General features: G+C 39.2%; 5 protein-coding genes across 5 annotated transcripts; 2 read left to right on the top strand and 3 right to left on the bottom strand.

Annotated features, from left to right (window-relative positions):
• Window positions 1–30,203: 30,203 nt before the first annotated feature.
• On the top strand, window positions 30,204–33,651 carry LOC145795944 (uncharacterized). The gene is made up of 4 exons (XM_082880894.1): window positions 30,204–30,566; window positions 30,764–32,100; window positions 32,195–32,332; window positions 32,601–33,651. The coding sequence occupies exons 1-4, from the start codon at window positions 30,204–30,206 to the stop codon at window positions 33,649–33,651; spliced, it is 2,889 nt and encodes a 962-aa protein (XP_082737020.1).
• Window positions 33,652–33,688: 37 nt separating this feature from the next.
• Window positions 33,689–36,460, top strand: LOC145795943 (uncharacterized). Its single transcript, XM_082880893.1, has 4 exons — window positions 33,689–35,824; window positions 35,902–35,979; window positions 36,088–36,196; window positions 36,309–36,460. Exons 1-4 carry the CDS (start codon window positions 33,689–33,691, stop codon window positions 36,458–36,460), a joined length of 2,475 nt encoding a protein of 824 aa, XP_082737019.1.
• A 10,122-nt stretch (window positions 36,461–46,582) lies between these two features.
• On the bottom strand, window positions 46,583–49,050 carry LOC114262327 (uncharacterized). The gene is made up of 3 exons (XM_082878581.1): window positions 47,590–49,050; window positions 47,213–47,490; window positions 46,583–47,097 (listed from the first exon to the last, which is right to left on the bottom strand). The coding sequence occupies exons 1-3, from the start codon at window positions 48,930–48,932 to the stop codon at window positions 46,598–46,600; spliced, it is 2,121 nt and encodes a 706-aa protein (XP_082734707.1). The 5' UTR covers window positions 48,933–49,050; the 3' UTR covers window positions 46,583–46,597.
• On the bottom strand, window positions 49,031–53,372 carry LOC145795942 (uncharacterized). The gene is made up of 5 exons (XM_082880892.1): window positions 50,852–53,372; window positions 50,686–50,756; window positions 50,207–50,583; window positions 49,916–50,035; window positions 49,031–49,043 (listed from the first exon to the last, which is right to left on the bottom strand). The coding sequence occupies exons 1-5, from the start codon at window positions 53,370–53,372 to the stop codon at window positions 49,031–49,033; spliced, it is 3,102 nt and encodes a 1,033-aa protein (XP_082737018.1).
• Window positions 53,373–53,521: 149 nt separating this feature from the next.
• LOC145795941 (uncharacterized) lies at window positions 53,522–55,951 on the bottom strand. Its single transcript, XM_082880891.1, has 3 exons — window positions 54,923–55,951; window positions 54,585–54,826; window positions 53,522–54,500 (listed from the first exon to the last, which is right to left on the bottom strand). The coding sequence occupies exons 1-3, from the start codon at window positions 55,949–55,951 to the stop codon at window positions 53,522–53,524; spliced, it is 2,250 nt and encodes a 749-aa protein (XP_082737017.1).
• Between the last annotated feature and the right edge of the window lie 15,976 nt (window positions 55,952–71,927).

Here is a 71,927-nt window from a genome sequence, read left to right as displayed (position 1 = left end):
AAATTCTTTAAGGGGGGTAGGTTATAGCGATCCCGGTTTTTCCTTCCTTTGTATACTGTATTCTGGACTTGGTTCCGTGGACTTGTTTTTGTATCATTATTACTTCTAGCCTTTCCTCTTTGTATTTGAATCTTGGGTTGTGATGGGCAGGTTTGAAACAGGTTGGTTGCACTTTGAAACCAAAAGGTGATGTCCAGATTTTGGCCTTCACGCTCGAGCGGAAGTTTTAATACTCGAGCGGGCTCTTCGTTGTTGCTTATCCGCTCGAGCGGGAGTTTTGACGCTCGAGCGTGTTTTTCCGTCTCCCAGTACTTTACTCTGCAGTCCCTCCGCTCGAGCGGAGAGTTTGGCGCTTGAGCGGGTACCATCGCCTGCAAAACTTCTGGAAGTGTGCAATCGACGCTCGAGCGGCTCTTTTCACGCTCAAGCGTGAGTCTGTGTCTGACGCTCGAGCGGGGATTTTCACGCTCGAGCGGGGAGTCGACTACATCAGTCCGAGATTTCACTTTTTGGATCACTTTTTGACCTACTTTTCTTTCTTAACTTTTAGAAAACCGCCCCTTGAGAGTCTCTCTCTCTTTCTCTCTCTCTAAACCTGCCTTCTCTCTAAAAATTGATCTACCTAGGGTGAGTATCTAACCTTGGTCCTTTATTAAAAAGATAGAGTGAGTCAAGGGCTTTCATTCAATCTGAACGTTTGGTGGTTTGGAGCACTTTGGAATTTGGGTATTCATCTTCGTCTTCTCCATTCGGGTTATTTTCTTCGAGGTAGGGATTTCCTACTCCATCCTATAAGTTTTGCTCTAAGTTTTGGTATTTTGATATGTTGGGAGTACTTTGGTAATTTTGGGAAAAACCCTAGTTGTATTAATAAATTAATTTGTATAATTAATTTAAGGAAATTGGGGAAATTGGTTAAATGCCTGAAATTGAGGAATTCATTGATTAAATGGTGTAGTTGGATAATTAAAATCACTTGCCTATTGAATTGTTGATATATTTATTTCCAGTCTAGAAATAACTGTTTTGGGCTATCGGTGGAGGATAGTCGTGTTTGTTGTAGACATTGCATGTGGATTAGGGAAAATTGAAACTAATCAATTTGTTTAAGTCATAAATTTAGACTATTGAATTAATACAGAAAATACATGTATTGATTGAGCATTGCATATGCATATTGTTTGGGAGGAGATAGGGGATGTACTCCACAGTTTAGGGGAAGATAGGGGATGGACCTCTAAACCGGATTTTTGTTTGGGAGGAGATAGGGGATGGACTCCATTACCATTACTATTATGTGTGCTTATTATATTGAAGTGTTTTTACATGTTATTGATACAGCACTAAAATGTGTATCAAATGAGAAGTACGAAGTGTTTTGATATGAGCCTGAGTCTCATCTGTGTTGTTGATATTGGAAGTAATGTGAATGTGATATATAGTTCACTGTTGTAAGTTTGGCCAGGTTCTGAGCCATATTGATAATAATGGGAATTGAAACATGTCATAGACATTAGTGTCATGAGACAGTATCAAGTTATAATTGATTATCTTGGTTAACCATCTATTGAATGCTATAGCTTTATCCAATGCTTATATTTGGTTTAGTATTTTTCTACTGGGCTGTGGCTCACCCTTTATGGGAACATCATTTTCAGGTTCAGGTGATAAGCTACCTCCAAGGACTTAGCTTGGAAGGAATTGGAGTTGAAGACTCTGTTTAGTTTAGTTGTTATTTATTTATTTGATATTACATGTAAACATTCAAGTCTAGGGCTTTATTTGTATTTGAGTTAGAACTCATATTCTGTGTCCAAGTGTTGGCTTGGAAAGATGTTAGCCCGTAGGGCATTTAATTTGATGTTACATGTAACGCTTTTATTTAGTAATACTCTGATGAATGAATTAATGAATTGTTTTCTTTAAATATTGCATGTCAATGATATAGCGATCCCGGGTTTACCCTTGTTGTACAGTGATCCGGACATGTGTCCGTGGATGTTGGTAGTTGCTTATTATCTTGTTTGCATCCTCTTTACTTTGTATATTGAGTTATAGGATGTGTTGGGCAGGTTTGTTACAGCTTGGTTGTGTTTGGGAGCCTAGTGCTGCTGCCCAGATTTTTGGACCTTCGCTCGAGCGAGAGTTGAGTTCGTGCCTGGTGGATCGAGCCAGAGTGGCTTCGCTCGAGCGAGCGATTGCGTCTGGTTCTGGACCTGAGAGCTGCACTTCTTGGCTCGAGCGAGTTTTCTTCGCTCGAGCGGTCTGGTTTGTTCTTCGCTCGAGCGAGAAGTCTGTCGCTCGAGCGTGCTTCTGGTTGCAGACCTGAGGGTTTGAGTTGTTAGCTCGAGCGAGCATTCTTTCGCTCGAGCGCACTTCTGAGTTTTCGGCTCGAGCGAGAACTTCTTGGCTCGAGCGAGAGTTTTCTGTGTCTGGTCGCTCGAGGGACAAAGGCTTCGCTCGAGCGAGCGTGTTTTATATCAGCGGTCAGTAGCGTTTTTGAACATCAGTTTTTCACTTTCTTTTTCTTTCAAACCCTAGATCCGAGACTCTCTCTCTTTAAACCTACACTCTCTCTAAGATTTGATCTCCCTAGAGTGTGAATCTAGCCTAGGGCCTTTGTTAAAAAGATAGAGGGCGTTGAGAGCTTCGACTTAATCTGAAAAAGTTTGGATTTGGAGCACGTTGATCTTCGAGTCTTTATCTCCTTTTTGGCTCAAACTTCGAGGTAGGGATATCCTACTCCTCTCTATGGATTTTGTCTTTAAATTTTAGTATTTTGAGATGTTGGGGTTGGTTTGGTAATTTGGTGAAAGTTTGGGGCTTTTGTGTTATTTTACAAAAGTTGGAATTTTATTCATAATAAACCTAGATGCATGTTTGGCATAGAGAAATGGAATAAATGTTGAATCATTGGTGAAAATGGGACCTAAGGGTTGAAATGTCAATTATGGATAATGACCTAATTACATTGTTTGATTAATTGGGATAATTAATTGTGAGAAATGAGGAAATGAAATGTTGATTGAATATCCATTGTGCATTTATTTTCTGTTTAGAAATAACTGCTTTGGGCTATTGGTGGAGGATAGTCGTGATTGTTGTAGACAATGCATGATGATTAGGCAAACGGAAACTAATCAATGGAATGTGTCATGGAATTTGACGGTTGATAGAATACATTAATTGTATGTATTGAGTGATTGTATATAGAACCAATGTGTTTGTATACGTTATGTGTAGAGGAGGAGATGGGGGATGTACTCCGCGGTTTAGGGGAAGATGGGGGATATACCTCTAAACCGGATAGTGTTGGGAGAAGATAGGGGATGAACTCCGTAGATACAGCTCATATGCTTGTCTAGAGAAGTGAAGATAGAGCTCATATGCTTATCTTTGTGAAATGTGGATACAGCTTATATGTTTGTTGTGAATGTGGGATATAGTTTTTATACATATCTGTTGAGAATGTGGATAGAGCTTATATGCCTATCTGTTGAAAAAGGGAAAATGAAAAGTAACTTGGACTCATAAGTCGTATGACATAAATATGTGATTTATGTGAATGTATCAGTGTTGGCCATGTATCAATTGCTAATCTTTTAGTCATTGTTCATGGTTGGTTTAGTGTATTTCTACTGGGCTGTGGCTCACCCTATATGGGAATATCATTTTCAGGTACAGGTAGCATGCCACCTCCAAGGACTTAGCTTGGGAGGCTAAAGGCGGACATACTTTTGTCGTTTTACTTTTTGATGTATTACATGTAAATTCAAGCCAAGGGCTTAATGTGTAAATGAGTTAGTACTCTTTTATTGTAACCAAGTGTCAACTTCTATATGTGGCTGTCTTTTGTTCATGATTACAGTTCCATGTACAGGGGGAGTTTATGTGACATCAAGCTGTGCAAATCTGGAAGATGCAGTCTTGTTTCCAAAGTGTTTTACTGGTGGTGGAGAGGTGGCAGCATCTTGCGCCCTTCTTGGTGGCTTCGTGATGATTGGAATTCCGTTTCGGCGATGGCAGCTAAATGCGCCTTGTCTAGAATCCTCAAAAAGTCAAAGAATAGGTCTACTTATGGCTGTATAAATTATTTTGTGTCCTCTTGGTGTTTTGTTCTTGGTTGTAATTTGTACACTTCCTGGGTGTTTGTAGCCCATTTAGCTAGTGTGTGGGCCCCATTTTGGGCTGTTTATTTTATTTTTTTTATGTTGTTTTGGACATGCTCGTTGCCTTTAATGGTGGCCTTGTGCAGGCCCCCTGTTTATCATGGACATGGCGCCTGAACAGGTTTTATGCGGTCTGTTTTGTTTGTAAGTCTGTTCGATTGGGTTCTTGTGTTGTAGCTTGGTTGCTGCTCCTTTTGGTGTTTTTGTTGTAGTAGTGGTAGGGCCTGGGGTATGCCCCTTGTAATCGTGTAATTTTTGTTTTGTTTTATTTATTCTTATTCACCTAAAAAAAAAAAAGTTAACTTGGAAAGCTATAAGCCCATAGGGCATTTGCTTTTGTTGTTAACATGTAATACTTTTGTAATGGAACTCTGATAAATGGAAGAATGTGGAACTTTTACATATCAATGCATATCTTTATTGATGGGTTTAATGTTGTTATTTTGAGGGCGTTACAAATGATATATATATAATGGGTTAATTTTGAGGGCGTTACAAAATTTCACAGTAAATTCTCAATAAATTTGTCAGTAAATTCGCAGTAAATACTCAGCAAATTCCCAATAAATTCTCTGTAAATTACACAGTAAATTCCCAATAAATTACTCAGAAAAATCTCAGTAAATTACTCAATAAATTCTAAGTAAATTCCCAGTAACTTCAAAGTAAATTACTCAGTAAATTACAAGTATATTCTCAGTAAATTCTCATTAAATTCCCAGTAAATTACATAGCAAATTTCCAGTAGATACTCAGTAAATTCTACTTAAATCACTTAGTAAATTCTCAATAAATTCAATGTAAATTACTAAGTAAATTCTCACTAAATTACCCAGTAAATTCCCAAAAAATTCTCATTAAATTACTCAGTAAATTCGAAGTCAATTACTAAGTAAATTCCAAATAAATTCTCAGCATATTCCCAGTAAGTTCTCAGTAAATTTCTAGTAAATTCTAAGTAAATTACTAAGTAAATTCCCAATAAATTCTCAGTAAATTACTTAGTAAATTCCCATTAAATTCTCAATAAAGTACTCTATAAATTTCCAGTAAATACTCTGTAAAATTCCATTAAATTCTCAGTAAATTAATTTGTAAATTTTCTGTAAATTCTCAATAAATTTTAAGTAAATTCTGAGTAAATTCTCAGTAAATTATCAATAAATTACGCAGTAAATTCCCATTAAATACTCAGTAAATTTCCAAAAAATTCTTTGTAAATTACTCTGTAAATTCTCAGTAAATTACTAAGTAAATTCCCATTAAATTCTCACTAAATTACCTAGTAGGTTCTCAATAATTTACTCCGCAAATTCTCAATAAATTACTGAGTAAATTCCCAGTAAATTCTCAGTAAATTACTCAGTAAATTCCCAGTAAATTCTCAGTAAATTCAAAGTAAATTACTCAAAAAATTTCTAATAAATTCTCAGTAAATTACTTAGTAAATTTCCAGTTAATTCTGAGTCAATTACTCTGTAAATTCTCAGTAAATTACTTAGTAAATTCCCAGTAAATTCAATGTAAATTTTCTTTAAATTCTCAAAAAATTCTCAGTAAATTACTTATTAAATTCTCAAGAAATTACTCCGTAAATTCACAGTAAATTGCTGAGTAAATTCTCAGTAAATTTCTAGAAAATTCTTATTAAATTACTCAGTAAATTCTCTATAAAATTACGTAGTAAATTCCTAATAAATTCTCAATAAATTACTGAGTAAATTCCTCAGTAAATTTTCAGTAAATTCTCAGTAAATTACTCAGTCAATTCCCAGTAAATTTTCATTAAATTACTTAGTAAATTCTAAGTAAATTCTAAGTAATTTACTCAGTAAATTCTCAGGAAAGTACTCAATAAATTTTCAATAAATTTTTAGTAAATTACTGAGTAAATTCCCTATAAATTCTCATTAAATTACTCAAAAAATTCCCAGTGAATTCTCATTAAATTATGCAATAAATTCCCGGTGAATTCTCTGTAAATTACTAAGTAAATTTCAAGAAAATTTTCATTAAATTCTCAGTAAATTACCAAGTAAATTCCCAGTAAATTACTCAGTAAATTCAAAGTAAATACTTAGAAAATTCCAAGTAATTCTCAGAAAATTGTTCAGTAAATTCCCAAAAAATTCCTAATAAATTCTCAGTAAATTACTTAGTAAATTCCCATTAAATTCTCAGTAAATTCCCAGTAAATTCCTTAGTAAATTCCTAATAAATTCCCAATAAATTGTCAGTAAATTACTCAGTAAATTCCTAGTAAATTTCCCGTAAATTACTCAGTAAATTCCCATTAAATTACTCTGTAAATTCTCAATAAATTCTCAGTACATTCCTAGTAAATTCTAAGTAAATTCTCAGAAAATTACAGAGTAAATTCCTATTAAATTACTGAGTAAATTCTGACTAAATTCTCTCCAAATTACTCCGTAAAATCACAGTAAATTCTAATTAAATTACTTAGTAAATTACCATTAAATTCTCAGTAAATTACTCAGTAAATTCCCAGTAAATTATAAGTAAATTCTCAGTAAATTACTTAGTAAATTCCCAGTAAATTTGTAGTAAATTCTCAGTAAAATACTCAATCAATTACCTGTAAATTACTAAGTAAATTCTCAGCAAATTCCTAGTAAATTACCCAGTAAATTTCCTCTAAATTCCTAATAAATAACTCAGTCAATTATCAATAAATTACTCTGCAAATTTCTAGTAAATTCTCATTAAATTACAGAGTAAATTCCTAACAAATTCTCAGTAAATTACTCAGTAAATTGCTACTAAATTCTGAGTAAATTCTCATTAAATTACTTTATAAATTCCAAGTAAATTCTCAGTAAATTATTTAGTAAATTCCCAATAAATTCTCAGCAAATTCCAATTAAATTACTCAGTAAATTTTTAGCAAATTCCCAGTAAATTAACAGTAAATTCAAAGTAAATTCTCAGTAAATTACTAAGTAAATTCCCAGCAAATTCTCATGAAATTACTCAGTAAATTTCCAGTAAATTCTCAATAAATTTCCGATAAATTCTCATTAAATTACTTTGTAAATTACAAGAAAATTCTCAGTAAATTACTCAGTAAATTCCCAGTAAATACTTAGTAAATTCACAGCGAATTCTAAGTAAATTACTTAGCAAATTCCCAATAAATTGTCAATGAATTTCAAGTAAATTCTCATTAAATTAGTCAGTAAATTTCCAGTAAATTCCTAGTAAATTACTCATTAAATTAACAGTAAATTTTCACTAAATTAATCAGTAAATTCAAAGTTAATTCTTAGTAAATTACATTGTAAATTTCACGTAAATTCTCCGTAAATTACTCAGTAAATTCCAAGTAAATTCTAAGTAAATTGTTCAGTAAATTCCTAGTAAATTCTTAGTAAATTACTCAGTCAATTCTCAGAAAATTCTCAGTAAATTCCTAACAAATTCTAATTAAATTACCCAATAAATTCTCAGTAAATTACTCAGCAAATTCCCAATAAATTCTCAGTAAATTACTGAGCAAATTCCAAGTAAATTCTCATTAAATTATTGAGTAAATTGCTAGTAAATTCTCATTAAATTACTCAGTAAATTCCCATTAAATTACTGTGTAAATTCACAATAAATACTTAGTAAATTATCAGTAAATTATTCAGTAAGTTCTCTTACTTAGTAAATTCCCAATAAATTCTTAGCAAATTTCCAGTAAATTACTCAGTATATTCTCAGTAAATTACTAAATAAATTCCTAGTAAATTACTCAGTAAATTCCCAATTAATTCTCAGTAAATTACTCAGCAAATTCTAAGTAAATTCTCAGTAAATTCCCTTTGAATTACTCTGTAAATTCCCAGTAAATTCCCAATAAATTCTAAGTAAATTACTCAATAAATTTTCAGTAAATTACTCAATAAATTCCCAGTAAATTCTCAGTAAACTACTAAGAAAATTCCCAGAAAATTCTCAATAAATTATTGAGTAAATTCCCAGTAAATTACTCAAAAAATTTCCAGTAATATCTCAGCAAATTACTCAATAAAATCCAAGTAAATTCTCATTAAATTTCTCAGTAAATTCCAAGTAAATTCTTAGTAAATTACTAAGTTAATTCTAAGTAAATTCTCAAAAAATTACCGAGTAAATTCCCTGTAAATTCTCAATAAATTACCCAGTAAATTCTTAGTAAATTCTCAGTAAATTCCAATTAAAATACTCAGTAAATTCCCAGTAAATTGCTCAGTAAATTACCCAGAAAATTCCACGTAAATTGTTAGTAAATTACTCAGCAAATTCCCATTAAAAAATGGGCAAAAAGTTTGCAAGACAACCGCGTGTGCCCAAACCCCACAAAGATACGTGGGCCCCATAACCCCAAGATATTTCCTTGAACACATTTGAATTTCACGGCTAGCAGCCAACAATCACGTGGATGAAACAGACCCTTTTCCAAATTGAAGTTCTTCCAACCTGTACACGGCCTCCCACGTGAGGATTGATCCATACAAGCTAACCCACTATTTGTCTTCCCCATAAACAGAAACCCACTGATTGTAGCTAGCAAGGTCTAGACAGCCCCGTGCAACACGCTTCGCACACTGCACGATACACATCACGATCCTCTCAACGTCCCACCAAACTGTGTAAGCATGAATTTGAAAACACGCCACTACAGCTTAGCAGCGCGTGACTAGCAAACATCTTCTCCAAATACCATTGACGACGGCACTGGAGAAATTTCAGCACCCTCACTGTAACATTGGCCAAAGATTACAAGCAACAACCACCGAAGCACCATCAACAGCGTCGAAATGTGCAGGTCATATAGCACCTGAACCATCGCCGGAGAAACTTTGAACGAACCAGCACCCAGAACCCATGAAAAGCATGACGTTACCGGCAACAACCACCACACGAAATCTATAGAGACCCACCGGGCGGCCAGCCACACTAACGCCGCCGAAAGCAGTACAACCATTGTAACTTGTGCAACTATCACACGCATCACACCCATCCAGAAATCACCAATCTTCCACCATATTTCCGGCGAACATGCTAGAAAATATGCATGTCAAAATGGATGGACTCCAGCCAAGTACACATGCAGACTTTGTAGAAGACGGGTTACAACAACTTCACAACATGATCGAAACTTCCCATCTTAACAATCAAGCTGGAAAGAACAGACATTATTAGAATATAACTCTAGCCAATGAAAGAAATATGGCCATAACAAAAGAGGCACTGAAACAGCACCTCAACTCAAACTCAGAAAACTCACTCAATGGATAACAAACCAGCTGAAAAGATTTCACCGGACTGGTAACTCACACAGTACACATTCTCCCTCAAGGGGTGAGAAGGATAATCGGACAGTTTACCCTCAAAACTCCATGGGTAACAACGGAGGGAGCTTAAGCTCTCAACCTAATCCCCGGGAGTATTTTTTCAACGAACTAATTATATTAGGCCACTAATCATTTCATTAGCTTAAGTGGTCAAGTTTAACTTAAACCAACCTTGCTTAGCCACCAAGAAAGAAAATTTTCTGAGTAATTGTTGCTTAACGATATTAGGCTAACTGAAGCACCTCGCTTAAGGTTTTCTTAGTCACTTAAGTGTTCAATTCTCGAGACCAAAAGGATGAATATGAATTCCCTTCGATTTTTTTCTTATTTTTCTTTCTTTTCTCTAACTTTCTTTTCTACCTTTGAAGAAGAATGTTTTTTTTTTTTTTGGGTAAGTACTTTGAAGAAGAATGTTACTATCCAACTTTCTCCGTCCTTCTCTATTTCTTCTACGAACTAATTAGCTGAGGCCAGTAATTGTTTCATTAGCTTAAGTGGCCAAGTTTAACTGAAACTGACCTTGCTTAGTCTCCAAGAAAGCGAACTTTCTAAGTAAATGTAGGTTAACGGTATTAGTTTAATACAAGCACCTCATTTAATCTTTTCTAAAGACCAAATGGTTGAATTTGAATTCCCTTTTACATTCTTCCGATTTCTCCTTCTGTTTTCTAACTTTCTCTTCCAAAAGCAAACGAAAACAAGCCAAATGTTACTCTCTAACTTTATCCGTGCTTCACCTTCCTTCTCCATTTTGTTGTGGGAACTAATTAGCTCGGACCACTAATTGTTTCATTAGCTTAAGTGGCCAAGTTTAACTAACACTAACCTAGCTTAGCCTCCAAGAAAGAGAATTTCCGGACTAATTGTAGCTTAATATTTTAGTTTAACTTAATTACCTCATTTAAGGTTCTCTAAATCATCAAAGTGTTGAATTCTCAAGTCCAAAACGATGTATTTGAATTTCTTTTGATTTTCTTCCTATTTCTTTTTCTTTTCGCTAACTTTCTATTCTTGCTCTCACGCATAATGTTTCTCTGTAACTTTCTCCATCCTTCTCTATTTTGTCCTGGGAACTATGTGGATTAGGCCACTAATTGTTTCATTCGCTTGAGTGGGCAAGTTTTTTTTTTTTTTTTTTTGGGTAAGTAAGTCATAAAATAAAGACAGTAAAATATACAAGTTTACAAGGGGCATACCCCAGGTACGCCCAACAACAAATAATGACGAACAAAAAACACCACAAATTACCACTGGACATCCTACAACATATAACCACACTAGAAAAAAGCGAAAGAACAGCTGAAAAAACAGAACCCCACTTTGCCCATATATCCTTATTTTCCCCAAGTAACCCCTACTATCCGAGATAATAGATGGAAACTTGGGGTGGATATATGGGCAAGTAAACAAAAAACACACCATAGACAAACACACAATACAGACGTAACAAACTAAACACCCAACAAGACCAATCGAGAATGATAACTGTGGGCAAGTTTTTTTTGGGTGAATAACTGTGGGCAAGTTTAACTCAAACTAAGCTTACTTAGCCTCCAAGAAAAAGAATTTTCTGATAAATTGTAGCTTAACGATATTATTTGAACTTAATCACCTCATTTAATGTTTTCTAAATCATCTAAGTCTTGAATTCTCAAGTCCAAAACGATGAAATTGAATTCCCTTTGATTTTCATCCTATTTCTTCTTCTTCTTTTTTTTCCTCAAACTTTCTCTTCTAACACTCAAGAATAAGGTTTCCCCGTAACTTTCTCCGTCCCTCTACATCCTTCTCTATTTTCTTTAACGAACTAATTTGCTTAGGCCACTAATTGTGTCATTAGCTTTATTATTATGTTCCTGAAGTATGGTTCTCTTCCTTCATTTGGTTGTAATTTCTTCGAGTTTACTTACCCAAAAAGTAATTTCTTCAAGTCACACAATGCATGGTTTACTACAGAGTGTAAGCAAGGCATGGGTTACATGGGAGGTCAGCTGCGTCTCCTTAGTAACTGCTGGTTTGTTGGTACAAAGGTTTCGGGTTCAAGAGTTTGCTGGTGCGTGGTTATGGCTGCTTGTAGTGCCTCTGGTGGGAAGATTGTTTTTCTTTTCTGTTATTTTAATTTATTATGGTTGGACATTGTTGATGGTTTGCTGTGTTTCATTCCTTTTGGATCCGTGCGGGATGTGCATGGCATTTCTGTTTTTTTGTTTCTGGGATTTCGAACTGTGATTTGTGGTACACATGTGGGTTGTGCATGGTCTTCTTTCGATATGTACTTTTTTTGCAAAGGAGCAATATCTGTGGATAGCATAACAAGTTATCTGCTATATGGGACAGCAGCGGGATGGACTTTAGCTATTTTGTTGACTATGGCTGCTGGGAATGCCCATGATGTGATGGACACATTGTTTTTTAGTTCTTTTATTATTTGGTTTTTAAAGCCTGTTGATTGCTTGTTTTATTTTGGGTCTCATGCCTTCACCTGCGGGCTGTGCATGGTTTAAGTTGGTCTGTATGGTCCCGAACCCATTCGATTGTGTTCATAATTCCTATATGTTTATTATTGGATATATGAACATTTTTGTATGCTCGGGTTTGTGTCGGTTTTTTCTATCTTTGTTTAGCGTCCTGTTTTCCGTGTTTTTTGTGTGGACAGTTCATTAGGCTCTGTATGTTTTTGGGAGTTTTTGTTCGATGTCAGTTTCTTAGCTTGTTGATCTAGGTGGTTTTTTTGTATTTATCGGTTAGGGCCTGGGGCATGCCCCTTGTATATGTGTAATTTTATGTGTTTTATTTTATGACTTATTCACCCAAAAAAAAAAAAAAAAAAACCTTGCTTATTAGCCACCAAGAAAGAGAATTTTATGAGTAATTGTTGCGTAACGATATTAGTTTAACTTATGCACCACGTTTAAGGTTTTCTTAGTCACTTCAGTGTTCAATTGTCGAGTCGAACATGATGAATATGAGTTCCCTTTGATTTTTTTCTTATTTCTCTTTCTTTTCTCTAACTTTCTCTTCTACCTCTGAAGAAGAATGTTTCTATCCAACTTTCTCCGTCCTTCTCCATCCTTCCCTATTTCATTAGCTTAAGTGGCCAAGTTTAACTCAAACTGACCTTGCTTAGCTTTCAAGAATGCGAACTTTCTATGTAAATGTAGGTTAACGGTATTAGTTTAATATAAGCACCTAATTTAATCTTTTCAAAATGACATAAATGCTCAATGAAGTAGTCAAGCTTAACTCAAGCTGACCTTGCTTATCCTCCAAAAAAGCAAATTTTCTAAGTAAATATGGAATAGCGGTATTATCATGACGTAAGCACCACATTTATGCTTTTCTAAACGATGTAAGTGTTCAATTCTAAAGTCCAAATGGTTGAATTTGAATTCCCTTGTACATTCTTCCAATTTCCCCTTCCGTTCTCTAACTTTCTCTTCCAAAAGCAATCCAAACAAGCCCAATGTTTATCCCTATGTTTCTTCATGCTTCACCTACCTCCCTTCTCCATTTTGTTGTAGGAACTAATTAGCTGAGGCCACTAATTGTTTCATTAGCTTAAGTGGCCAAGTTTAACATAGGCTAAGCTTTTTTTGTCTTCAAGAAAGATAATTTTCTGAGTAATTGTAACTTAACGATATTAGTTTAACGTAAGGACCTCATTTAAGGTATTCTAAATCATCTAAGTGTTCAATTCTCAAGTCCAAAACGATGAATTTGTACTCCCTTTGATTTTCTTTCGATTTCTTCATCTTTTCTCTAACTTTCTCTTCTAGCTCTCAAGAATAATGTTTCTCTGTAACTTTCTCCGTCCTTCTCTATTTTGTTCTAGGAACTAACTAGATTAGGCCACTAATTGTTTCATTAGCTTAAGTTGCCAACTTTAACCCAAACTAAGTTTGCTCAGTCTCCGAGAAAGAGAATTTTTTTATTAATGGTAACTTAACGATATTAGTTGAACCTAATCACCTCATTTAAGGTTTTCCAAATCATCTAAGGGTTCAATTCTCAAGCAGAAAACGATGAATTTAAATTCCCTTTGACTTTAATCATATTTCTCTTCTTTTTTATTTTCTTCTTTTTTTTCCTCAAACGTTCTTTTCTGGCACTCAAGAATAATGTTTCCCTGCAACTTTCTTCGTCCTTCTACATCCTTCTCTATTTTCATCAACGAACTAATTATATTAGGCCACTAATTGTTTCATTAGCTTAAGTGGCCAAGTTTAACTCAAACCAACCTTGCTTAGCCACCAAGAAAGAGAATTTTCTGAGTAATTGTTGCTTAACGATATTAGGCTAACTGAAACACCTCGCTTAAGGTTTTCTTAGCCACTTAAGTGTTCAAATCTCGTGACCAAAAGGATGAATATGAATTCGCTTCGATTTTTTTCTTATTTTTCTTTCTTTTCTCTAACTTTCTTTTCTACCTTTGAAGAAGAATGTCACTATCCAACTTTCTCCATCCTTCTCCGTCCTTCTCTATTTGTTCTACGAACTAATTAGCTGAGGCCAGTAATTGTTTCATTAGCTTAAGTGGCCAAGTTTAACTAACACTAACCTAGCTTAGCGTCCAAGAAAGAGAATTTCCGGACTAATTGTAGCTTAATATTTTAGTTTAACTTAATCACCTCATCGAAGGTTCTCTTTTTGGGTGGGTAAGTCATAAATTAAAGACAAAGTTTACACATTTACAAGGGGCATACCCCAGGTAAAACAAATCTGCACACCCCCAAAAAAGGGAAAGCTAAAACAAATAACTAATTTAAAACCAAATAAAACCTAAATAAATTCAAATTTGTCCACATATCAAACCCCAAATATCCAAAAACTATCATACAAGACAATAGATGAATACTTGAGAAAGATATATGGACAAATATACAAAAATAAAGAAACCAAAATAACAAAACACGGAGTCAAACACAAACCAAACAAAATAAATGCTGGTTGTGAACAAATCGTGGCTGACAAAATTCGAAGATCACGACTAGCAGCAATTTCAAAAAGCATCCCACGTGAGAAGTTGTCCCACACACGCAAAAGTCTTCCCCATGTATCAATCTGCTAGTAGACTACAGTTAGCCCAAAAGGGTAATCATGTCGGCCCCACTTGCAGACCAAATACATGCATCACCAAACCCACAAAAAGAACAAACCCACGAGAAGCAAAGCTCAGTGGGCCACAACCAACTATATTTATATATATATATATATAATAATATATAAATATATTATATATATATAATAATATATAAATATATTATATATATATATAATATATTTATATATATATATAAATATAAAGTTGACAACCTTTAACTATTTCGGCCCAAAAAACACGCTACAGCACAACATGCTGCATCATCAACTGACAACCTCTATAGCAGCTACCATTTACAGCACAAAAACAGCTGTATGCAGAGAACCTGCCATCACCATCAACCCATGCCAAAAGAAGCGTGACTCCACGCATCACCATAACCAAGAAACACCACATGGACGTGCACCACACGGTGAGTTTCAGCAACCATCACCGGTGTAGCAACGGCGCCAAAAAACACCACATTTGCGTGGACCGTGGGCCACCATCCACGTGATTGGCATAGCGCGTGGACTATACACATCTGCACCAGATTATTTCCAAAGAGGACGGCACCGACGGAGCTTGAAGAACCCAGCACCGGTGACATACCACTGACGATAAAATCGAAAAAAGTCCATCGGACTAACTGTCACGCCCAGCTTACACCGCAGCCCCAACGACGGCGGCTAAACCGAAACTGGACAACAGATGTAGCTGGGAAACAAAAATCAACAACAACCAGACCTGTAGCATCACCTCCTCAGAAAAGTAAACAGTTATCGCCGGAGAAGAAAACACACCACAGATTCACCGGAAAACCCGTCGCCTGGTGAAGAACAGCCAGGCCATCTCTGAAACAGACCCAACACACTAGGATAGACACCCAGCGCTGGTGACACCCCAAAAGAAAAAAACGGCGCCGGAAACCACTTGACCATGGCCGAAATGCATGACCACGGGCCAGGAACACACTCACCGCCAAAGGTGATAAATCCAAAGCCACGAGGCTGGAACATTTCTCCGTAGCAACGATACTAGCAAACCGAACCAACAAGAGCTGGAACAGAGCCCATACCAACGCCAGAGAAGAGCCCAAACCACCTACAAACTTCACGTGAAGCATATAAACAAATCTCAATATGACCTGTCACCCACCGGAGAGACAATCCAACCCAAACATGGACTGAAACAGAAACCAGCACATGGACAGAGGTCACCTGAGCTTACTGAAAAAAAACAGAGCATCACTCGGACATGGAAACCCCAACATCTCCAGCGACCCAAAACCATGGATAACACCAGTGAAACAAGTAGAGACCCAGCCTTGCTGAACTGTTAGCCAACTCACCTAGCCGAACCATAGACGACCACATTGGTGGTGACCTAACCCAGAACATAATGCACCGACATGGACACCCACAAGTCACCTGAGTATAACACCAGGCTTAAGGAAACACCCCAAACCAGCCATGAAAATAGCTGATCTAGGAATCCAGAAATGTTGAAACTTCCATGAAAACCGAACATTGATACAAAAGTGCAGAGCAAGAAAACTGCGCACCTCACAGCCGGGGATAACACACCTTGAACCATGCTCACTCACACTCAAAAAGTTGAGTATAAGGAGCTAAACAACTGGCCAGAACAGCACTGGGAAACCACAACCACCGGGGGGAGCTTTCTCTCTCTAGAATCTAGAGAGAGAGGCTCTACTTTCTTCCCCTTTTCATCGAAGGTTCTCTAAATCATGTAAGTGTTGAATTCTCAAGTCCAAAACGATGTATTTGAATTTCTTTTGATTTTCTTCCTATTTCTTTTTCTTTTTGCTAACTTTCTATTCTTGCTCTCACGCATAATGTTTCTCTGTAACTTTCTCCATCCTTCTCTATTTTGTCCTGGGAACTATGTGGATTAGGCCACTAATTGTTTCATTCGCTTGAGTGGGCAAGTTCAACTCAAACTAAGCTTACTTAGCCTCCAAGAAAAAGAATTTCCTGATAAATTGTAGCATAACGATATTATTTGAACATAATCACCTCATTTAATGTTTTCTAAATCATCTAAGTGTTGAATTCTCAAGTCCAAAACGATGAAATTGAATTCCCTTTGATTTTCATCCTATTTCTTCTTCTTCTTTTTTTTCCTAACACTCAAGAATAAGGTTTCCCCGTAACTTTCTCCGTCCCTCTACATCCTTCTCTATTTTCTTTAACGAACTAATTTGCTTAGGCCACTAATTGTGTCATTTGTTTAAGTGACCAAGTTTAACTCAAATTAACCTTGCTTATTAGCCACCAAGAAAGAGAATTTTTTGAGTAATTGTTGCGTAAAGATATTTGTTTAACTTATGCACCACGTTTAAGGTTTTCTTAGTCACTTCAGTGTTCAATTGTCGAGTCGAACAGGATGACTATGAGTTCCCTTTGATTTTTTTCTTATTTCTCTTTCTTTTCTCTAACTTTCTCTTCTACCTCTGATGAAGAATGTTTCTATCCAACTTTCTCTGTCCTTCTCCATCCTTCCCTATTTCATTAGCTTAAGTGGCCAAGTTTAACTCAAACTGACCTTGCTTAGCTTTCAAGAAAGCGAACTTTCTATGTAAATGTAGATTAACGGTATTAGTTTAATACAAGACCCTAATTTAATCTTTTCAAAATGACATAAATGCTCAATTAAGTAGCCAAGCTTAACACAAGCTGACCTTGCTTATCCTCCAAAAAAGCAAATTTTCTAAGTAAATATGGAATAGCGGTATTAGCATGACGTAAGCACCATATTTATGCTTTTCTAAACGATGTAAGTGTTCAATTCTAAAGTCCAAATGGTTGAATTTGAATTCCCTTGTACATTCTTCCAATTTCCCCTTTCGTTCTCTAACTTTCTCTTCCAAAAGCAATCCAAACAAGCCCAATGTTTATCCCTAAGTTTCTTCGTGCGTCACCTACCACCCTTTTCCATTTTGTTGTAGGGACTAATTAGCTTAGGCCACTAGTTGTGTCATTAGCTTAAGTGGCCAAGTTTAACATAGGCTAAGCTTTTTTTGTCTTCAAGAAAGATAATTTTGTGAGTAATTGTAACTTAACGATATTAGTTTAACTTAAGGACCTCATTTAAGGTATTCTAAATCATCTAAGTGTTCAATTCTCAAGTCCAAAACGACGAATTTGTATTCCCTTTGGTTTTCTTTCGATTTCTTCATCTTTTCTCTAACTTTCTCTTCTAGCTCTCAAGAATAATGTTTCTCTGTAATTTTCTCCGTCCTTCTCTATTTTGTTCTAGGAACTAACTAGATTAGGCCACTAATTGTTTCATTAGCTTAAGTGGCCGACTTTAACCCAAACTAAGTTTGCTCAGTCTCCGAGAAAAAGAATTTTTTGATTAATGGTAACTTAACAATATTAGTTGAACCTAATCACCTCATTTAAGGATTTCTAAATCATCTGAGGGTTCAATTCTCAAGCAGAAAACGATGAATTTAAATTCCCTTCAACTTTAATCATATTTCTCTTCTTTTTTTTCCTCAAACATTCTCTTCTGGCACTCAAGAATAATGTTTCCCCGCAACTTCTTCGTCCTTCTACATCCTTCTCTATTTTCATCAACGAACTAATTATATTAGGCCACTAATTGTTTCATTAGCTTAAGTGGCCAAGTTTAACTCAAACCAACCTTGCTTAGCCACCAAGAAAGAGAATTTCCTGAGTAATTGTTGCTTAACGATATTAGGCTAACCGAAGCACCTCGCTTAAGGTTTTCTTAGTCACTTAAGTGTTTAATTCTCGAGACCAAAAGGACGAATATGAATTCCCTTCGATTTTTTTTCTTATTTTTCATTCTTTTCTCTAACTTTCTTTTCTACCTTTGAAGAAGAATGTTTCTATCCAACTTTCTCCGTCCTTCTCCATCCTTCTCTATTTCTTTAACGAACTAATTTGCTTAGGCCACTAATTGTGTCATTAGCTTAAGTGGCCAAGTTTAACTCAAATTAATCTTGCTTATTAGCCACCAAGAAAGAGAATTTTATGAGTAATTGTTGCGTAACGATATTAGTTTAACTTATGCACCACGTTTAAGGTTTTCTTAGTCACGTCAGTGTTCGATTGTCGAGTCGAACAGGATGAATATATGAGTTCCCTTTGATTTTTTTCTTATTTCACTTTCTTTTCTCAAACTTTCTCTTCTACCTCTGAAGAAGAATGTTTTTATCCAACTTTCTCCGTCCTTCTCCATCCTTCCCTATTTCATTAGCTTAAGTGGCCAAGTTTAACTCAAACTGACCTTGCTTAGCTTTCAAGAAAGCAAACTTTCTATGTAAATGTAGGTTAACGGTATTAGTTTAATACAAGCACCTAATTTAATCTTTTCTAAATGACATAAATGCTCAATGAAGTAGCCAAGCTTAACTCAAGCTGACCTTGCTTATCCTCCAAAAAAGCAAATTTTCTAAGTAAATATGGAATAGCGGTATTAGCATGACGTAAGCACCACATTTATGCTTTTCTAAACGATGTAAGTGTTCAATTCTAAAGTCCAAATGGTTGAATTTGAATTCCCTTGTACATTCTTCCAATTTCCCCTTCCGTTCTCTAACTTTCTCTTCCAAAAGCAATCCAAACAAGCCCAATGTTTATCCCTAAGTTTCTTCGTGCTTCACCTACCACCCTTCTCCATTTTGTTGTAGGAACTAATTAGCTTAGGCCACTAGTTGTTTCATTAGCTTAAGTGGCCAAGTTTAACATAGGCTAAGCCTTTTTTGTCTTCAAGAAAGATAATTTTATGAGTAATTGTAACTTAACGATATTAGCTGAACCTAATCACCTCATTTAAGGATTTCTAAATCATCTAAGTGTTCAATTCTCAAGTCCAAAACGACGAATTTGTATTCCCTTTGGTTTTCTTTCGATTTCTTCATCTTTTCTCTAACTTTCTCTTCTAGCTCTCAAGATAATGTTTCTCTGTAACTTTCTCCGTCCTTCTCTATTTTTTTCTAAGAACTAACTAGATTAGGCCACTAATTGTTTCATTAGCTTAAGTGGCCGACTTTAACCCAAACTAAGTTTGCTCAGTCTCCGAGAAAGAGAATTTTTTGATTAATGGTAACTTAACGATATTAGCTCTCATTTAAGGATTTCTAAATCATCTGAGGGTTCAATTCTCAAGCAGAAAACGATGAATTTAAATTCCCTTTGACTTTAATCATATTTCTCTTCTTTCTTTTTTTTCTTCTTTTTTTTCCTCAAACGTTCTCTTCTGGCACTCAAGAATAATGTTTCCCCGCAACTTTCTTCGTCTTTCTACATCCTTCTCTATTTTCATCAACGAACTAATTATATTAGGCCACTAATTGTTTCATTAGCTTAAGTGGCCAAGTTTAACTCAAACCAACCTTGCTTAGCCACCAAGAAAGAGAATTTCCTGAGTAATTGTTGCTTAACGATATTAGGCTAACTGAAGCACCTCGCTTAAGGTTTTCTTAGTCACTTAAGTGTTCAATTCTCGAGACCAAAAGGACGAATATGAATTCCCTTCGATTTTTTTTCTTATCTTTCATTCTTTTCTCTAACTTTCTTTTCTACCTTTGAAGAAGAATGTTTTTTTTTTTTTGGGTAAGTAAGTCATAAAATAAATACAGTAAAATGTACAAGTTTACAAGGGGCATACCCCAGGTACGCCCTACAACAAACAAAAGACGAACAAAAACACCACAAAACTACTACTGGACATCTTACAACATATAACCACACTCGCAAAAGCGAAAGAACAGCAGAAAACAAACAGAACCCCACTTTGCCCATATATCCTTTTTGTCCCCAAGTAACCCCTCCCATCAGAGTAATAGATAGGAAGTTGGGGTGGTTATATGGGCAAATAAACAAAAACACACCACAGACTCGAGAACAAAACAGACAAACACACAACACAAATGTAACAAACTAAACACCCAACAAGACCAATCGAGAATGATAACTGCCCCCGCTTGCTCCCAGTCTCTACCTCGGATGAAAGCATGGAATCCAATAAGCATCTCGCTTCTCAGAGCCGTGACATCCTAGCCACTCAACCAAAGCTATGACGAAAGAAAATATCTATCCCATGAAAGATCCTGGCTGAGTCACATGAAGCTTGCATAGTCAATCACCATAATCAACGGTCTTGAGACGTTTAGTGAAAAAACAATAGCCCCGCTGCAACAAACCAATACATAGCCAACAAAACATGAGAGCAATCATCACATCCCCCAGTCCCTTCCGTGGTAGATCACAAGCCTCAAAGCCCACGGCAGTGTCCCCTTCACTCCATGTCAGGCGTGGCAATATAATCAATTAGGATGGGTCACATGAAGACAAGAAGCGACCAGAAAACCGGTAGCTATCCTCCCGCTCATCTCCCAGTCTCTAACTCGGCTAGTTATCGAACCACTATTCCCCAAAGCAGTGACTCCCCAATCACTCTTGGTGGAGATGGCTCAAAACCACCCTAATATCGAGTCACATGAGGATCACACGATCAACCATCATGAAGTAACCGACTACAAAAGGTCCGCTGCATTGTGGCTAATCAAAAATTAAAGGCCCACCAATTTCCAAACAAAAACCACTCACCCACTTGGATTTAACAATAACAAAGAAGCATAGCCCATGCAAAATGTTATCCACACAAAAGAGCCAATCAAAATCCAACTTACTCACCACACATCTCCCAGTTCCAGCAATGGCAAATTCCACACCTCAATTCCCCATGGCAGTGTCCCCCTCACTCCACACCAGAAGAGGTCAGAGAACTGCACTAAGCCGAATCACATGAATATGTACGGATCATTAATCAAATAACGAAAAAACCAAGTATAGTAGACAACAGAATTCATGGACTAAACAAATTTCTATTTTACTTTAATTGGCCGTGGACCCACAGATTTCTCCACAAATTAGCCACGGCCCAAAAAGAGCTAAACAGCCACGGCCAAGATCAAATATACCAGCCCAATCACTAAATAAAACCATGGTTGCAAAATTGGGCCCCACTCTCAAAATACCACAACAAGCTACAGGTGGATTCCAATAAATAAGAGATATATACAAATATTATATATACCACACTAAATAATTGGCCCCACCGAATTCTTCATATAAGCATATCTCCACAAAAATGGCCCCACCAATTACCAATAACCCGTGGGCTCAAACTTCACCCAGACCAATACATATATTTGCCAAAAACCCACCCACATGGAAAAAAGTTGAGTTTCCTCCAAAAATCTGCCACGTGGTGGAACACCAAACAACTTTCACTGCACTCGAACATATATATAATAGACATATTATATATATTTAAAGAAGAGAACAAACTTAGCTTTTACCACCTCAACAGACAAACAGCCGTCCCTAGTTTGTCCATAGCAGTCAGTCACCCCAGAAAAAAGGCGGCCCACGTGATCTGACTTAAGCACATTTACCTTCCCTATAGCTGCACGGTACCACACATGAAACAAGCCCACCGCAAATGACGCCCGTGGAACAACGCCATTAGCAAAAACAAATAAAAGCTTGCAGTAGAAATTCCGCACATGACCTCCAAGCAGAAACCAATACACATGGTTTTAGAAAACCGTGGGCAACAAAACCGGCGGTAATTTTAAAACAAATTGAGACCAACTTTCATAACACGTGGTCTGTTGCACCACGCCTATGACACCAGCTCTGTACCCAAAATATTGAACTCACGCATACAACAAGCCGTGGCTTACACGCTCTGCTGTAGAACCTCCACAAAAGCAACAACGCCGGCGAACACAAGACCGGCGACGGTAAAGAAAACCAGCAAGTGTCTCACTCTTTTTCTGTAGCCAAACACATTGGATCCACATTGCGCGCCTAAGCGCGTTACTCAACTCAAACACCAGCCACGAAGCTACAGGTAGGCTGTAACGTCTTTGTCTCCAAAACCCACAATATCAGCGCCAATGATTCGCTAAAACCAGCACCGGAGAAAAACGCAGCTCCGGCGGTATCGCCTAACAGAACCACCACCGGTGGAAAACAACACCTCCGGCGCAAAACGTAACTGCATAACCGGAGAAACAATCAAGGCAACCAGAAATTTGCATCGGTCAGACACCGGCGAAGCCAAACCCATGCACACTGTAACTCAGTTCCAGCTACACAGATAAACACGCAACGCACCACCTCCACTAACTCCAACGACTGAGACACCACCGAATGGCTTAACAAAAACGTCGACCACCAGACTGGTAATCGTAGGACCACTGGACTGGTTTATCGCAAAAACATGGGACCATCTCCAACGGCAATCAAGGCTTCGCAACCGCCATGAAAACAGCACCCAAACACACCCACTGAATCTAAGAAAACCCACTAAACCCTCATCAAGTAGATACTCTACCGACGAAGATGGGATAGTTAAACCCAGATACAAACCAACAAACCAAGACCCTCAAGGGTTCCACGGCTACCAACGGGAAGGACCTTTCTGTCACGCCCTCAAAATAAACCCATTATATATATATCATTGGCATGCAATATTAAAAGAAACCAATTCATTATCTCATTCATCAGAGTATTACAAAAAGAAAACATTACATGTAATATCAAATTAAATGCCCTATGGGCTTACATCTGTCCAAGCCAACACTTGGACACAAAAATATGAGTTCTAACTCAAATACAAATAAAGCCCTAGGCTTGAATGTTTATCAAATGAAAACAAATAACTAAGATAGTCTTCAAAATCCAAATCCTTCCAAGCTAAGTCCTTGGAGGTAGCTTATCACCTAGACCTGAAAATGATGTTCCCATAAAGGGTGAGCCACAGCCCAGTAGAAATATACTAAACCAAATATAAGCATTGATTAAAGGAATAGCATCCAATAGATGGTTAACCAAGATAATCAATTACATCATTTTACAGTCTTATGACACTATTGTTTAAGACACGTTTTACTTTCCAACTTTATCAATATGGCTCAGAACCTGGCCAAACTTACAACAGTGAACTATATATATCATATTCACATTCTTCCAATATCAACAAACAGATGAGACTCAGGCTCAAATCAAAACACTTCATACTTCCAGTTTGATACACATTTTAGTGCTGTATCAATAAAACACTTCAATATAAATAAGCACACATAAAAGTGATGCTAATGGAGTCCATCCCCTATCTCCTCCCAAACAAAATCCGGTTTAGAGGTCCATCCCCTATCTTCCCCTAAACCGTGGAGTACATCCCCTATCTCCTCCCACACAAAACAATGTATGCAAACACATCACATATACAACACACAATCAATACACATAATGTCTGTATTAATTCAGCAGTCAAAATTGATGACTTAATCAATGATTAGTTTCAGTTATCCCTAATCCACATGCAGTGTCTACAACAAGCACGGCTATCCTCCACCGATAGCCCAAAACAGTTATTTCTAAACCGAAAATAAATATATCAACAATTCAATAGGCGAGTGATTTAAATTATCCAACTACGCCATTTAATCAATGAATTCCCCAATTCCATGAATTTAACCATATTTTCCCAATTCCATGAATTAATTATACAAATTAATTTATTAATACAACTAGGGTTTTTCCCAAAATTACCAAAGTACCCCCAACATATCAAAATACTAAAACTTAGAACAAAACTTATAAGATGGAGTAGGAAATCCCTACCTCGAAGAAAATAACCCGAATGGAGAAGACAGAGATATATACCCAAATTCCAATGTGCTCCAAATCACTAAATGTTCAGATTAAATGGAAGCCTTCGACTCACTCTATCTTTTAAATAAAGGATCTAAGATAGAAACTCACTCTAAGTAGATCAATCCTAAGAGAGAAGGTGTGTAGAGGGAGAGAAAACTCGTAACTAGGGTTTTTGACTCTGAAAGTGTATGAAAAACTGATCTAAAACACGCTGCTGCCTATTTAAACCTGACAGGCTCGCTCGAGCGAAGACTTGGTCGCTCGAGCGACCAGACACACGAAAACCTCGCTCGAGCGAAGAAAACCTCGCCCGAGCTAAGAATGCAATGCTTCAAGTCTGCAACCCTGGAGCACGCTCGAGCGACAGAATGCTCGCTCGAGCAAGGAACTCGAAAACATACACCTCGCTCGCTCGAGCGAAGAAAATCTCGCTCGAGCGAATAAGCACTGCCCTCAGGTTTATACTAGACGCAGTCGCTCACTCGAGCGAAGCAAATCTGGATCGAGCCAGAGGACACAAAAACAAACCTGGCTCGAGCGACCAAATCCTGGCTCGAGCGACCAACCCAAAAACTGGACAGCAACACTTGGTTTACAAACCCAACCAACCTGAAACAAACCTGCCCAACACATCCTATAACTCCAAATGAGAAAATAAAGGACAACAACAACAAATAAACAATGACAGAATAAACGGAACCCAAGTCCGGATACAATAATCAAATGGGAAAAGACCGGGGTCGCTATAACCTCCCCCCCTTAAAAGAATTTCGTCCCCGAAATTAAGCATAAGTTTTTTTTAAAAAAAACAGGTTTTTTATTTTATTTTTTTATATGACAATTCAATAGTAAACAACTTGACCAAAACTGGTCATTTCAACTCTTATCAAGAAGCATCTCATAAGGTGTATATAAAACAACATATATTTCAGCCTGCATCACTATTATGCATTATTCCTTTCAATGTTAGCAATTCCCATATCATATTCAATTGCATGATATATACAACTCATTCAACAATGTAATCAACATATGCAATGTTACACTAAACTTCTATAATGAAGCAAGTTTCAAGATACACCCATTTACCAAAACATACTCAATGTTTTACAACTTAAGACATAATCTAAATACAAGATTACAAATCGATAAACATGTCCGGGTATTTTTTGCGAACTTCCAACTCACGTTCCCAAGTGGCTTCCTCCACTCCGTGATGATTCCACAAAACTTTGACCAAAGGGATGGTTTTGCCTCGCAAAACTTGATCCCGCCTATCCAATACCCGAACCTGTCTCTCCTCATACGAGACATCCTCATCAACCACTAAATCGGTCCAATCCAACACATGTGATGGATCTGGCTCATACTTCCGAAGCATACTCACATGAAACACGTCATGTACTCCGGACAGCTGTGGCGGTAAAGCTAAACGATAAGCAGCCTCGCCAATCCTCTCAAGGATCTCAAACACACTCTTAGGCTGTGCCCAATCTTGCACTGCCTCAGTCTTGGATGTATCAACAGACACTCCTTCCCCAGAAACTACATGGCCTAAGAACTTGACCTCTTCTAGCCAGAACTCACACTTCCCAAACTTAGCATAAAGCCTATGGGCTCTAAGTAACTCAAGCACCACTCTCAAGTGTTCCTTGTGCTTCTCCTCAGAAGGTGAATAAATAAGGATGTCGTCCACGAAGACAACTACAAAACGATCTAAAAATTCTCGGAATATTCGGTTCATCAAATCCATAAAAACTGCCGGTGCATTGGTGAGCCCAAATGGCATCACCAAAAACTCATAGTGACCATACCGCGTACGGAATGCCGTCTTCGGAATATCCTCCTCCCTGACTCTTAACTGATGATAACCCGATCTCAAGTCTATCTTTGAGAAACAACGGGAACCCTTCAACTGATCGAACAGATCATCTATACGAGGCATAGGGTACTTATTCTTAACCGTAGCCCGATTCAATTTCCAGTAATCTATACAAAGTCTCAAAGCACCACCTTTCTTTTTTAACAAATAGGGTCGGTGCTCCCCATGGTGAAACACTAGGACGTATAAAGCCCTTATCTAGCAACTCATGGAGCTGAATCTTCAACTCAACTAACTCGGCTGGGGCAAAACGATAAGGTGCCATAGAAATCGGCGCCGTGCCGGGCACTAGGTCAATAGAGAATTCAATCTCTCGATGCGGTGGCAAACCAACAAGATCCTCGGGAAAGACGTCCGAGTACTCACAAACCACCCTTGGCAACACAATCTGAGTCTCATCATCCTCATTAATCGAAAGGTTAGCAAGTAGACCACTAAGCTCACTTCGTCCTCGCGGAACATACCCCGGTGGCAACACATTACCAACCCGGTCCCCCAGAAAATGAAAATACTCTCCACTCACGGTACAACAAGTGACCCTCTGGCGGTAGCAATCAATAACTGCCCGGTATGACGATAACCAGTCCATACCCAAAATAGCATCGAAACCCCTCATAGGCATAACTACAAAGGAAAATGGAATTCTATGATAATCAACCTCTATATCACAACCCCTAACACCTTGTTTCAAAATCAATTCACCCCCAAGAGGTGACACTACACAAATAGGAGATGCTAACTGTGCTAACTCCAACTCCAAAACAGATGCAAATGCAGCAGACACAAAGGAATGGGATGCACCCGTATCAATCAAAACACTAGCAACCGAGTTGCAAAACAAGAAGGTACCTCTCACAACTGATGGTGCCGACACAAGATCCTGCGTGGTAACAGCGTACACGCGCCCAGACGACCTCTGATCAACCTGCTCACCCCTAGGAGCATAAGATTGCTGCACCAACTGGGACGATGAAGCCCCCTGATTGGCTCTTGAGGCCTGACCCGACTGAGCTGGCTGCTGACCCTGAATCGGCCTCAAACCAGATGCACCATGTGTGCCACCCAACTATGGGCAATACCTCTTCATATGCCCTGGCTGACCACACTGATAACACGAGAGTGGCTGGCCTCTACCCTGACTCTGGCTCTGAGATCCAGCCGAAGATGATGCTGCTCTCTGCACTCCTCCCCTCTGAGGACAAACTGGAGACTTGTGGCCCAGCTGGCCACACTTGAAACAGGTAATGTCTCCCTGACTGCCTTTCCCCGAACTAGCACTCGGCACAGGAAAAGTCGATCTAGAAAAGCTACCCTGAGACTGCTGAGGATTAAAACCCTTTTGTCTCCTACCATCACTCTGACCATCCTGACTCCTCTTGGAGCCCTTCTGTCCTTCCTCCTCCTCCTGCATCATGATTTCCATGTGGGCTGCAGCATCAACCATACGCCCATAATCCCGAATCATAGTTCCCCCAACTCTCAGCTTGAGGCCACGCCTCAACTTCTTCTCAAACTCGATACAACGGCGTTCCTCAGACGCTACCAACTCAGGTGCAAACCTGGACAAACTAGTAAATGCAGCCTCAAACTCGGCCACTGAAGAACTCGACTGCTTAAGCTGGCAGAACTGGTCTCTCAGCTTCTCCCTAACTGCTGGAGATAAGAACTTTTCCTGGAAAGCATTCACAAAAGCCTCCCATGTACCTCCTATACGACCCTTAGTGAACTTCCACCACTGACCCGCATCTCCCTTCAGCTGGAAAGATGCCAAGGTCACTTTCAACCCCTCGTCTTCGATGCCAAGCATCTCAAACGTCTTCGTTGTCTGTTCGAGCCATTCATCTGCCTTAAGCGGCTCTTTAGGATCACCCACAAATTCATCCGGGTTAGACCGGAAAAACTCCCTCTTCAAAAGGGAAGGTCCTGCATCCGCAACAATAACCCGAGCTTGATTCTCAGCTCTGAGAATGCCTACTGACTCCCTGAATGCCCCTGCTATTTCTCGAGCTAAAGCGCCCATAGCCTGCTGGTCTACTGGCTCGGCCACATTGGCCTGGCCAACTCCCTCCTGTACTGTCGGAATCTCCTCTGGCACAGGCACCTCCTGCCTACCCGGCCTACCACGCCTACCGCGTCCTCGTCCTCGTCCTCGTCCTGACATCCTAATAAAGGAGAACAAAGACGTTAGCACATTAATAAATGTGCCGAAGCTAAACACTCGCGTCCTAATGCATGGGACAACAATAATTCATTCCACGTAAGCACATAATCACATAAGCACCTACGAATTTCATTCCTGGATAATGATAGTCCCAATGCGTTACTATAGTTCCGGTTGGAAGCAGTAGTGATCAAGTGCCTTTCCATCAAGACTACTAGAAACTCAAGGGTCCAATCAACATCCTAGAAACTACATTCCATACCCACATAATCACATAAACATGTTATCACATAAGCATATAACTTTACACTAAGTCTCTATCAAACGAGACGAACCCAATGTGATACTAATCACTTCCCACGTACCCAAAGTATTCAAACCCGGTACGCTCTGATACCAAGATGTCACGCCCTCAAAATAAACCCATTATATATATATCATTAGCATGCAATATTAAAAGAAACCAATTCATTATCTCATTCATCAGAGTATTACAAAAAGAAAACATTACATGTAATATCAAATTAAATGCCCTATGGACTTACATCTGTCCAAGCCAACACTTGGACACAAAAATATGAGTTCTAACTCAAATACAAATAAAGCCCTAGGCTTGAATGTTTATCAAATGAAAACAAATAACTAAGATAGTCTTCAAAATCCAAATCCTTCCAAGCTAAGTCCTTGGAGGTAGCTTATCACCTGGACCTGAAAATGATGTTCCCATAAAGGGTGAACCACAGCCCAGTAGAAATATACTAAACCAAATATAAGCATTGATTAAAGGAATAGCATCCAATAGATGGTTAACCAAGATAATCAATTACATCATTTTACAGTCTTATGACACTATTGTCTAAGACACGTTTTACTTTCCAACTTTATCAATACGGCTCAGAACCTGGCCAAACTTACAACAGTGAACTATATATATCATATTCACATTCTTCCAATATCAACAAACAGATGAGACTCAGGCTCAAATCAAAACACTTCATACTTCCAGTTTGATACACATTTTAGTGCTGTATCAATAAAACACTTCAATATAAATAAGCACACATAAAAGTGATGCTAATGGAGTCCATCCCCTATCTCCTTCCAAACAAAATCCGGTTTAGAGGTCCATCCCCTATCTTCCCCTAAACCGTGGAGTACATCCCCTATCTCCTCCCACACAAAACAATGTATGCAAACACATCACATATACAACACACAATCAATACACATAATGTTTGTATTAATTCAGCAGTCAAAATTGATGACTTAATCAATGATTAGTTTCAGCTATCCCTAATCCACATGCAGTGTCTACAACAAGCGCGGCTATCCTCCACCGATAGCCCAAAACAGTTATTTCTAAACCGAAAATAAATATATCAACAATTCAATAGGCGAGTGATTTAAATTATCCAACTACGCCATTTAATCAATGAATTCCCCAATTCCATGAATTTAACCATATTTTCCCAATTCCATGAATTAATTATACAAATTAATTTATTAATACAACTAGGGTTTTTCCCAAAATTACCAAAGTACCCCCAACATATCAAAATACTAAAACTTAGAACAAAACTTATAAGATGGAGTAGGAAATCCCTACCTCGAAGAAAATAACCCGAATGGAGAAGACAGAGATATATACCCAAATTCCAATGTGCTCTAAATCACTAAATGTTCAGATTAAATGGAAGCCTTCGACTCACTCTATCTTTTAAATAAAGGATCTAAGGTAGAAACTCACTCTAAGTAAAACACAGAGAGAATGGGTTAGAGAGAGAAGCTCCCACATCTCTCTAGAAACTCCTTGTTTCTAGGGTTTTTCAATATCTCATTGAGTGATGATCGGAGTTAATGCTCTAACCAAATCTGAGTGCTCCCTTAGTGCACGTGTACGCAATACTGGTATGGAAGTTTTAGGGTTGGTCAAACCTATTGAGGCTTTAGGTTTTGTGCAAAACTCGTTTGAAGTGTTGTCTTCGGAAAACATGGATCCATTGGAGGAGAGTCCTAAGGATCGCGATCTTGAACCTGATCAAACTCTTGAGGCCTCGCGTGAAGGGGGAACCATGAGGCAAACGGATCTGAAGTTGGGATCTATGGTTACATCGGAAAAATTCCAAGAAGTTACAGAAGTTACATCGAAACACGAGTCTTCACGACCTCAGGGTGATGGAGATCGTGGGTTAGCGGGTTTGAAAATGGTAAATCAGAGTAGATCTGTGGAAACGAAAGGGGTTATACCAGATTCTGGGGGGGGGTCGTCCTATCCCTTCTCAGCAAGGAGCGAGTCTTATCACTGAGTCAACTCAGCTGATCACGAGTTCAACGAATCTTCCGTCCGGAGCGAAGATCGACGAGGGTAATGCCTTCTTGACTCCGGTGGGTCAAGGTACTAAAGGTGAATCCAAGGGAGGCAGAGAAGATTACAGATACTGAAGTCCCGTTGGTGGACCATGGTTACAACCCTAATCCCCAAGGAGGGCGTGGGAGGGGAGGAGGTAGTTATCGAGGAGTGAGAGGAGGGCGTGGTGGAGCGGGGAGCAGCAGATTTATGGAGGAAGGGAGACCTGCACAACAACGGACATGGGCTAATGTAGCTGCATCGTCAAGGTCGAGTGTTAAACTCAGGTATATCCCTCCTTCATCTGTTGATGATGCGATAGTCGTGCATATGCCTCCTAGATCTGAGCCACTTGACAAATGGGACTCCTCCCTTATTGGTTACTTTGTTGATAAGGGAGTGGGGTATAACTATCTGCGTAATAGTGCCTTTGGGCTTTGGAAGTCTAAAGGATTAAAGGAAGTTCAAACAAATGGGGATGGGTTTATGTTTTTTATTTTTGATTCCCCAGAAAGCTGTAGAGAAGTGCTTGAGGGGGGGCCTTGGTATATTGGAGGCTACCTTCTTATTCTCAAGCAGTGGAAGAGAATGATGAAGTTGGCAAAAGAGAAGTTTACCAAAATTCCAATTTGGGTAAAATTCTTCAACATTCCAATGGAGTACTGGGACCCCGACGGGTTTAGTAGAATAGCAAGTGCAATTGGTAATCCCCTCTTTCTGGATCAGCTCACGGCTAGGGGTAGCAGACTGGCTTTCGCTAGAGTTTGTATTGAAATCGAGGCAACTTCCAAATTGCCTACTTATTTCCAGATCTGGTGTGATGATGAAGCTGTCTTAATCCGTGTAGAATACCAAGGCCTTCCTGCTATATGCCAACACTGTCAGATTTTTGGGCATGAGACTGCTAAGTGTGTTTCAACCCAGGTTGCCCACTTGATCTCTTTACAAAAAAACACTGAGGAGCAAACTACGGAGTTGGTAGATGAGTGGACAACTGTTACAGCTAAAGGTAAAAGAAAGGTGGGAGAACCAGAACCAGCTCTCAGCCCCGTCTTGGAGGAGGAAACAGATCCTATCAACATGATGGAGGAGTTGGCTCCTAACCCTGTGGTAGAGGAGGCTCATCAACCTTACCAAGCAGTGGTGGATCTCTCAGAAAGTTCGGAGGAGACTAATGCAGTGATGGACCCGGCTAAAGAAATGGACAAGTTTACAGAAAAAGTTCTGGAAATCACGAAGCTGGTTATTCCTCAGACAGCTGAGCACATGGAGTCAGTGATCGCTGAAGTCAAGTTGGCAAGGGAAATAAAAAAAGCTACTACTCACCAAGTAGCTAATCAGATGAGTGGTAAGTCCTCTGGCAAAGGTACCAGCAGCCAGAGGAGGAAGAAAAGGTAACCCAGGTTGTAGTTGGTTGTGGTTTGGCTTTTTGTTGAGTCTCGTTTTTTGTATCCCAATGACTGTTAAAATTGCTTTTTGGAATGTTAGAGGGTTGAATGACCCTTCTAAACATAAGGAAATTAAAAATTTGGTTCTCAATGAAAATATCAATGTCATGGGTGTTTTGGAGACTAAGATCAAACAAGTTAATGAAAATAAAATTTGTTCCAAGTGTTTTGGTGATTGGTCCTTTTTGTCTAACTCCCAACCAACTGTAACTGGTAGGGTGTGGGTGTGTTGGAATGTCCAATTGATTTCTATGTCTAACCAACATATTTTTTGCAAGATAACGGAGTTGGCTACAAATGATGATTTTTTTGCAAATTTTGTTTATGCTGAAAATAAACACAATTTAAGACTTCCTCTTTTTGAGAGTTTGGCTCAGATCTCCCGGTCTAAATCCAAATCCCCCAGTATTTTTTTGGGTGATTTCAATGCTATTAGAATTCATCAGGAAAAAGTGGGGGGGGGGGTCTTCAAACTGGTCTTCTGAGCATGAGGCGTTTAATACCTGCATTAATGAGTCTGAATTGGCTGATCTTTCCTATGGGGGATGCCTGTTCACTTGGTCTAACAAAAGGTGTGGTGGTGAATATATAGCCACGAAAATTGGTAGGGTGTTAATCAATGAGGCTTGGTTAGACAAATTTCCAGAGTCTACTGCATTCTTCCACCCTTCAGGTGTCTCTGATCACTCCCCTGCTGTGGTCAACACCTCTATTGCTAAGACCTCTTTCAAAAAACCTTTTAAGTTCTTTGATTGTTGGTCTAAACATCCGGAGTTTATCTCTACTGTGTCCTCTACGTGGAATCAATATATTAGAGGTGTCCCTATGTTTCGGGTGTATCAAAAACTGAGGCAACTCAAGGTCAAACTCAAACTCTTAAACAAAAAGGACTTTAGCGATGTATCGCTCCGTGTTCAAGCATCTAAGACCAATTTGGACCTTCTCCAATTTAAATTAGATAAGGACCCGTTGAATTTTGTGCTTCAAGGTCAGGAGAGGGAGGAGCATAAGAAGTATTTAGATCTTAGCCAGGTGGAAGAGAGTCTTGCCCTTCAGAAATCTAGAATCCAATGGCTCGGGCTTGGGGATAGGAATAGTAGCTTCTTTTTTAGAACTGTCAAAAGTAATATAAATAGGGGGAAGATTCTGAGTGTTGATATGGGTAATGGCCTTAGATCCACTGAAAGTGGTGACATTCACAGTGCTTTCATTCAGTACTTCACTAATCTTTTTGGTTCCCCTTTTGAGGATGAGTATCATGGCTTTGAGAGAATCAGATCCCTGGTGCATTCCAAGGTCTCTGATGATCAATCTGCTATGCTGAGTAGGCCTGTTACTGATGGTGAAATTAAGGAGGTCTTTTGGTCCCTCAAGGCCAATAAGGCCCCTGGCCCTAATGGCTACTCAGCGGGCTTCTTTAAGAGCTCTTGGGATATTGTGGGTAAGGAGGTGACTACTGCTATCAGGTCTTGGCAAGCTTCTCTCGGAAATCAATAGCACTATCATTGCCCTTATCCCCAAGATTTCCAATCCCATGAAGGTGGGTGATTACAGACCCATTTCCTGTTGTAACACTATTTATAAGTGTATTGCCAAAATCATAGCGAATAGAGTTAAGCATGTGTTGCCGAGTTTGATTGATCCTGTTCAATCTGCTTTTGTTCCTGGTAGAAGGATCTCGGATAATATATTTCTGTCCCAAGAGATCATGAGAGGTTACCATAGAGACTCCAAGGTCCCTAGGTGTGCTATGAAAGTGGACATCATGAAAGCCTACGACAATGTTAGATGGGAGTTTATCCTTGATATCCTCAAAGCTATGGACTTCCCTCTAAATATGATTAATTGGATCAAGGCGTGTATGACCAGTCCCTCTTTCTCTATTTGCATTAATGGTAGTCTTCATGGGTACTTCAAAGGTGCCAGAGGACTTAGACAGGGAGACCCTATGTCCCCTTACCTGTTTGTGCTAGCTATGGAAATTCTTGCTAGAATCCTTGCTGAAAAAGCCAAGAGTCCTATGTTTAAGTTCCATTGGAGGTGCGATAAGACCAAAATTGTGAACCTTTGTTTTGCTGATGATCTGATGATTTTCAGTAAAGGTGATCCTGGGACTGTGAACCTTATTATGCAAGGATTGGATGAATTCAGAAGGCTATCAGGCCTTACTCCGAGTCCTAACAAGAGTAATATTTTCTTCTCTGGCTGTAACAGGCACCTCAGAGAGGAGATTCTTCATATTGCTAAGTTCAATGAGGGGACTCTCCCGGTTAAATACTTGGGAGTTCCTTTGATTACCACTAAGCTCAAGGCTTTTGATTGCCAAATTCTAATCGATAGGATAATGAAGCGTATTAGGAGTTGGACTAATAAACTTCTATCCTATGCGGGTAGAGCTCAACTCATTCAAACCATCCTCTTTTCGATGCAAGTGTATTGGTCCTCTATGTTCATCCTTCCTAGGAAGGTTATTAGAGATATTGAGACCCTGCTTAGAGCCTTTCTTTGGTCTGGGTCTGATTTGAAGAAGCATAGTGCTAAGATTGCTTGGAGCTCTATATGTAAACCCAAGAATGAGGGGGGCTTGGGTTTCAAAGATATGGGTATTTGGAATAAGGCTGCTGTAGCTAAACATGTTTGGTTCCTCTTCTCTGGTGGAGAGGGCTCTATGTGGTGCCAATGGGTCAAGTCCTACTTACTCAAAGGTAGGAGTTTCTGGTATGTTAAAGTCCCTAGTGACCCCTCTTGGGTCTGGAGGAAAATCCTGAAGCTTAGACATCTCCTTCTCCTCCTTATTAAGCTTAAAATTGGTAATGGGGAGCAAGCTTTTCTATGGTTTGATAACTGGCATCCCCTTGGACCGTTGTGGAGCAGGTTTGGGCCCAGAATTGCCTATGATTCAGGTCTTGACTGTAACTCTAAAGTTAGCTCCATCATCTCTAGTGGTGCTTGGAAGTGGCCTTTCCCTAATTCTTGGGAGATCCGGGAGTGGATTGCATCTACTCCCTCCACTTTTAAACCCTCTGTGAACACTCATGATTGTCCTTGGTGGAGTCTAACTGGTGATGGTCTTTTCACTATACAGTCTACTTGGGACTGCTGGAGGGGTCCTACAGTCTCTTGGAGTAAATTGCTCTGGGGGCATCCCTATATTCCTAGGGTTAGCTTCATTGTTTGGTTGGCTATTCATGAGAGATTGAACACTAGGGATAGATTGCAAGTTTTTGGACTTGTTACTCACCCTAGTTGTCCCCTCTGCAATGATCCTACGGAGAGTCATTCTCATCTTTTCTTTAGGTGTGCCTATTCATCACAGATTTGGGCTGCTATTCAGGGTAAATGTAATATGAGTTGGCCTAACCTCAACTGGGCTGACAATGTTGAGCTGGCTGTGACTTCTACTAAAGGCAGATCTCTGAAGTCTGCTATTACTAAGTTGTCCTTTATGTGCACGGTGTATCACATCTGGAGGGAGAGGAATAGTAGAGTTTTTAGTCAAACTAGTATTCCTGCTGAGATTGTCACCAAACAAATTATCCAAATGGTGAGGGGTAGGATTATTTCTTTGAGTAATGTGATGTTGTCTTCAGGTGATAGCTGGTACTTGTCACAATGGAATCTGCCAACAACAATCATGAGTTTGCCTATTGCTGGAAGAGGCACGAGGGATGTGAGTTCACCTATATTTTGAGGGTTGAGTGAAAGTAGCATATAATGAGTGTTTCTTAAATGGTTATTATTTTGCAGGTACAGTTGACAATCAGATTCTTTATGTTGTTTAATCTAAGGAATGGACAGGTCAAGACTCACTGTGGGTTGAGTGAAGTGAGCCAGTACATTATACACTCTAAATGTGGGTTGAGAGATGTGAGTAGTACCAAAGCTGGCTTTCTAATGAGTTTGTATATATGTTGTATATTTTCTATTTTGCAGGACAGGGATGCTCTTTCAACTCAGCTACTATTCCAGATGGAGTCTATATCTGCGAGTGGTGGGTTGAGTGATGTGAGACACTATATGGAGAGGAGAGACATATTTTATTGTGGGCCGAGTGTAGTGAGAATTTATATAATTTATGTTCTTTTTCTGCTCCTATTTGATCATAAAAACAGTTTCAACTTCTATATGTGGCTGTTTTTGGTTCATGATTACAGTTCCATGTACAGGGGGAGTTTCTGTGACATCAAGCTGTGCAAATCTGGAAGATGCAATTTTGTTCCCAAAATGTTTTACTGGTGGTGGAGAGGTGGCAGCATTTTGCGCCCTTCTTGGTGGCTTCGTGATGATTGGAATTCCTTTTCGGTGATGGCAGCTAAATGCGCCTTGTCTAGAGTCCTCAAAAAGTCAAAGAATTGGTCTACTTATGGCTGTATAAATTATTTTGTGTCCTCTTGGTGTATTGCTTTTGGTTGTAATTTGTACACTTCCTGGTTGTTTGTAGTCCATTTAGCTAGTGTGTGGGCCCCATATTGGGCTGTTTTATTTTATTTTTTTTTTATGTTGTTTGGACTTGCTCGTTGCCTTTCATGGTGGCCTTGTGCAGGCCCCCTGTTTATCATGGACATGGCGCCTGAACAGGTTTTATGCGGTCTGTTTATTTGTTTAGGCTGTTCGATTAGGTTCTTGTGAGGTGTTTCTTTGGCCCGTCAAGTGGCTGTTGATGTAGCTTGGTTGCTGCTCCTTTTGGTGTTTTTGTTGCAGTAGTGGTAGGGCCTGGGGTATGCCCCTTGTAATCGTGTAATTTTTGTTTTGTTTTATTTATTCTTATTCACCCAAAAAAAAAAACTCACTCTAAGTAGATCAATCCTAAGAGAGAAGGTGTGTAGAGGGAGAGAAAACTCGTAACTAGGGTTTTGGAATCTGAAAGTGTATGAAAAACTGATCTAAAACACGCTGCTGCCTATTTAAACCTGACAGGCTCGCTCGAGCGAAGACTTGGTCGCTCGAGCGACCAGACACACGAAAACCTCGCTCGAGCGAAGAAAACCTCACCCGAGCTAAGAATGCAATGCTTCAAGTCTGCAACCCTGGAGCACGCTCGAGCGACAGAATGCTCGCTCGAGCAAGGAACTCGAAAACATACACCTCGCTCGCTCGAGCGAAGAAAATCTCGCTCGAGCGAATAAGCACTGCCCTCAAGTCTATACCAGACGCAGTCACTCGCTCGAGCGAAGCAAATCTGGATCGAGCCAGAGGACACAAAAACAAACCTCGCTCGAGCGACCAAATCCTGGCCCAAGCGACCAACCCAAAAACTGGACGGCAACACTTGGTTTACGAACCCAACCAACCTGAAACAAACCTGCCCAACACATCCTATAACTCCAAATGAGAAAATAAAGGACAACAACAACAAATAAACAATGACAGAATAAACGGAACCCAAGTCCGGATACAATAATCAAATGGGAAAAGACCGGGGTCGCTATACTTTCTCTCTCTAGAATCTAGAGAGAGAGAAGCACTCCCTAATTGCCTTTGGGGAATTCAAATTTATCCTTTTTTGAAGAAGAATGTTTCTATCCAACTTTCTCCGTCCTTCTCCATCCTTCTCTATTTCTTCTACGAACTAATTAGCTGAGGCCAGTAATTGTTTCATTAGCTTAAGTGGCCAAGTTTAACTGAAACTGACCTTGCTTAGCCTCCAAGAAAGTGAACTTTCTAAGTAAATGTAGGTTAACGGTATTAGTTTAATACAAGCACCTCATTTAATCTTTTCTAAAGTCCAAATGGTTGAATTTGAATTCCCTTTTACATTCTTCCGATTTCTTCTTCTGCCCTCTAACTTTCTCTTCCAAAAGAAAACCAAAACAAGCCGAATGTTACTCTCTAACTTTATCCGTGCTTCACCTTCCTTCTCCATTTTGTTGTGGGAACTAATTAGCTCGGACCACTAATTGTTTCATTAGCTTAAGTGGCCAAGTTTAACTAACACTAACCTAGCTTAGCCTCCAAGAAAGAGAATTTCCGGACTGATTGTAGCTTAATATTTTAGTTTAACTTAATCACCTCATTTAAGGTTCTCTAAATCATCAATGTGTTGAATTCTCAAGTCCAAACCGATGTTTTTGAATTTCTTTTGATTTTCTTCCTATTTCTTTTTCTTTTCGCTAACTTTCTATTCTTGCTCTCACACATAATGTTTCTCTGTAACTTTCTCCATCCTTCTCTATTTTATCCTCCAAAAAAGCAAATTTTCTAAGTAAATATGGAATAGCGGTATTAGAATGACGTAAGCACCACATTTATGCTTTTCTAAACGATGTAAGTGTTCAATTCTAAAGTCCAAATGGTTGAATTTGAATTCCCTTGTACATTCTTCCAATTTCCCCTTCTGTTCTCTAACTTTCTCTTCCAAAAGCAATCCAAACAAGCCCAATGTTTATCCCTAAGTTTCTTCGTGCTTCACCTACCACCCTTCTCCATTTTGTTGTAGGAACTAATTAGCTTAGGCCACTAGTTGTTTCATTAGCTTAAGTGGCCAAGTTTAACATAGGCTAAGCCTTTTTTGTCTTCAAGAAAGATAATTTTATGAGTAATTGTAACTTAACGATATTAGCTGAACCTAATCACCTCATTTAAGGATTTCTAAATCATCTAAGTGTTCAATTCTCAAGTCCAAAACGACGAATTTGTATTCCCTTTGGTTTTCTTTCGATTTCTTCATCTTTTCTCTTACTTTCTCTTCTAGCTCTCAAGATAATGTTTCTCTGTAACTTTCTCTGTCCTTCTCTATTTTGTTCTACGAACTAACTAGATTAGGCCACTAATTGTTTCATTAGCTTAAGTGGCCGACTTTAACCCAAACTAAGTTTGCTCAGTCTCCGAGAAAGAGAATTTTTTGATTAATGGTAACTTAACGATATTAGCTCTCATTTAAGGATTTCTAAATCATCTGAGGGTTCAATTCTCAAGCTGAAAACGATGAATTTAAATTCCCTTTGACTTTATATTTCTCTTCTTTCTTTTTTTTCTTCTTTTTTTTCCTCAAACGTTCTCTTTTGGCACTCAAGAATAATGTTTCCCCACAACTTTCTTCGTCTTTCTACATCCTTCTCTATTTTCATCAACGAACTAATTATATTAGGCCACTAATTGTTTCATTAGCTTAAGTGGCCAAGTTTAACTCAAACCAACCTTGCTTAGCCACCAAGAAAGAGAATTTCTTGAGTAATTGTTGCTTAACGATATTAGGCTAACTGAAGCACCTCGCTTAAGGTTTTCTTAGTCACTTAAGTGTTCAATTCTCGAGACCAAAAGGACGAATATGAATTCCCTTCGATTTTTTTTCTTATCTTTCATTCTTTTCTCTAACTTTCTTTTCTACCTTTGAAGAAGAATGTTTTTTTTTTGGGTAAGTAAGTCATAAAATAAATACAGTAAAATGTACAAGTTTACAAGGGGCATACCCCAGGTACGCCCTACAACAAACAAAAGACGAACAAAAACACCACAAAACTACCACTGGACATCTTACAACATATAACCACACTCGCAAAAGCGAAAGAACAGCAGAAAACAAACAGAACCCCACTTTGCCCATATATCCTTTTTGTCCCCAAGTAACCCCTCCCATCAGAGTAATAGATAGGAAGTTGGGGTGGATATATGGGCAAATAAACAAAAACACACCACAGACTCGAGAACAAAACAGACAAACACACAACACAAATGTAACAAACTAAACACCCAACAAGACTAATCGAGAATGATAACTGCCCCCGCTTGCTCCCAGTCTCTACCTCGGATGAAAGCATGGAATCCAATAAGCATCTCGCTTCTCAGAGCCGTGACATCCTAGCCACTCAACCAAAGCTATGACGAAGGAAAATATCTATCCCATGAAAGATCCTGGCTGAGTCACATGAAGCTTGCATAGTCAATCACCATAATCAACGATCTTGAGACGTTTAGTGAAAAAATAATAGCCCCGCTGCAACAAACCAATACATAGCCAACAAAACATGAGAGCAATCATCACATCCCCCAGTCCCTTCCGTGGTAAGCCCACGGTAGTGTCCCCTTCACTCCATGTCAGGCGTGGCAATATAATCAATTAGGATGGGTCACATGAAGACAAGAAGCGACCAGAAAACCGGTAGCTATCCTCCCGCTCATCTCCCAGTCTCTAACTCGGCTAGTTATCGAACCACTATTCCCCAAAGCAGTGACTCCCCAATCACTCTTGGTGGAGATGGCTCAAAACCACCCTAATATCGAGTCACATGAGGATCACACGATCAATCATCATGAAGTAACCGACTACAAAAGGTCCGCTGCATTGTGGCTAATCAAAAATTAAAGGCCCACCAATTTCCAAACAAAAACCACTCATCCACTTGGATTTAACAATAACAAAGAAGCATAGCCCATGCAAAATGTTATCCACACAAAAGAGCCAATCAAAATCCAACTTACTCACCACACATCTCCCAGTTCCAGCAATGGCAAATTCCACACCTCAATTCCCCATGGTAGTGTCCCCCTCACTCCACACCAGAAGAGGTCAGAGAACTGCACTAAGCCGAATCACATGAATATGTACGGATCATTAATCAAATAACGAAAAAACCAAGTATAGTAGACAACAGAATTCATGGACTAAACAAATTTCTATTTTACTTTAATTGGCCGTGGACCCACAGATTTCTCCACAAATTAGCCACGGCCCAAAAAGAGCTAAACAGCCACGGCCAAGATCAAATATACCAGCCCAATCACTAAATAAAACCATGGTTGCAAAATTGGGCCCCACTCTCAAAATACCACAAAAAGCTACAGGTGGATTCCAATAAATAAGAGATATATATAAATATTATATATACCACACTAAATAATTGGCCCCACCGAATTCTTCATATAAACATATCTCCACAAAAATGGCCCCACCAATTACCAATAACCCGTGGGCTCAAACTTCACCCAGACCAATACATATATTTGCCAAAAACCCACCCACATGGAAAAAAGTTGAGTTTCCTCCAAAAATCTACCACGTGGTGGAACACCAAACAACTTTCACTGCACTCGAACATATATATAATAGACATATTATAATTCTTTAAAGAAGAGAACAAACTTAGCTTTTACCACCTCAACAGACAAACAGCCGTCCCTAGTTTGTCCATAGCAGTCAGTCACCCCAGAAAAAAGGCGGCCCACGTGATCTGACTCAAGCACATTACCTTCCCTATAGCTACACGGTACCACACATGAAACAAGCCCACCGCAAATGACGCCCGTGGAACAACGCCATTAGGAAAAACAAAGAAAAGCTTGCAGCAGAAATTCCGCACATGACCTCCAAGCAGAAACCAATACACATGGTTTTAGAAAACCGTGGGCAACAAAACCGACGGTAATTTTAAAACAAATTGAGACCAACTTTCATAACACGTGGTCTGTTGCACCACGCCTATGACACCAGCTCTGTACCCAAAATATTGAACTCACGCATACAACAAGCCGTGGCTTACACGCTCTGCTGTAGAACCTCCACAAAAGCAACAACGCCGGCGAACACAAGACCGGCGACGGTAAAGAAAACCAGCAAGTGTCTCACTCTTTTTCTGTAGCCAAACACGTTGGATCCACATTGCGCGCCTAAGTGCGTTACTCAACTCGAACACCAGCCACGGAGCTACACGTAGGCTGTAACGTCTTTGTCTCCAAAACCCACAATATCAGCGCCAATGATTCGCTAAAACCAGCACCGGAGAAAAACGCAGCTCCGGCGGTATCGCCTAACAGAACCACCACCGGTGGAAAACAACACCTCCGGCGCAAAACGTAACTGCACAACCGGAGAAACAATCAAGGCAACCAGAAATTTGCATCGGTCAGACACCGGCGAAGCCAAACCCATGCACACTGTAACTCAGTTCCAGCTACACAGATAAACACGCAACGCACCACCTCCGCTAACTCCAACGACTGAGACACCACCGAATGGCTTAACAAAAACGTCGACCACCAGACTGGTAATCGTAGGACCACCGGACTGGTTTATCGCAAAAACATGGGACCATCTCCAACGGCAATCAAGGCTTCACAACCACCATGAAAACAGCACCCAAACACACCCACTGAATCTGAGAAAACCCACTAAACCCTCATCAAGTAGATACTCTACCGACGAAGATGGGATAGTTAAACCCAGATACAAACCATCAAACCAAGACCCTCAAGGGTTCCACGGCTACCAACGGGAAGGAGCTTTCTCTCTCTAGAATCTAGAGAGAGAGAAGCACTCCCTAATTGCCTTTGGGGAATTCAAATTTATCCTTTTTTGAAGAAGAATGTTTCTATCCAACTTTCTTCGTCCTTCTCCATCCTTCTCTATTTCTTCTACGAACTAATTAGCTGAGGCCAGTAATTGTTTCATTAGCTTAAGTGGCCAAGTTTAACTGAAACTGACCTTGCTTAGCCTCCAAGAAAGCGAACTTTCTAAGTAAATGTTGGTTAACAGTATTAGTTTAATACAAGCACCTCATTTAATCTTTTCTAAAGTCCAAATGGTTGAATTTGAATTCCCTTTTACATTCTTCCGATTTCTTCTTCTGCCCTCTAACTTTCTCTTCCAAAAGAAAACCAAAACAAGCCGAATGTTACTCTCTAACTTTATCTGTGCTTCACCTTCCTTCTCCATTTTGTTGTGGGAACTAATTAGCTCGGACCAGTAATTGTTTCATTAGCTTAAGTGGCCAAGTTTAACTAACACTAACCTAGCTTAGCCTCCAAGAAAGAGAATTTCCGGACTGATTGTAGCTTAATATTTTAGTTTAACTTAATCACCTCATTTAAGGTTCTCTAAATCATCAAAGTGTTGAATTCTCAAGTCCAAAACGATGTATTTGAATTTCTTTTGATTTTCTTCCTATTTCTTTATCTTTTCACTAACTTTCTATTCTTGCTCTCACGTATAATGTTTCTCTGTAACTTTCTCCATCCTTCTCTATTTTGTCCTGGGAACTATGTGGATTAGGCCACTAATTGTTTCATTCGCTTGAGTGGGCAAGTTTAACTCAAACTAAGCTTAGCCTCCAAGAAAAAGAATTTCCGGATAAATTGTAGCTTAACGATATTATTTGAACATAATCACCTCATTTAATGTTTTCTAAATCATCTAAGTGTTGAATTCTCAAGTCCAAAACGATGAAATTGAATTCCCTTTGATTTTCATCCTATTTCTTCTTCTTCTTCATTTTCCTGACACTCAAAAATAAGGTTTCCCCGTAACTTTCTCCGTCCCTCTACATCCTTCTCTATTTTCATTAACGAACTAATTTGCTTAGGTCACTAATTGTGTCATTAGCTTAAGTGGCCAAGTTTAACTCAAATTAACCTTGCTTATTAGCCACCAAGAAAGAGAATTTTATGAGTAATTGTTGCGTAACGATATTAGTTTAACTTATGCACCACGTTTAAGGTTTTCTTAGTCACTTCAGTGTTCGATTGTCGAGTCGAACAGGATGAATATATGAGTTCCCTTTGATTTTTTTCTTATTTCTCTTTCTTTTCTCTAACTTTCTCTTCTACCTCTGAAGAAGAATATTTCTATCCAACTTTCTCCGTCCTTCTCCATCCTTCCCTATTTCATTAGCTTAAGTGGCCAAGTTTAACTCAAACTGACCTTGCTTTGCTTTCAAGAAAGCAAACTTTCTATGTAAATGTAGGTTAACGGTATTAGTTTAATACAAGCACCTAATTTAATCTTTTCAAAATGACATAAATGCTCAATTAAGTAGCCAAGCTTAACTCAAGCTGACCTTGCTTATCCTCCAAAAAAGCAAATTTTCTAAGTAAATATGGAATAGGGGTATTAGCATGACGTAAGCACCACATTTATGCTTTTCTAAACGATGTAAGTGTTCAATTCTAAAGTCCAAATCGTTGAATTTGAATTCCCTTGTACATTCTTCCAATTTCCCCTTCTGTTCTCTAACTTTCTCTTCCAAAAGCAATCCAAACAAGCCCATTGTTTATCCCTAAGTTTCTTCGTGCTTCACCTACCACCCTTCTCCATTTTGTTGTAGGAACTAATTAGCTTAGGCCACTAGTTGTTCCATTAGCTTAAGTGGCCAAGTTTAACATAGGCTAAGCTTTTTTTGTCTTCAAGAAAGATAATTTTCTGAGTAATTGTAACTTAACGATATTAGTTTAACTTAAGGACCTCATTTAAGGTATTCTAAATCATCTAAGTGTTCAATTCTGAAGTCCAAAACGACGAATTTGTATTCCCTTTGATTTTCTTTCGATTTCTTCATCTTTTCTCTAACTTTCTCTTCTAGCTCTCAAGAATAATGTTTCTCTGTAACTTTCTCCGTCCTTCTCTATTTTGTTCTAGGAACTAACTAGATTAGGCCACTAATTTTTTCATTAGCTTAAGTGGCCGACTTTAACCCAAACTAAGTTTGCTCAGTCTCCGAGAAAGAGAATTTTTTGATTAATGGTAACTTAACGATATTAGTTGAACCTAATCACCTCATTTAAGGATTTCTAAATCATCTGAGGGTTCAATTCCCAAGTAGAAAACGATGAATTTAAATTCCCTTTGACTTTTAATCATATTTCTCTTCTTTTTTTTTTTCTTCTTTTTTTTCCTCAAACGTTCTCTTCTGGCACTCAAGAATAATGTTTCCCCGCAACTTTCTTCGTCCTTCTACATCCTTTTCTATTTTCATCAACGAACTAATTATATTAGGCCACTAATTGTTTCATTAGCTTAAGTAGCTAAGTTTAACTCAAACCAACCTTGCTTAGCCACCAAGAAAGAGAATTTCCTGAGTAATTGTTGTTTAACGATATTAGGCTAACCGAAGCACCTCGCTTAAGGTTTTCTTAGTCACTTAAGTGTTCAATTCTCGAGACCAAAAGGACAAATATGAATTCCCTTCGATTTTTTTTCTTATTTTTTTTTTCTTTTCTCTAACTTTCTTTTCTACCTTTGAAGAAGAATGTTTCTATCCAACTTTCTCCATCCTTCTCCATCCTTCTCTAATTCTACGAACTAATTAGCTGAGGCCAATAATTGTTTCATTAGCTTAAGTGGCCAAATTTAACTGAAACTGACCTTGCTTTTTTTTTTTGGGTGAATAAGAAATAATATAAAACAGAAAGATTTACAAAAATACAAGGGGCATACCCCAGGCCCTAACAACAAAAGAACAACACGAGCCTCAGCCCACAGTCACCGAAGCCCAAAGAAACACAAACAAAAAAACTGGACCAGACCTAGGAGCTACATCCGAATATTAGGAGAGCCAAATGAAAACTTAGCCAATCGAACTGTACAAAGGCCATATCCTATGATGAATAGGGACCTTGTACAGAAGACAAAACCAGCAGTCAACAAGCACCACTACAATAGTCAAAAACTCCCTACACAGCCCGTAGGGGTGGGCACCATCACACCCACAAAACCTCCCTACACAACCCGTAGGGATAGGCACCTGTAACAAAATAAATATAATACAAAAATAGTAACCCAAACAAACCGAAGTGATGAACCAAGAGGGGCCCATCCTACCGAATTGCTCAAAAAACCTGTTACACGAGACACCAAAGAACACATGAAACCTCCTACACAACCCGTAGGAGTAGGCAGACAGCAAACTACAACTGTGTACAAGTAAAAATAAAAAGAAAGACCACTGATTAGCTCCCACCTGTAGCATAGCAAGGCGCTTGAAGACCATGGTACATACACACCTTGCCAACCAAGGTTGTTAAGATCGGGATCCTACATAGGATCGTTTTGGGGGTCTGGAGGATCGGATCGTAGGATCGGATCGGGGATCGTAAGATCCTACTAAAACGATGAAAAAATGCAATTATTCTTATATGTCTAACTAATACTATCAAAATACATATAAAATGACCCAAAAAAACTTGAGAATGTAGCTCAAATGGTAGAGCTCTCATACTTATGAGCAGATCGAGGTTCAAATCCTCGCATTCTCACTTGTGCACTAACAATAATCAATTCAAATATACATTTTACACATTTTTTTAAACAAAGAAAACATAATAAAAAAAGGTGGCCATTCAAGTTGTCATTCAAACATTTTCCTCAAATCTTAACAAAAGAACATACTACAAGAAAATAGCAATTCAACTTCAAGTCTTCAAGTTAACACTTGCACAACATTGATATCCTTAACAAAACAAACTAAAATAAGAGAAGAATAAATAAACAAGAGGCTAAAACAAGTCATCATCTTCATCGCCGAAATCATCATTGCCACAATCAACAACATTGTCGATCTCATTGTCTCCCTCATCTTCATCATCACCCACAGTGTCACCCAACTCCTCAATGTCATCATCACTAATAGTAGCATCATCAAAGTCATCATCAAAATCCCTTGGAGCATTCATGTTGTCATCCATATCATCATCATCACTTACTTCATGAATTTCATTGACATTTTCTCCAATATGGTCACGACCTAAGTTGAAGAAAAAAAAAAATCCAAATTAAATCCAAATTGCAACTTCTAATTAAAACTAAAAGATGTATCATGTACCTAGACTTACATGCTTGTTCCAAATCCCTTGCAAGAGCATCTGCCTCTTCATCCTCTGAATGACATCCATGTCGAGCATTCCTATCAAGCACATGCAACCAATTTCCTTCTCTTGGAAGAGTCGGATTCTCTTTCTCTGTTATCCACTCATCGTCTGATGGAACATCATCCAAACATAATGGATTCATGATTGATTGTCTATTCTTGTGCCTTTGTCCCAGTTTCAAATTGTACATCACAAAGACCAAGTCATTCATTCTCTTTTGGTGTAAACGATTCCTCCGCTTTGAGTGTACCATCTCAAAAGCACTCCAATTGCGCTCACACCCCGATGAACTGCATGTTAGACTTAATACCCTGATTGCAAACCTCTTCAACTCGGGACATTCATCACCAAAAGAGTCCCACCAATCCCCTACATCGAAATTTTAATTAAGTAGTTCAAAATTTAAAGTTCTTCAAAACAAATAATCATAACATAAGATTGATAGATACAACTTACAAATCAACTTAGGGTAAAAATAAATAACCTGGAGATTTCTTTTTTCTAGTCAAGATTGCATTTTGTATACCAAAGAGTCCTCTTGCATTCTTGAATGCATCAATTTGCAAATCTATCTTCACCCTCTCATTAGTGTCAGGGACCATTTTTTCAAGACATTTGTACAACCCAATTTTAATCTCTGCATCAGCTTGAAAATTGGGACTATAATGAAGCTGACGGTTCAAGAAGTATGCTGCAGCATGCAATGGGTGATGGAGTTGGGTTTCCCATCTTCTATCAATGATGGCCCATATAGGATCATAGCTGACACAATTTAATAAATGTTATTAATGAATAAATAAATAGTTTATGGAAATAGTATTAAAGAGTAAATAAATAGCCAACACTAAATAAAAAGTTTACCATCTCATGATATTATTGAAATTCTTTTGAATTTCCTCTTTCGCACGATCCATTGCTTCATAAATGAATCCCATTGCCGGATGCTCATCCGAATCCACCAACCTAAGTACCTTAATGAGAGGTACTGCAGCCTTCAAGCAGGTAGAAACACCCTTCCAAAAATATCGATTGTCCAAAACAATATTTTCAATTTTTTTCCCCTTTTCAGACTTCGCAAATTTACTATTCCTCCACTTGTTTGATGTAAATAGAGAGAACAATGCACCTTTTTGCTCATGAAGACGTCTCAATGTCAAGTAAGAGGTAGCAAACCGAGTTACCGCAGGCCTTATAAGTTCAATGTCTTTGGTAAACTCCTTCATCCAATGAATAAGATTGGTTCTTGAATAAATGTATGCCACAATCTTTTTTCCTTTACCAATTGTAACACGATGAACTTGTATTTCCTTCTCAAAATCTTCTAACATCAAATCTATGCAATGGGCGGCACAAGGAGTCCAAAACAAGCCTTTTCTTTTATCCATTAACATTTGTCCCGCCAATTTATAATTAGAAGCATTGTCAGTTACAACTTGTACAACATTTTCTTCTCCAACCTTCTCAACAACCTCATCTAACATCTCAAAAACCTTTTCACCCGTTTTTGAAATGTCGGATGTATCTAGTGATGACAAGAAAATAGTTCCATTAGGGCTATTCACAAGAAAATTACATATGGATCTTCTCTTTCTATCTGACCATCCATCCGACATAATTGTACATCCGGTCTTCTTCCATTGTTCCTTAAACTCATCAACCAATTGTAGAGTCTCATGCACTTCTTTTTTTAAAAATGTCACCCTAATTTCATGGTAAGATGGTGGCACAAGTCCTTTTCCATAATCCCCAATCTTCTTAACCATGAGTGGAAATATAGGGTTGTTCACACAATTAAAAGGAATTGCACTAGTGTAAAAAAAACGAGCTATGGTTTGACAAACATCATCTCTCTCTTCTTTCTTGAACATTTGATTGAGAGTTTTTTGATTTTGACGTCCAGATTTCTTCATCACAAATTTATCTATGGCACCCACCCTTTTTTGTTTGTTTTGATGATGATATGCTAATAGTTCCACCTCCTCTTCAGAATCATCACCAACATCAAACATCTTTCTCTTTTTATTTTGAGACTCTAATGTTTGAGTTCTTAAAAGACTCATGAACTTTCCTCTAACATCTTCTGGGACTTGAGGACATGGCTCAACATTTTGATGAGTACAAGCTAAATGATGTTTTAATCTATATATACCTCCCGATCGAGTCACATTACAATACTTGCATTGTTCCTTTTTTGGTTGCAGCATCTATTTCAATTCCATGTTCCCAACCAGGATCCGTTCGGTTACCCGCAACATTTTTCCTCTTCCTCCCTCTTCCAGAACCAGAGGCAGACATTGTTAACTCAATTGACAAACCTACAATCATATATTGAATATCACTGAATCAATTGACTACAATTTACAATTTGATAGTTGTGAAATATCAGAGAGAAAAAAGTCGAGTTACATTCAAAAATAAATTGATTACAATAGTAATACCATGATGCCCTACAAAGGCCTCATTGAAATTATAGATAAGGATAAATTAGAATTTAGAAGTTAATTGGAGAAGATGAAGAATCTTAGGCTAGCACACAAATCTAATAGAAAGTGACCACCACCACTTATGTAACAGTGAACATGGAGAGACATTTTCCCTCTAATCTGACCTTCTTCCACTCTGTGATCACTTCATCTCTCTATAATTTATGATACCATCCCTTTAATTTACAAATTACAAGTTACAATTACAAATTATGTTACAAATTAGAATTACAAAGGGGGAAAAAAAAAAGGGGAATGAGAACAAACCTGCATAAAATGAAGCTGTGGTACACTGGTATGTATGTATCTGCGCACTTTTCCTTGGTGCTATCTGCAAAATAAATTACAAGTTAAAAATTAATTTAATTAGGTTGACAGGAAAATGGAAAAATGGAAGAAGGAGAAAAATGGAAGACGAAGTGGAAAAGGGGGAAAAAAAAGGGGGAATGAAGGTCAGAAAAATGGAAGAAGAGGGAAAAAAAAAGGCAGCAGCAGAGGAAAAAGAAGATGGAGGAGAGGAAGAAAAGGAGTCGAAGAAGACAAACAGAGGAGAAGAAGAAGTCGAATAGAGGAGAAGAGAAGGACTCGAAGCACAGAAAAGAAGAGAAGAATGAGTCGAACTGAGAAGAAGAAGAAGAAGAAGAAGAAGAAGAAGAAGAAGAAGAAGAAGAAGAAGAAGAGAAGACGAAGCAGAAGAAGCATACCTGGAGCAGTGGAATCTGGATGGAGGCTGGATCGATGGAGGCTGCTCAGCAATTTTCCCCCAATATTTTGCCCTAATCTTATGTCGTAAGTGTTTAGAAGACACAGAAGTTGCATCAAACCTGTAATAAAAGCATCAGAAAGGGCCAAAAGTAGGATCGTATAGGATCGCGATCCAAATACGATCCTACGATCCCATTAACGATCCTAACGATCCTGTTCCGATCCTGAGCAAAATACGATTCAGCATGCGATCTGGATCGATTCTCTAAAATTGGATCGTAGGATCGTACGATCCTACGATCCGGATCGCGATTTTAACAACCTTGCTGCCAACTGCCACCCAAATCTGAACAGCAATCAGCCACCACTCCTCCACAGCAAGAGAGAGATAAACTGTTAACAGCCTCAGGTAACTACGGAATAAGGAGTTACCACACCACCGAACCACGACATAAACCACAACCAGCCATGGATAGAAATTACCACCTCCGTAATGAAGATCATAAAGCAGCAGAAATAACAAGCACACTGTATAAGACCTCTCCACACTCGGCCCACAGTAGAAAACATTCTTACACTCCATATAGAACCTCACACCACTTGGCTCACACCTCACCAGATTCCTCAATAGAACAAGATAGGTAGTATAGTTGAAAGCTCCATAAACCTGCATAAAACATATATAATATATAATAAATGTTAGAGCAAAACATGTATACTGTCTCCCTTCACTCAACCCACAGTGGCATAGAATATTTTGCTTGCTCACATCACTCAACCCTCCAATCAGCCACTTCAATGGTATAGGATTCATCATAACCAGATAAGAAAGGAAAGAATCTACAAAAGAACACCCAATTAGTAAAACCCCACAGTATATGCTCACCATCACTCGACCCTAATTGTAGGTGAACTCACACCACTCATTCTCCTACCATCTGCAGTAGCATTGGTCGGCTGCATAATTTTGTAGGGAAGGTTCCATTTCTCCAAAAACCAGTGATCACCTGCAGAAAATTTAATGTTATCCAAAGAAAGGAGCCTACCCCTAACCATTTGGATAATAGAGTTAGTAACAACCTCTTCAGGTTTGTGGACCTTACTAAAGATTCTACTATTCCTCTCCATCCAAATGTGGTAGACAGTGCAGAGAAAAGACAACCTCAGAATCAGCATTTTCAAGGAATTACCACTGGTAGATTTAGTAGCAAACTCAACAGTGCCCAACCAAGACAGAGAAGGCCAGTTAGCATTACATTTGGCCATCATGCCACCCCAAACCCTAGAGGAAAAAATACACCTGAAAAAGAGATGGGAGTGATTCTCCTCAGGAGCTTGACAGAAAGGGCAACAAGGATTAGAGACAAGACCAAAAGATTGAAGCCTATCGCCAGTATTAAGTCTCTTGTTAATGGCCAACCAAACAATAAAACTAACCCTAGGGATTAAAGGGGGGCCCCAGATAAGTTTAAACCAAGGGACTTTAGGCCCTTTTTCCCTCCACCAATCCCAAACTGACTGGATAGAAAAAGTACCATCAGCAGTCAAGCTCCAAACCGGAGTGTCTGAAGAGCCCGGAGAAGGTAAGAGAGAAGAAGGAGTGGAGGAGATCCACTCCTTAATCTCCCAAGAATTAGAAACAGGCCACTTCCAAGAACAATTAGAGACAATAGAACTAACCTTTGAACTGTCAGGAAGGTTAGTATCATAAAGGATCCTAGGCCCAAACCTCTGCCAAAGAGAACCTAGAGGGTGCCAGTTGTCATGCCAAAGAAACACATTGTCACCTTTACCAATCTTAAATTTGATGAGAGGATAAATTAAGTTCCTAAGAGACAAGATTTTCCTCCAAACCCAAGACGGATCACTAGGGGTCTTAACGGACCAGAAACTCCTACCTTTGAGCAAGTAAGACTTAACCCATTGGCACCACATAGAGCAATCCCCGCCCGAAAACAAAAACCAAACATGTTTGGCTATAGCAGTCTTGTTCCAGATTTCCAGATCCTTAAAGCCAAGGCCGCCTTCACTTTTATTTCTGCAGATATACTTCCAAGCAATCTTAGCACTATGCTTTTTCATCTCAACCCCAGACCAAAAAAAAGATCTAAGAATACTCTCAATGTCGCTGACTATCTTCTTAGGAAGGATAAAAAGAGAGGACCAATACACCTGCATTGAAAACAGGATAGACTTTATGAGTTGGGCTCTACCAGCATAAGAGAGCAATTTATTGGTCCAACTTTTGATCCTCATGGTAATTCTCTCCACCAGAATATGGCAAACAGACACTTTAAGCTTTGTAGTGATTAAAGGCACACCAAGGTATCTAACCGGAAGGGAACCCTTAGTAAATTTTGCAATCTGAAGGATTTCCTCTCTAAGCTGTATCCTACAACCCGAGAAGAAAATGTTACTCTTACTAGGATTAGGAGTGAGGCCCGACAGATTTCTAAATTCCTCCAAACCCTGCATGATAAGATTAACAGTACCAGGGTCCCCTTTGCAAAAGATCATCAGATCATCAGCAAAACATAAATTGACAATTTTGGTTTTCTCACATCTCCAGTGGAATTTGAACAGGGGATTCCTAGACTTCTCAGCCAAAATCCTAGCAAGGACCTCCATAGCCACCACAAAAAGATACGGGGACATAGGGTCTCCTTGTCTTAACCCCCGAGCCCCTTTAAAGTACCACTGAAGGCTCCCATTAATACAGACCGAAAAGGAAGGGCTCGTGATACAAGCCTTTATCCAAGTAATCATGCAAGGAGGGAAAGCCATAGCTGTAAGAGTATCAATAATAAATTCCCACCTCACAGTATCATAAGCCTTCATAATGTCCACTTTCATGGCACACTTAGGAGTAAGGGACTTCCTATGGTAACCTCTCATAAGCTCTTGGGACAGGAAAATATTGTCCGAGATCCTTCTACCTTGGACAAAAGCAGATTGCACAGGATCAATCAGATCAGGGAGGGCCAATTTAAGTCTATTAGCTATGATCTTAGCAATGCATTTGTAGATTGTGTTACAACAAGAAATGGGTCTATAGTCACCAACATGCATAGGATTGGGAACTTTAGGAATGAGAGCAATGATGGTACTATTGACCTCAGAAAGAAGTTTACCAGTGTCAAAGAATGACTTGATGGCTAATGTGACATCCTTACCAACTATATCCCAAGAGTTTTTAAAGAACCCAGCGGAATACCCATCAGGACCGGGGGCTTTATTGGCTTTTAAAGACCAAAATACCTCATTGATTTCAGTCTCAGAAACATGTTTAGACATCAAGTCATATTGAGAAGGAGAGACTTTCTTATGCACCAAAGATTGAATTCTCTCAAAGCCATTATACTGGTCCACAAAGGGAGTGCCAAATAACTTGGTATATAAATTGACAAAAGAGGTGTGGATATCAGAACTGTTAGTAGACCTAGTACCATCACCCATGTCAACACTCAAAATTTTCCCTCTATTGATATTGCTCTTCACAGACCTAAAAAAGAATTTGCTATTTCTGTCCCCAAGCCCAAGCCATTGCACCCTGGATTTTTGAAGGGCAAGACTTTCTTCTAACTTACTAAGCTCAATGTATTTCTTCAACTCCTCTCTCTCCTGAACTTGCAACCCTTGTTCACAGGATCTTTATCCAGCTTATACTGGATCAGATCCAAATTAGCCTTAGCATTCTGAACACGAGTAGATATATCACTAAAATCCTTCTTGTTCAAAAGCTTAAGGCTAATTTTAAGATGCTTAAGTTTTTGACAGACTCTAAACATAGGAACGCCCCGGATATACTGCCCCCAAGTGTTAGAAACCGTACTCAGAAAATCTGGGTGTTGAGACCAGAAATCAAAGTATTTGAAGGGTTTCTTGAAGGAGCTCTTAGAAGCATTTATATTGACCACAACAGTGGAATGGTCAGATACGCCAGACGGAAGAAAGTTGGCAGTAGCCTTAGGAAATTTGTCCAGCCAAGCCTCATTAACCAGGACTCTATCAATTTTAGTAGCAATATAAGCCCCTTCACTCCTTTTGTTAGCCCATGTGAATTGGTAACCACCATAAGATAGGTCAGCCAACTCAGAGGCATTTACATAAGAATTAAATTCCTCATTTTCATTAGTCCAGTTAGAAGTGCCCCCATTTTTTTCCTGCTGGTATCTAATAGCATTAAAATCACCCAGAAAAACACAAGGAGCTTTGGATTTAACACGGGAGATATCATACATAGATTCAAAAAAAACCTTTCTCAGAGTGTGCTTATTTTCAGCATAGACAAAAGTTGCATAAAATATTTCATTGGAAGCCAATTCAACAACTTTACACAAAATATGCTGATCAGACATAGAAAGCATTTGAACATCACAAAAAACATTGTTCCAGCACACCCAGACTCTACCAGTTTTAGTTGGTTGTGAATTAGAGAGCATGGACCATTGACCAAAACATTTAACACAAATACTGCTCTCATTTAACTGTTTTATTTTAGTTTCCAAAACCCCCATGACATGAATATTTTCTTCAAGCACAAAGTTTTTAACTTCTTTTTGTTTAGAAGGATCATTCAATCCTCTAACATTCCAGGAAGCAATTTTGACATGCATAGGGACACAAAAAAAGAGTGACATAATCTACAACCAACTAAAACTGAATTACCTCTTCTTCTTCCTCTGGCTGCTACTACCTTTGCCAGAGGATTTATTCACCGGCTGGGATGGGGTAGCAGAGCTAGCATGCACCTTTCCAGCCTTAGTTTCCTTTATTACTGTGTCCACTACTTCAGCAGGAATTGGAACCACAATTTTTGCAATCTCAAAGATCCTCTTTTGAAACCTATCCACATCGCTGCTTTCAGAACTATGCTCTTCCTCGGATAAACTCTTATCACCCGAAGTCTCCTGAGTATCAAGGGATTAATCAGATGAGTCCACCCTTATAGTTGCAGGTTCAGTAGTTGGAGTTTCTTGATTTTCCACCACTGCAGACAAAGGTACAGAAACTGGGTCTGGGTCTGCCTCCACTTCTGGAATAGTTTCCAACTTAGGTTCACCCACCTTCCTCTTCCCCTTAGCTTGAACAGTGGTCCAGTCTTCTTCCTGAACAGTGATGTTTTCCTCAGAAGTCTTCTGGAGGGATATCAAATGAGCCACTTGTTTAGACACGCACTTTTCAGTGCTATGTCCAAATATTTGACAGTGTTGACACCGGGATGGCAGTCCCTGATATTCAGCTCGGATTAGAACAACATCATCAGCATGCCTAATTTGGAAGAAGGTTGGCAGTTTTGAGGTGGCCTCAATTTCCACGCAGACTCTAGCAAATGCCACCCTACTACCCCGTGCCGTAAGCTGGTCCATGAAAAGGGGGTTACCAATAGCACTGGCAATCCTACTCAGACCATCAGGATCCCAATATTCCAAAGGAATATTAAAAAATTTCACCCAGACAGGGATTTTGGTTGATTTATCTTTTGTTAGTTTCATCATCCTTTTCCACTGTTTCAGAATAAGGAGATAGCCACCTATATACCACGAGCCTCCTTCAAGAACTTCTCTGCAACAATCAGGAGTGTCGAAAATGAAGAACATAAATCCATCCCCATTAGTTAGAACCTCCTTGAGGCCCTTAGCTTTCCACAGTCCAAAAGCACTATTACGCAGATAGTTGTAACCCACCCCCTTGTCAACAAAATAACCCACAAGGCAGGAGTCCCATTTCTCAAGCGGATCAGTACGCGAAGGCATATTCACAACAACACTATCCTCAACAGTAGTAGGAGGGATATACCTGAGCTTGATATTTGAGCGGGTTGATGCAGCCGTGATGTTTGCCCAAGAGCGTTGTTCTGGGCCCTCATGCTCGATGGTCCTGTTCCCACCGCGACCTCCTCTCCCCCCACGATAACTTCCGCCCCCCCGAACGGCTCCTCCTTTTTTTTTGGGTGAATAAGAGATAAAATAGCAAACCAAAACAAGCTGAATGTTACTCTCTAACTTTATCCGTGCTTCACCTTCCTTCTCCATTTTGTTGTACGAACTAATTAGCTCGGACCACTAATTGTTTCATTAGCTTAAGTGGCCAAGTTTAACTAACACTAACCTAGCTTAGCCTCCAAGAAAGAGAATTTCCGGACTGATTGTAGCTTAATATTTTAGTTTAACTTAATCACCTCATTTAAGGTTCTCTAAATCATCAAAGTGTTGAATTCTCAAGTCCAAAACGATGTATTTGAATTTCTTTTGATTTTCTTCCTATTTCTTTTTCTTTTCGCTAACTTTCTATTCTTGCTCTCACGCATAATGTTTCTCTGTAACTTTCTCCATCCTTCTCTATTTTGTCCAGGGAACAATGTGGATTAGGCCACTAATTGTTTCATTCGCTTGAGTGGACAAGTTTAACTCAAACTAAGCTTACTTAGCCTCCAAGAAAAAGAATTTCCTGATAAATTGTAGCTTAACGATATTATTTGAACATAATCACCTCATTTAATGTTTTCTAAATCATCTAAGTGTTGAATTCTCAAGTCCAAAACGATGAAATTGAATTCCCTTTGATTTTCATCCTATTTCTTCTTCTTCTTCTTTTTCCTGACACTCAAAAATAAGGTTTCCCCGTAACTTTCTCCGTCCCTCTACATCCTTCTCTATTTTCATTAACAAACTAATTTGCTTTGGCCACTAATTGTGTCATTAGCTTAAGTGGCCAAGTTTAACTCAAATTAACCTTGCTTATTAGCCACCAAGAAAGAGAATTTTATGAGTAATTGTTGCGTAACGATATTAGTTTAACTTATGCGCCACGTTTAAGGTTTTCTTAGTCACTTCAGTGTTCGATTGTCGAGTCGAACAGGATGAATATATGAGTTCCCATTGATTTTTTTTCTTATTTCTCTTTCTTTTCTCTAACTTTCTCTTCTACCTCTGAAGAAGAATGTTTCTGTCATGACCCGAACCCGCCCCTATGGGTTAAGGACATAACCGGCCAGTAATCCTGGGATTACCTACGGCCTCAGACCAAAACAGACATATCTTGTCAGAGAAAAGGGGCCAAACGGAAGCAATAAATAAAAACTTTGTCCATAGAGCCGTGCTTATATGCACATAACAGACCACATTTAGTTACGTTAATAACCCACAGTTCAAAAGTACAGTTTCACAGAATTCATTACACACAGGATCATCCAAAACGAGTCAACCTATGACAGACCATTTACATAATTACATAAAGTCCCTACCGGCTAGACAAAACATAAATACATAGCTAAAGGCAAGGGTAGGTCTCAAGAGTGAGACGCAAGGCTGACTTCCTCAAAACTCGGATTTATCCTAGCAGACTTCACTGGGGCTGGGTTTGGACTTCCCTTGGCTCACCTACAAACACATGAATGAGCGTGAGCGATAGCCCAGTGAATAATATCAAATATAGCAGTTACATAACAATATGTAGAACAACATGCTCTAAACGGCCTTGGGCCCAATTCTTACTTCTATTTAACGAATATATATAACTATACGAAATTCAAAACAAGTAACTGTAGTTCTAAACATTCTGGCCTTCGGCCCATTCGGATTTCCATTCATAGCGAAACGGCCTTCGGCCCATTCACTTATGTCGAAACGGCCTTTGGCCCACTCTTTTATGTCAAAACGGCCTTTGGCCCACTCTTTCATACCAAAACGGCCTTCGGCCCACTCATTCATGTCAAAACGACCTTTGGTCCATTCATTTCCATCAAAACGACCTTTGGTCCATTCATTCTTATCGAAATGACCCTTGGTCCATTCATTTACATCAAAACGACCTTCGGTCCATTCGTTCTTATCAAACGACCTTCGGTCCATTTATACCAAAACGACCTTCGGTCCATTCCTATCAAAACGACCTTCGGTCCATTCATTTACTCCTGTCGGACTTTTGTCCACAATCCCAATTAACAACTTATAGAGTTTATAGGGGAATAACAATTGGACATTTGACAAGCTTTCAAATATTGATATTACTCACAGTGATCGGTTTGTGGATGCGCCCTTGAGCTTGATCCTACACATTTCATGAGTACAAAAGGGTCACTAACAGTTCAATCCGTTCTTTAATTCACATATTCCTCTTTAGGCTTTATTTTTATCTCAATAACTCATTTACAAGGTTTGACATATGCTTAAGAGTACTTACAAGTGAAAGAGAACGGAAAACGAAACACAGAACGCATAAACAAAATTTCAGAAAATAGGGTCCCCGCTCGAGCGTCGACTTATCCGCTCGAGCGGACCCTTAAGGCCTGCAAAAGTACTGGTTGCATGAAAATTACGCTCGAGCGTTAAATAGGGCGCTCGAGCGGAAGGCCTGTCTACAAAATTCCACGCTCGAGCGTGATATGCCCCGCTCGAGCGGACATCCAACTCTGCAAAAATGCTGGGAGCACGGTTTTCCCGCTCGAGCGGCCATTACCCCGCTCGAGCGGACATCGAAATTCTGGAAAACCCAGAACTGTGTTCTTGAGTTCCAACATCGAATTCAAGGGCCCCAAATGCATGATTTCGGCTCAAACTTCATATATATGTGTACTAACATGATATAGACACTAAATTACCACATATTGAAACTCAATTCCCATGAATCAATCACATGCAAACCCAACTTATACCAAACTTACTTCCAATACATTAAATTCATGCATTTAAGTTTCATATCTTCATCAATCATGCATGCATGTCAATTCTTGACTCCATTTCTATTCCAATCAATGCAAATGGTGTTCATTCTCATGGAACACAACAAAAACATGCTTGCATGTAGGATTTAACACTCATATACATGCTTGATTATGCAAAACCATGGTGATTCTATACATGCATGTGCATTTTAACTTCAATTCCATCAACTAGAGTACAACTCTTGTTCTTGATCACCAATTAACCTTTAATTCACAAAATCACAAGTTCAAACTCAAGAATTCATAAACAATCACTTACCTAGAAGCTCAATCTATGGTCAGTTCTTGAGTTGGACTTCAAATTCGTAGCCTTGGGCCAAAATTACACAACTTTCTCCCTCACTCTCTCTAACAGCCGACCTCCCCCCTTTCTTAGAGTTTGATCAGCCAAAAATGAAGGTATATGAGAGAATGAGGAGTGTAGTGCTCAAATACAAGAAGCCCCACTAGCCACATTTAAGATATTAAACAATTTGAGCCCAATGCCATTAAATAATTCAATTTAATCTGGCCCGAATCAATTTTTCGATTAAATTTCACCGTAGGCTCTAAAAATTATGCCAATCACAATGGCGTAATCAATTTCGGGTTCTATGGCCGATAAGGCCCTCAATTAAATTTCCAAAGCTGATTATTCAAACAGATATTCCTACGGTGAACAGATAAAACTTCAAAATCACATATATTCACATAATGGCACATAAAATCATGGTAAACACATAATCATACTCAGTTTAAGGACCAATTGGCATATTACGGAACAGGGGTATTACAGTTTCTATCCAACTTTCTCCGTCCTTCTCCATCCTTCCCTATTTCATTAGCTTAAGTGGCCAAGTTTAACTCAAACTGACCTTGCTTAGCTTTCAAGAAAGCAAACTTTCTATGTAAATGTAGGTTAACGGTATTAGTTTAATACAAGCACCTAATTTAATCTTTTCAAAATGACATAAATGCTCAATTAAGTAGCCAAGCTTAACTCAAGCTGACCTTGCTTATCCTCCAAAAAAGCAAATTTTCTATGTAAATATGGAATAGCGGTATTAGCATGACGTAAGCACCACATTTATGCTTTTCTAAACGATGTAAATGTTCAATTCTAAAGTCCAAATCGTTGAATTTGAATTCCCTTGTACGTTCTTCCAATTTCCCCTTCCGTTCTCTAACTTTCTCTTCCAAAAGCAATCCAAACAAGCCCAATGTTTATCCCTAAGTTTCTTCGTGCTTCACCTACCACCCTTCTCCATTTTGTTGTAGGAACTAATTAGCTTAGGCCACTAGTTGTTCCATTAGTTTAAGTGGCCAAGTTTAACAGAGGCTAAGCTTTTTTTCTCTTCAAGAAAGATAATTTTCTGAGTAATTGTAACTTAACGATATTAGTTTAACTTAAGGACCTCATTTAAGGTATTCTAAATCATCTAAGTGTTCAATTCTCAAGTCCAAAATGACGAATTTGTATTCCCTTTGATTTTCTTTCGATTTCTTCATCTTTTCTCTAACTTTCTCTTCTAGCTCTCAAGAATAATGTTTCTCTGTAACTTTCTCCGTCCTTCTCTATTTTTTTTTGGGTAAGTAAGTCATAAAAAAAAGACAATGAAATTTACACGTTTACAAGGGGCATACCCCAGGCACGCCCAACAACAAATAAAAAAACAAATATAACCAACATAAACTACCACTGCAACCCCTAAAAAATAGGGGGGACAAGCAAGAACAACAGAAATACAGAAAAATCCCAATTCTGCCCATATATCCTCTTTGTTCTCAAGTAACCCCTACCATCAGAGATAATAGATGGGAACTTGAGGTGGATATATGGGCAGTGATACACACAAAATAACACCACTAAGCTAATAAACAAAACAGACACAGACCAAACAACAACCCTCAAGCCGAGTCAAAGATAATAATCAGCCTCACAAGCCCTCAGTCTCTACTGCAGATAAAACATGGAATCCAATAAACAACACACTCCTCACAGCCGTGACATCCAAGCCACTTAACCCAAGCCATAACGGAGGATAAGATCTACCCCATGAGAAAACCCAGCAGAGTCACATGAAGCTAGCACGATAAAAAAAACCATAAGCCACGGACCAGGGAGTTGAAGTGAAAAAACAGTAGCCCCTCAGCAACAAGCCAATACACAGCCAACAAAATCATGAGATCAATCATCACATCCCCCAGTCCCATCCTTGGTAGATCACAAGCCTCAAACCCCACGGCAGTGGGCCCTACACTCCATGTCAGGCGCGGCAATACGATCAATTAGGACGGGTCACATGAAAACTAGAAGCAACCAGAAAACCGGTAGCTATCCTCCCGCTCATTTCCCAGTCTCTAACTCGGTTGGTTATCAAACCACTGTTCTCCATAGCAGTGACTCCCCAATCACTCTTGGCGGAGATGGCTCAAAACCACCCTTATATCGAGTCACATGAAGATCACACAATCAATCATCATAAAATCATTAACTATAAATGATTCGCTGCCAAGAGTCTAAACAAAAGAATAACCAAAATGAAACCAATAATAGAGCCCATCTGCCCCAATAAAGTAGCCAAAAAGTTAAACCCAAGAACACAGCCCACAAAACATAGTGAGACCAATAAAAGCCCACTATTTTCACCAAAATTTCCAACCTACGGATAGCCCGCGGCTAAATCACGTTGGTCAAACCGTGGGCCCCCAAAAAAATGTACCCAACGGCTCACTGTTAAAACAATCCCACAGCAAATAAACTTCTGGAGGCACAAGCAACTGTGGGCCCATATGTTTGACGTATAATATATATAAATATAAAATATCCATATATTTATAAAGCAAACCAGCCCACGTGCATACGCTATAAACCACTTTATCACTATATCACCACAAGAAACCAGCCCCCTGTTTATTGAAAAAAGTGGGCTCCACACGGCACACCAAATATATATATATATATAATATATATAAATGATAGCCTTCTGAACCAATACCACAAAAGTGCCAGCTTGTAACGCCCTCAAAAATATACCCATTATATATCATTGACATGCATTGTTTAAAGAGAACACTTTAATAATTCCTTATAATGTCCATCAGAGTCTTACAAATAATAAAAGCATTATATGCAACATCAAAGTAAATGCCCTACCGGCTTACATCTTTCCAAGCCAACACTTGGACACAAAGTATGAGTTCTAACTCAAATAAAAATAAAGCCCTAGGCTTGAGTGTTTACATGTATTAACAATGAAAAACAAATAACTAAAAGTAGTCTTCCAAAATCCAAGTCCTTCCAAGCTAAGTCCTTGGAGGTAGCTTATCACCTGAACCTGAAAATGATGTTCCCATAAAGGGTGAGCCACAGCCCAGTAGAAATATACTAAACCACATATAAGCAATGAATAAAGCAATGGCATTCAACAGATGGTTAACCAAGATAGTTCATTACTTCATTTTACAGTCTCATAACACTATTGTCTAAAACTCATTTTACCTTCCAATTTTATCAACATGGCTCAGAACCTGGCCAAACTTACAACAGTGAATTACATATATCATATTCACATCCTTCCATTATCAACAAACAAATGAGACTCAAGCTCAAATCAAAACACTTCATACTTCCAGATTGATACACATTTTAGTGTTGTATCAATAAAACACTTCTATAAATAAGCACACATAAAACTGATGCTAATGGAGTCCATCCCCTATCTCCTCCCAAACAAAATCCGGTTTAGAGGTCCATCCCCTATCTTCCCCTAAACCGTGGAGTACATCCCCTATCTCCTCCCACACAAAAACAATGTATGCAAATGCAATGCTCAACCAATACACGTATTTTCTGAATCAATGCAACAGTCAAAATTAATGACTTAACCAATATGATTAGTTTCAGTTATTCCTAATCCACATGCAATGTCTACAACAATCACGACTATCCTCCACCGATAGCCCAAAACTGTTATTTCTAAACTGGAAATAACTATGTCAACAATTCAATAGACAAATGATATCAATTACCCAATTACGCCATTTAATCAATAAATTCCCCAATTCTATGAATTACTTATACAAATTAATTCAATAATACAACTATGGTTTTTCCCAAAATTTACCAAAGTATCCCCAACATATCAAAATACCAAAACTTAGAACAAAACCTATAAAATGGAGTAGGAAATCCCTACCTCGAAGAGAGTAACCCGAATGGAGAAGATGGAGATGAATGCCCAAATACCAAAGTGCTCCAAATTGCCAAAAGTTCAGATTAAATGGAAGCCCTCGACTCCCTCTATCTTTTTAATGAAGGATCTAGGGTAGAAACACACCCTAAGTAGATCAAATCTAAGAGAGAAGGTGAGTAGGGAGATAGAGAAGTCGGACCTAGGGTTTGGGATCAAAAAGAAGATGAAAAGGACTGATCAAAACCCGCTGCTGTAAATATATACTGGACAGGCTCGCTCGAGCGAAGACTTGGTCGCTCGAGCGACCAGACACAGAGAAACTATGCTCGAGCCAAAGAAGCCTTGCTCGAGCCAACAACTCAAAAGCTCGCTCGAGCGAAAGAAAGCTCGATCGAGCGAAGAATTCAAACCCTCAGGTCTGCAACAAGACACACGCTCGAGCGAAGGAACTATTGCTCGAGCGAAGAACGAACTAACTCGCTCGAGCGAAGAAAATCTCGCTCGAGCCAAGAATGAACAGCTACAGGTCCAAATCAAACGCAACCATTCGCTCGAGCGAACAACTCCTCGCTCGAGCGAAGAACCAAAAACCTGGACAGCAACACTTGGTTTCTAAACCCAACCAACCTGAAACAAACCTGCCCAACACATCCTATAATTCCAAATGAGAAAATAAGGGACAACAACAACAACAATTATACAATGACAGAATCCACGGAACCTAAGTCCGGATACAATAATCAAATGTGAAAAGACCGGGGTCGCTATACAGCTGCACTACACCCTTCCAAGCACAATACTATATTTTAATCAAAACCAGCCCACAGAATTTAAAACCAGTCTTGAAGAAAACAAATCAAATCAAATACCAGGCTAGAGTGGGCGGGAATGTGTACAGCTATTCCACGCTCAAGAGCTCACGTGAAGCTCACTTGTCCCCTCAAATTGGCCGTTGAGCCTAAAGTAGGAATATACAACACCGGCCAAGAAACCGGAGCAACCCCAAACAATATCACGTCTGAACCAAGCCAGCGAACAGAACGGCGCAGGCTAAGCGTGAATATAACACGTCTCCACAGAAAACCAAACAGACCATGCCGCAGCTCAGCGAGGCACCCAAGAATGAGCATCACCCCGTCGAACCACCAGCACACTACATCTTTCTCAACACAATAGCAAAACAAATCTCACGGCCCCAAGCAACCGCAGCTAACTCACTATAACAATGGCTCTGTAACCCATTACCGGTGTTTTCTTTGGGTAAGTAAGTCATAAAATAAAGACAGTAAAATGTACAAGTTTACAAGGGGCATACCCCAGGTACACCCTACAACAAATAATAGACGAACAAAAAACAACATAAAACTACCATTGGACAACCTACAACGTAAAACCACACTCGCAAAACGAGAGAACAACAGAAAAACAAGAACCCCACTTTGCCCATATATCCTTTTTGTCCCCAAGTAACCTCTGCCATCAAAGAATACAGATGGAAACTTGGGGTGGATATATGGGCAAATAAACAAAAACACACCACAGACTCATGAAACAAAAACAGACAAACACATAATACAAAGTAACTAACTAAACACCCAACAAGACCAATCAGAAAATGATAACTGCCCCCGCTTGCTCCCAGTCTCTACCTCGGATGAAAACATGGAATCCAATAAGCATCTCGCTTCTCATAGCCGTGACATCCTAGCCACTCAACCAAAGCCATGACGAAGGAAAAGATCTATCCCATGAAAGATCCTGGCAGAGTCACATGAAGCCTGCATAGTCAATCACCATAATCAACGATCTTGAGAAGTTTAGTGAAACAACAATAGCCCCACTGCAGCAAACCAATACATAGCCAACAAAACATGAGAGCAATCATCACATCCCCCAGTCCCTACCTTGGTAGATCACAAGCCTCAAACCCCACGGTAGTGTCCCCTTCACTCCATGTCAGGCGTGGCAATACAATCAATTAGGATGGGTCACATGAAGACAAGAAGCGACCAAAAAACTGGTAGCTAACCTCCTACTCATCTCCCAGTCTCTAACTCGGCCAGTTATCGAACCACTATTCCCCAAAGCAGTGACTCCCCAATCACTCTTGGTGGAGATGGCTCAAAACCAACCTCATATCGAGTCACGTGAGGATCACACGATCAATCAACATGAAATAATCAACTATATATAAATCACTGCAAAGTGACTAAACAAAAAGAATTAACCAACAAGAACCCAATTACAAAAATAAATCCACTCACCCAAGCGAATTTATCAGCAGTATAGTCCATCAAAAGTCCACCAGGTTGCTAAAGTTAGGCCCACGAAGTGTGTAAGCATTGAAGTCCATCATAGGCCTAATAACAGCAGCACAAAAAGAAATCGTGGCCCACTTAAAACTCAGCCGATTGGAAATAGGTGGTCCACGGACGGCCCACTAACCCAATACGCATTGACCAATGCCCAGAATATTGATGAAGGCCCAGCACCAATATATTTTCACACCTCATTGTTATAGCAAGCAGGCCCCACCCACTAAAACAAAGTATCACAAGCACCTGTAACACAACTCATCAGCATCAACACCTGATCACCAACATGCCATACATCAGTACCATACAGCATGATTCCCCACATACACCCATTTTACGCTTTACAGCTGCCCAAACAAATCCTCCATTACACGGAACCGCTGCAAAACCACTGATACAGCCCATGGAAAATCTGTCACACCACTAGACCGTGAAGCACATGCCCAGACTCGTTCCAACTGGGCGTGCATCCACGCTCCATCAAACCTGGACAAAACGACACGGCCGACCAGCGTTGGAACAACCACTGCCGACCAGCGTCACTGTACCGCCGACACAGTGAGTAAAAACCAGCACCGGTGAAACCAGAACAAAAAAAACGCGCCGAAGAAAAGCGCTTCTCAAGCCAACGTACCAACCCAGTTCACGAAGTCCATCAGCCAAACGCGAACCATTTCACACCAATCACCACCCGCAGCTCGACATCGGGGCAACATCACAAAGCGAACCCAGAACCTGGACTCTTTACCGGCGAAACTCGCGACTGAGCAGAGAACTCACGCTGGAGTAGAGCCGGAGAAGAGTCAAAATACTAGGCTTCGGCGAATGGAATGTTGATGGAGCCTCATAAGCCACAAGCAAGCACCATAAGCGTAACCAGCCGGAACCGAAACCGGACTGGACAAAAGAAATATCCCCGTTTGAAGCCAGTCCACTATAGCCGGAATAGACACAACTTTCCATGGCCGGAGTAAACACAACTTTCACGGGTATATAAAGAACACAACAGCCAGAGAATGCAACCAATAGCCGAAACAAAATGGTGCACTTGAAAAGCACCCGAAACCAACACATTCACTCTGTAAATAATCAACACCAACCGGAATAAAAGGTAGCCGAACTGGTAATCAAGATGTAACCTTAATAAACTCACGGGTTATACACCATTTCACTCCGGGGGAGCTTTCTCTCTCTAGATTCTAGAGAGAGAGGCTCTAAACAGAATTATCGCATTACCGGTGTTTAATCGCCGGAAAGCAAACCAGCAACGGTGAACTCACACTAGCGTCGGAAAAGATCCCCACATCGAAACACCACCCGTAAACACACTACTACGTGAAGCCCACCGCATGAAACAGATCCCTCACCACCATAGTGCCGAAACGCTGCCATGGATGGATTCTAACCAGAACAAACTCCGGCTTCGAAAAGACCGGTTGTAACAACTCCCCACCATGATCAGAACTTCCCATCTTGAAGAACCCAAGCTGGACAGAACAAACATGAATAGGAAACACTCCAACCAATATATGAAAATATATGGCTGTATCAAAAGATGCACTGGAACAGCATTGTAACACATGCTCAATAAACTCACTCTATTGATAACAGACCAGCCAAGAAAACCCAGACTGGTAACTAACACAGTACACTTCCTGCCTCATGGGTGAGGAAGATAACCGGAAAAAACACCATTTTCACTCCGGGGGGAGCTTTCTAAGCTCTGCTTTCTTCCCCTCTGTTAAAAACTGTCTCGTCCTTCTCTATTTTGTTCTAGGAACTAACTAGATTAGGCCACTAATTGTTTCATTAGCTTAAGTGGCCGACTTTAACCCAAACTAAGTTTGCTCAGTCTCCGAGAAAGAGAATTTTTTGATTAATGGTAACTTAACGATATTAGTTGAACCTAATCACCTCATTTAAGGATTTCTAAATCATCTGAGGGTTCAATTCTCAAGCAAAAAACGATGAATTTAAATTCCCTTTGACTTTAATCATATTTCTCTTCTTCTTTTTTTTTCTTCTTTTTTTTCCTCAAACGTTCTCTTCTGGCACTCAAGAATAATGTTTCCCCGCAACTTTCTTCGTCCTTCTACATCCTTCTCTATTTTCATCAACGAACTAATTATATTAGGCCACTAATTGTTTCATTCGCTTAAGTAGCCAAGTTTAACTCAAACCAACTTTGCTTAGCCACCAAGAAAGAGAATTTCCTGAGTAATTGTTGTTTAACGATATTAGGCTAACCGAAGCACCTCGCTTAAAGTTTTCTTAGTCACTTAAGTGTTCAATTCTCGAGACCAAAAGGACGAATATGAATTCCCTTCGATTTTTTTTCTTATTTTTCTTTCTTTTCTCTAACTTTCTTTTCTACCTTTGAAAAGAATGTTTCTATCCAACTTTCTTCGTCCTTCTCCATCCTTCTCTATTTCTTCTACGAACTAATTAGCTGAGGCCAGTAATTGTTTCATTAGCTTAAGTGGCCAAGTTTAACTGAAACTGACCTTGCTTAGCCTCCAAGAAAGCGAACTTTCTAAGTAAATGTAGGTTAACGGTATTAGTTTAATACAAGCACCTCATTTAATCTTTTCTAAAGTCCAAATGGTTGAATTTGAATTCCCTTTTACATTCTTCCGATTTCTCCTTCTGCTCTCTAACTTTCTCTTCCAAAAGCAAACCAAAACAAGCCGAATGTTACTCTCTAACTTTATCCGTGCTTCACCTTCCTTCTCCATTTTGTTGTGGGAACGAATTAGCTCGGACCACTAATTGTTTCATTAGCTTAAGTGGCCAAGTTTAACTAACACTAACCTAGCTTAGCCTCCAAGAAAGAGAATTTCCGAACTGATTGTAGCTTAATATTTTAGTTTAACTTAATCACCTCATTTAAGGTTCTATAAATCATCAAAGTGTTGAATTCTCAAGTCCAAAACGATGTATTTGAATTTCTTTTGATTTTCTTCCTATTTCTTTTTCTTTTCGCTAACTTTCTATTCTTGCTCTCACGCATAATGTTTCTCTGTAACTTTCTCCATCCTTCTCTATTTTGTCCTGGGAACTATGTGGATTAGACCACTAATTGTTTCATTCGCTTGAGTGGGCAAGTTTAACTCAAACTAAGCTTACTTAGCCTCCAAGAAAAAGAATTTCCTGATAAATTGTAGCTTAACGATATTATTTGAACATAATCACCTCATTTAATGTTTTCTAAATCATCTAAGTGTTGAATTCTCAAGTCCAAAACGATGAAATTGAATTCCCTTTGATTTTCATCCTATTTCTTCTTCTTCTTTTTTTTCCTAGCACTCAAGAATAAGGTTTCCCCGTAACTTTCTCCGTCCCTCTACATCCTTCTCTATTTTCTTTAACGAACTAATTTGCTTAGGCCACTAATTGTGTCATTAGCTTAAGTGGCCAAGTTTAACTCAAATTAACCTTGCTTATTAGCCACCAAGAAAGAGAATTTTATGAGTAATTGTTGCGTAACGATATTAGTTTAACTTATGCACCACGTTTAAGGTTTTCTTAGTCACTTCAGTGTTCGATTTTCGAGTCGAACAGGATGAATATATGAGTTCCCTTTGATTTTTTTCTTATTTCTCTTTCTTTTCTATAACTTTCTCTTCTACCTTTGAAGAAGAATGTTTCTATCCAACTTTCTCCGTCCTTCTCCATCCTTCCCTATTTCATTAGCTTAAGTGGCCAAGTTTAACTCAAACTGACCTTGCTTAGCTTTCAAGAAAGCAAACTTTCTATGTAAATGTAGGTTAACGGTATTAGTTTAATACAAGCACCTAATTTAATCTTTTCTAAATGACATAAATGCTCAATTAAGTAGCCAAGCTTAACTCAAGCTGGCGTTGCTTATCCTCCAAAAAAGCAAATTTTCTAAGTAAATATGGAATAGCGGTATTAGCATGACGTAAGCACCACATTTATGCTTTTCTAAACGATGTAAGTGTTCAATTCTAAAGTCCAAATGGTTGAATTTGAATTCCCTTGTACATTCTTCCAATTTCCCCTTTCTTTCTCTAACTTTCTCTTCCAAAAGCAATCCAAACAAGCCCAATGTTTATCCCTAAGTTTCTTCGTGCTTCACCTACCACCCTTCTCCATTTTGTTGTAGGAACTAATTAGCTTAGGCCACTAGTTGTTTCATTAGCTTAAGTGGCCAAGTTTAACATAGGCTAAGCTTTTTTTGTCTTCAAGAAAGATAATTTTATGAGTAATTGTAACTTAACGATATTAGCTGAACCTAATCACCTCATTTAAGGATTTCTAAATCATCTAAGTGTTCAATTTTCAAGTCCAAAACGATGAATTTGTATTCCCTTTGGTTTTCTTTCGATCTCTTCATCTTTTCTCTAACTTTCTCTTCTAGCTCTCAAGATAATGTTTCTCTGTAACTTTCTCCGTCCTTCTCTATTTTGTTCTATGAACTAACTAGATTAGGCCACTAATTGTTTCATTAGCTTAAGTGGCCGACTTTAACCCAAACTAAGTTTGCTCAGCCCGAAAGTTTCTCTCTCTTGAAGGCAGAAATGGGTTAGTGAGAGAAGCTCTGACATCTCTCTAGAAAACCTGGTTTTCTACGGTTTCAATACCTCATTGATTACCGATGTCTGGAGTTAATGCTAACCTGGGTGAGATTAACAAGGGTGTTAATGGTAAGGGCGTGGGAGTTTATATTCCTAAAGGGGTCGATCCAAATCTAGGGCTCTCTGAGAATAGATTTGCGATTTTGAGCGAGATAGCGATGGAAATCCCATCAAAATCTAGTGATGGTGCAGGTGTGGGGATTCCGATGGCTAACTCATCCGATGTGGAGATCCAAACGCAGGTTGCTGTTTCTGCGGCAGATCGGCATGGTTTTGAGGTTGATTTGGTAGCAGAGCATATACTTCCAAAGCCATCGATCGGTCCAACAAACGTTGTGAATAAGGTTCTTGTGTCCTCGGAGAAACTGAAAGAGCCGATGCTTCCTGCACCGAGTTGCGAGCCCTCGACGCCGATTGGAAATGCTATCAGCACGAGTTGGTCTGATATTGTGGAGGAAGAGTATAATAGTTTCTTAAATCTTCCAGATAATGTGGTCGATCGAGGGGAAAACAAGAACATTGTTGAATCAGCAGATCTAGAAATGGCTTTGTTGCTGATGTACAAATACCGATTAGGGATTCCTCTTCTCCCCAAGGAGGTGCCGTTCGGGGGGGTGGAAGCTATCGTGAGGGGAGAGGAGGTCGCGGTGGTGCCGTTGGGAACAGGACCATCGAGCATGTGGGCCCAGAACAACGCTCTTGGGCAAACATCACGGCTGCATCAACCCGTTCAAATATCAAGCTCAGGTATATCCCTCCTACTACTTTTGAGGATAGTGTTGGTGTGAATATGCCTTCGAGAATTGATCCGCTTGAGAAATGGGATTCTTGCCTTGTGGGTTATTTTGTTGACAAGGGAGTGGGTTACAACTATCTGCATAATAGTGCCTTTGGGCTGTGGAAAGCTAAGGGCCTCAAGGAGGTTTTAACTAATGGGGATGGATTTATGTTCTTCATTTTCGATACCCCTGATTGCTGCAGAGAAGTCCTTGAAGGAGGCCCGTAGTATATAGGTGGTTATCTCCTTATTCTGAAACAGTGGAAAAGGATGATGAAACTAACAAAAGATAAATCAACCAAGATCCCTGTCTGGGTGAAATTCTTTAACATTCCTTTGGAATATTGGGATCCTAATGGTTTGAGTAGGATTGCCAGTGCTATTGGTAACCCCCTTTTCCTGGACCAGCTTACGGCGCGGGGTAGTAGGGTTGCGTTTGCTAGAGTCTGTGTGGAAATTGAGGCCACCTCAAAATTGCCTACCTACTTTCAAATTAGGCATGATGATGATGCTGTTCTAATTCGAGCTGAATATCAGGGACTGCCATCCAGGTGTCAACACTGTCAAATATTTGGACATAGCACTGAAAAGTGTGTCTAAACAAGTGGCTCAGTTGATTTCACTGCAGAAGACATCTGAGGAAAATATCAATGCTCAGGAAGAAGGCTGGACCACTGTTCAAGCTAAGGGTAAGAGGAAGGTGGGTGAACCTGAGTTGGAAACTATTCCAGAAGTGGAGGCAGACCCAGACCCAGTTTCTGTACCTTTGTCTGCAGTGGTGGAAAATCAAAAAGCTCCAACTCCTGAACCTGCAACTACAGTGGTGGACTCATCTGATCAATCCCTTGACACTCAGGAGATTTCAGCTGACAAGAGCTCATTCGGGGAAGAGCATAGTTCTGAAAGCAGCGATGTGGATAGGTTTCAAAAGAGGATTTTTGAGATTGCTAAACTGGTGGCTCTAGTTTCTGCAGAAGTGCTGGACACAGTAATAAAGTAAACTAAGGCTGAAAAGGTGCACGCTAGTTCTGCTACACCATCCCAGCAGGTGAAGAATAAATCCTCTGGCAAAGGTAGTAGTAGCCAGAGGAAGAAGAAGAGGTAACTCAGTTTTAGTTGGTTGTGGATTGTGTCACTCTCTCTTTTTGTGTCCCTATGCATTTAAAAATTGTTTCCTGGAATGTTAGAGGATTGAATGATCCCTCTAAACAAAAAGAAGTTAAAAATTTTGTGCTTAAAGAAAATATTCATGTCATGGGGGTTTTGGAAACTACAATAAAACAGTTAAATGAGAGTAGTATTTGTGTTAAATGTTTTGGTCAATGGTCTATGCTCTCTAATTCACAACCAACTAAAACTGGTAGAGTCTGGGCGTGCAGGAACAATGATTTTTGTGATGTCCAAATGCTTTCTATGTCTA

Source organism: Camellia sinensis, chromosome 7, assembly GCF_055761805.1.
Source record: "Camellia sinensis isolate YWXY chromosome 7, ASM5576180v1, whole genome shotgun sequence".
Lineage (NCBI taxonomy): Eukaryota > Viridiplantae > Streptophyta > Magnoliopsida > Ericales > Theaceae > Camellia > Camellia sinensis.
This window is presented reverse-complemented; position numbering and strand designations above follow the sequence as displayed.

Bases quoted from the DNA above. Each gene is read 5' to 3' on its own strand.
- LOC145795943 (XM_082880893.1), top strand. From the start codon at position 33,689: ATGAAGGTGGGTGATTACAGACCCATTTCCTGTTGTAACACTATTTAT. The intron at 35,825-35,901 runs GTGAGTTCACCT...ATTATTTTGCAG, and splicing joins CTGGAAGAGGCACGAGGGAT to GTACAGTTGACAATCAGATT. The intron at 35,980-36,087 runs GTGAGCCAGTAC...TCTATTTTGCAG, and splicing joins CTCACTGTGGGTTGAGTGAA to GACAGGGATGCTCTTTCAAC.
- LOC145795944 (XM_082880894.1), top strand. From the start codon at position 30,204: ATGATCGGAGTTAATGCTCTAACCAAATCTGAGTGCTCCCTTAGTGCA. The intron at 30,567-30,763 runs GTAAATCAGAGT...AAGGTACTAAAG, and splicing joins GGTTAGCGGGTTTGAAAATG to GTGAATCCAAGGGAGGCAGA. The intron at 32,101-32,194 runs GTAACCCAGGTT...TTGGAATGTTAG, and splicing joins AGCCAGAGGAGGAAGAAAAG to AGGGTTGAATGACCCTTCTA.
- LOC145795942 (XM_082880892.1), bottom strand. From the start codon at position 53,372: ATGGGTGATGGTACTAGGTCTACTAACAGTTCTGATATCCACACCTCT. The intron at 50,757-50,851 runs GTAGGAGAATGA...GTTCTTTTGTAG, and splicing joins GACCAATGCTACTGCAGATG to ATTCTTTCCTTTCTTATCTG. The intron at 50,584-50,685 runs GTGAGCAAGCAA...TGTTTTATGCAG, and splicing joins TGATTGGAGGGTTGAGTGAT to GTTTATGGAGCTTTCAACTA.
- LOC114262327 (XM_082878581.1), bottom strand. From the start codon at position 48,932: ATGCTGCAACCAAAAAAGGAACAATGCAAGTATTGTAATGTGACTCGA. The intron at 47,491-47,589 runs GTAAACTTTTTA...AAATTGTGTCAG, and splicing joins TTCAATAATATCATGAGATG to CTATGATCCTATATGGGCCA. The intron at 47,098-47,212 runs GTTATTTATTTT...ATTTCGATGTAG, and splicing joins TAGAAAAAAGAAATCTCCAG to GGGATTGGTGGGACTCTTTT.
- LOC145795941 (XM_082880891.1), bottom strand. From the start codon at position 55,951: ATGGAGAAGGAAGGTGAAGCACGGATAAAGTTAGAGAGTAACATTCAG. The intron at 54,827-54,922 runs GTACCTTTGTCT...CTTGATACTCAG, and splicing joins CAGACCCAGACCCAGTTTCT to GAGACTTCGGGTGATAAGAG. The intron at 54,501-54,584 runs GTAATTCAGTTT...CTGGAATGTTAG, and splicing joins AGCCAGAGGAAGAAGAAGAG to AGGATTGAATGATCCTTCTA.